Below are 69,213 nucleotides of genomic sequence, written 5' to 3' on the forward strand. Positions count from 1 at the left end.
TCAATCCCTCTCCCTGTTCTGTCCTACTTTTTGCCTCTCTCTCTGTCTCACTTGCTGCCTGCATCTTTATTTCTCCTTTCTTCCTCTCCTTGTCCCTCAGTCCTGCACCGTGACTGTGTTTCTTTGTCCCTGTCACTGTCCCTTTGCCTGTACCTGTGTGCACCTGCTGCCCAGTGCTCCTCCCTGACCGTCCCCTCTCTTGGTGAGCCTCTGTCCTGCTGGCCGTGCCTCTCTGTCTCCGTCCCTGTGCTGCTCCTTGGCCGCGTTTGCCCGCCCCGGCACGTGCCGCGGTCGATTCCTCTGCGGGTTCTTGTTTCCCTCTTTGTATCCCTCAGTCCTTGCTGCGTGTTTGGCACCGTGTTTCGTTCTGCGTCCTTCTGCGTGCCTCGCTCGTGTTCCTGTTTTATTCTGTGTGGCTCTGTGGAGCTCCCCGTGCCGGTGGTTCCCACGGGTGTGTCCCATTTGCTGTCCCTGTTCTTTTTTAATCCCTCTCTGTGTGCGGCCCATTCACCATCCCAGGTGTTTTTGGATTTTTTGTTTTTTTCCATTTCATCCTGCGCCTTGATCTTAGTTTTCTTGCTGTGTCCTCTCGGCTGGTGCTTCCTCTTCTGCCCCTTGTTGCCTGTGTCTGCGGGGCTGAGAAGGAACTTCAGCCCTTCTGGGGGCTGTCCCCCACTTCCTTGCGTGAGCAGAGTCCCTTTTTGGGGGGATGGACCGTGGGAAGGGTTCGAATAAAGTGCCGTGCTCCTGCCCGAGGCAGTTGTAGTTGTTCTGTGCCTTCTTTGGGGGTGAGGAAAAAAGGCTGAGGGGGGCAGGGGGTGGAGACTCGGGGGCTCCCGTGTCCTTTGGGGCACCCCAAGGTCCCGAGGAGAGGGAGCCACGCTGCGGTGAAGGAGCAGCTGAGTGGGGAGTGGGGGGGCGGTGCCCGGTGCCGTCCCCCAGAGGGACCCAAGAGTGCCAGAACATTCACAGGGAGGGCTGGGTGTAGAAGGCAGGAAAATATAAATATAAAAAATACCTAACTACAGCTTAAATAAATGTTTTATTTGGTTAGAGAAGAGTTTTTTAATAGATAATCTAAATATAAAATAAAAATAATAGAAAAATAAAAATATATTTATATAAATATAAAATATATACAAATAGAAGTAACAACTTTATATTAAATATATGAATAATGCAAATATATAGTGTATGAATATAAATTATATATATATGAGATTAGAAATACGCAAATAATATAGTTTAAAATAAATGGGTTTTTTTGGTTTTATTTGGTAAAGGCAGGGTTTTTTTATAATTAATATAAGCAAAATAAATACACAAATGTACAATAAGTTTATAAAGACATAAAAGTAGAAGTATTTGTGCATACATGAATGTATGGAAGTAAATACATAAATATATAGATCAATATAAATGTAGGATATAAATAATATATACTTCTGGTATAATATATTTATAATATAGATACATTGATTGCAGACATACAAATGAAAGATATAAATAGAAACATTTAAATATAGTTTAAAATAAAGGGGTTTTTTGTTTGTATTTGGGTAAAGGTGGGGCTTTTAAATAAAATTTGAAACATACACATATATAATATATAAAGATATATGCATAAAATAGAAATGAATTTTAACAATATAAATATTATGTGTACAATAAATAATAAAAATAATATTGTATATATGTTATAATGCAACCTTAATTGAAAATATAAAATGTGTATAGATTGGGAATGTGAATATAAATTAAATATTAATAGATTTTTATTCAAAGGGGTTTTTTTATTGTTTGCTTTTAGTTTTGGTCGGGGTGTTTTGGGGGCATTCTTTTAGGAGGATTTTTTGAAGGGATGGGACTCGTTGCTTTTTGCCTTCGCTTCTCTCTCTGTCCCCCAAAGCGCCGCAGCCCCGGGCTGAGCTCGGCGCAGTGCTGCCGCCTTGTGGACACAGCGCGGTACTGCAGCCAGCCCCCGAGCCGGCAATGGCAGTGCTGCCGCCTTGTGGACACAGCGCGGTACTGCAGCCAGCCCCCGAGCCGGCAATGGCAGTGCTGCCGCCTTGTGGGCACAGCGCGGTACTGCAGCCAGCCCCCGAGCCGGCAATGGCAGTGCTGCCGCCTTGTGGGCACAGCGCGGTACTGCAGCCAGCCCCCGAGCCGGCAATGGCAGTGCTGCCGCCTTGTGGGCACAGCGCGGTACTGCAGCCAGCCCCCGAGCCGGCAATGGCAGTGCTGCCGCCTTGTGGGCACAGCGCGGTACTGCAGCCAGCCCCCGAGCCGGCAATGGCAGTGCTGCCGCCTTGTGGACACAGCGCGGTACTGCAGCCAGCCCCGAGCCGGCAATGGCAGTGCTGCCGCCTTGTGGACACAGCGCGGTACTGCAGCCAGCCCCCGAGCCGGCAATGGCAGTGCTGCCGCCTTGTGGGCACAGCGCGGTACTGCAGCCAGCCCCCGAGCCGGCAATGGCAGTGCTGCCGCCTTGTGGACACAGCGCGGTACTGCAGCCAGCCCCGAGCCGGCAATGGCAGTGCTGCCGCCTTGTGGACACAGCGCGGTACTGCAGCCAGCCCCCGAGCCGGCAATGGCAGTGCTGCCGCCTTGTGGGACACAGCGCGGTACTGCAGCCAGCCCCCGAGCCGGCAATGGCAGTGCTGCCGCCTTGTGGGCACAGCGCGGTACTGCAGCCAGCCCCCGAGCCGGCAATGGCAGTGCTGCCGCCTTGTGGACACAGCGCGGTACTGCAGCCAGCCCCCGAGCCGGCAATGGCAGTGCTGCCGCCTTGTGGACACAGCGCGGTACTGCAGCCAGCCCCCGAGCCGGCAATGGCAGTGCTGCCGCCTTGTGGACACAGCGCGGTACTGCAGCCGCCCCCGAGCCGGCAATGGCAGTGCTGCCGCCTTGTGGGCACAGCGCGGTACTGCTGCCAGCCCCCGAGCCGGCCCCTGGCAGTGCTGCCGCCTTGTGGGCACAGCGCGGTACTGCTGACAGCCCCGAGCCGGCCCCTGGCAGTGCTGCCGCCTTGTGGGCACAGCGCGGTACTGCAGCCAGCCCCCGAGCCGGCAATGGCAGTGCTGCCGGCTTGTGGGCACAGCGCGGTACTGCAGCCGCCGCCGCTCCGGCGCCCTGGCAGCGCTGCCGTCCTGTGGGCACAGCGCGGTGCTGCGCCGGGACGCTGCCCTGTAGGACTGCCGCCACGCTGCGGAAGTAGCCTCTGCCAGTACTAGAGATGGCGGCCGAGAAGGGCGGAAGTGACGTCTTGCCACTCTCAAGATGGCGGTTTGGCCGGCACTCGTTTGACCTTCTATATATGGCGGCAGTTCCGGGTACCACAACAAAGATGGCAGCCGGGCCGGAAGTGGCCTCTGCCAGTACTAGAGATGGCGGCCGAGTAGGGCGGAAGTGACGCCTTGCCACTCTCAAGATGGCGGTTTGGCCGACACTCGTTTGACCTTCTATATATGGCGGCAGTTCCGGGTACCACAACAAAGATGGCAGCCGGGCCGGAAGTGGCCTCTGCCAGTACTAGAGATGGCGGCCGAGTAGGGCGGAAGTGACGTCTTGCCACTCTCAAGATGGCGGTTTGGCCGGCACTCGTTTGACCTTCTATATATGGCGGCAGAAAGGGCGGGAATATCAAGGACCCCAGGCTGTTTAGTGGGCTGCCTGCCCGCGACGCCGACTACGATCCCCGCGGCGCGATTTTCTGAGGCGTTTCCGAGAGTGCGGACACGGGCTGTGGGCTCAGCGGCGCCGCGGGCGCGCGGGAAACGGGCAGGCGCCGACAGGCGGCTGCGGGCAGACGCCTTTCTCTGCCGGGGTCCTGTACTGCCGGGGGCGGCACCGAAGGCGGTCCCGGGGGCGGTACCAAGGGCGGAACCAGGGGCGGTACCAAGGGCGGCAGCGGCGGCGGTACCCACGGCGGTACCGGGGGCGGTACCGGGCGGGCATCCAGGTGCGGGGCCGTGAGGTGATCCAGGGGCGGGGCCGGGCCCGGCACAGGTGCGCGGGGTCTCGGTGCGGCTGCGCGGGGCGTGGCCGAGGTGATTGAACTCCAGGTAATTGGCTCGGCCCCCATTTGCTCAGGCTGAGCTCCTTTCGGTCGGTGGCTGCGTTGGAGCTCGGCGCACAGGGACAGGTTGGATTTCTGCTTTCCTTCCTCTCAAACCCTCTCCCCCCTCCTCCTCGTGTTCCCCTTCTTTTTCTGCCTTTCCCGCCTTTCTCTCTCCTCCTCAAACCGACTCTTTCCCTCCCCTTTCGGCCTCTCCTCCTGTTTCTCTCTCTACATTTCCTCCCTCCTCCCCGTGTTTCTTTTTCTTTTTCTTTTTCTTTTTCTTTTTCTTTTTCTTTTTCTTTTTCTTTTTCTTTTTCTTTTTCTTTTTCTTTTTCTTTTTCTTTTTCTTTTTCTTTTTCTTTTTCTTTTTCTTTTTCTTTTTCTTTTCTCTCCCCAACCTGTCCCCCCCATTCTCCCTCCCTGTCCCTACCCCGCTCCCCTCTCCTGTTCCCCTCCTGGGTCCCCCATCCCTCTCCGCCCCCGGCCTTTCCCTCCCCGTCCCGCTTCCCTCCGCAGCCCGAGCCCTCCCTGCTCCTCTCATCCCTGTGTCCCTGCTCTCCGTCCCTTCTCCCCTGGCTGTTTCCCGCTGTTCCCCACCATCCGCCCCCCATACCTATACACACCCTACCCTACCCTGTTCTATTCCTTTCTCCTCCTGCTCCTGCTTCTACCCTTCCTTCCCCCCAACCCTGGGCCCCCCGTTCCCTCTCCCTGCTCCCATTCCCCTCATTCAATCCTCCCCTCCTTCCTCCACCCTCCCATTCCCTTCCCACCACACCTGTCCCTGTTCCCTCTCCCTGCTCCCGTTAGCCCCCCCCCCAATTCCGCCTCCCCTCCTTCCTCCGCTCTCCCATTCCCCCCCCCAGCGCCCCTTCCCCTGTCCCCGCTGCCCCGCACACCCCGGCGCCCCCCGCCCTCGGTCCTTGGTCACCCACCCCGACCGCCCCGTCTGCCCCCCATTCCCATCCTCCGTGCCCGCTTTTCCTCTTTCCCCCGCCCCGCGGGGGTCGGGGCGCCACATAATAAAGGCCGGAGAGCCGGAGCGGCTGGACCCGGCCGGGCGCGGGGGCCGCCGTGCCAGCCCTGGAGCCCCAAATCCCGGCGCTCCCGGTGCCCCCGTCCCGCGGAGGCCCCGCAGCCCTGAGCGCGGAGCAGCGCCCGGCTCCCCGTTCCCGTGCGCGCACAGCCCCGGGGCTGCTGCCCGCGCACCCCTGCGGAACGAGCGGGGCTGGGGCGCGGGAGGAGCCGCTCGGCGGGGCCGGGCACGGTGCCGCTCGGGCTGTTTCTCATTCACCTGCCAGATGGGATGCTCCCCCTCTCCCTTGCTTTGCAACTCCAAGAAGCTCTGCGATGGCAAAACCTCTTTTATTAAAACTCGGCTGCGGCTTTTCCCCTTTGCTTCCGGGTCACAGGATATACTGGGATTGAGAGGGTTCCTAAAATCCGACTCTCGAGGACACGGCCCGTGGGAGAATTGAACTCACAACCTTGGCACTACCTGGACTGTGCTCCGACTGGCTGAGCCCTCTGCATCACAGGTATGAAACTCCCAAGGATGGGAATCATTGGCTGCACAAGAGCAAGCTGCACAGAGGTCTCAGTGCTTCCCACTCAGTGCCAGCAATGCTCCTTGTTGTTTCTGTGTGTCCCAGCTGCGGGGAACGGGGGGCAGGAGGAGGCCAGGAGTCCCCGAAAGGCATCCAGCACCTCTTGTCCTTGGGCCCTCGGGGCAGGGGCTGTGCCTGCAGCGTCCTGCCCGTGCCGAGCGCACGGCCCGGGATGGGCGCTGGGTGCCCGGCCGGCGCTGGCACGGACACGGCTCAAGGGCTGCCCATGGCTCCCGGGCCAGGGGCTGCTCTGAGCAGGCTCCTGGAGATGCTTCAGCCTGGATACAGGCCACTGACAGCCCAAAAGCAGCCCAAGGAGCAGCTGGCGTGTCCTGGTGATGGTGGCACGGGCTGCGTGCAGAGGGGCTCAGACAGCAATTCCTGGTTACAGCCTCCCAGAGCTCCCAGGCAGCTGCCAGGTATGTCCTGTCCACCCCAATTGCCTTCCCTTCCCTTCCCTTCCCTTCCCTTCCCTTCCCTTCCCTTCCCTTCCCTTCCCTTCCCTTCCCTTCCCTTCCCTTCCCTTCCCTTCCCGCCTGAGGCCTCGTTCAGCAGCAGCAGCAGCACTAAAGCCAAGGCAGTCTTCCCTCACAGCTATTAAATGCCAACCGACAGCCTGCAGAGATGCCTTCAAATCAAAGGTTCAGGTGGGATGAAGTTTTGTTTGGACGAAGGTGGGAGTTTCCAGGGAGCCAGCTGGAAGTGCAGAAGGGATGGAAAGCTTTCCCAGGTGGGTCCCACTGGAGGTGTGCTGGAGGCAGGGATGTGCACCCTTTGCTGAGGGAAAAGAACTTGCTGAGGCTCTGAAAGGAGCTGAGCTGCTGCAGGGAGAGATGTCCTCCCGTGGGCACGGGGAGCTGCCTTGGCACGGGACGGGAGCGCCCCCGGCCCTGCCTTCTCCTGCTTGAAAATATCACCTGGAGCCCCGGCTCAGGGGGGCTAAATCAGCTGGACTCCAGGCAGCTCTGTCAAGTGCCCCCAGGGACATGGGCGGGGCTGGGGGATGAGGGCTTTAAATAGCCAATTCTTTGGAACAGATGCCTGTCCCTGTCCCGATGCTGCTGAGCTTCCTTGCACGCTCTGCCCGTTCCTGGCAGAGCTGGCGTTCAAGGGGCAGCTCTGCACGGGAATATCCACCCTCCGTGAGGCACCGTGAGGGTATGGCAGCAGGAACTGAGCAGGGAATTGGGGGCTGTGGGATAATTCACGGGAACTAGCAAAGCTGACAGTGAGCCCCGAGTCTGGGCCCTGCACAGAGAACAATCTTTGTGCTGCCCTGTCAGCTCAACCCCCGGGCTGGGAAGTTTTGGGAGTCAAATGTATGGAATTGTACAAATCACAGCAACTGGGCTGTGATCACCCAGAGGGACAATCCAAGTCCCAGATGATTCCTCCACAATCCAATCTGGGGATTTTAAAGCCCTCATGGTGGCCCTGTGCCTGCCAGGAGCTCTGACTGTGCTTTTCCTTTCCTACCAGCTCCTGAGCAGTGTCAGGGCCACCATGAGGGCTTTGAAATCCAGACAGACCCCAAATCCCACACAGTGACTAATACGAATGAAGAACTGCACTGTTCTCATCAGAAGCTCAAAACTCTTGTTTCTGAATTTTATGACAGCAATGTAATGGAATCCCACGAGCCTCATTAATGCTTTTCGTTTCATTCTTACGTATTTTTAATCCCTCATTTGGCAGCTGGTAAAACTTATCCTGGAATTCAGAAGCAGGGCTGGCTCTGACCTTCACCTCTGGTCCCACTTTGTGCAAACACCACTTGTGCCAGGGTGAACAGATGGCGTGGCCCGTGCCCACTGCCTGGGATTCACCCAACCAAAACCAAGAGCAAATGCTGGTAGGGCTTTAGGAACTGGAAATAACTTGGAAACAAAATAATTCACCTTTTTCTTCTGGTTCTTTTTTTTTTCTTCCAGGTGCTGGACTTGCCTCTGTGGATGTGTGCTGAGCTCTCACTACAGGGGACTGTGAGGCCTGACTGGCTGTGAGTTTGTGTTCTTCTCACTGGGAATCAGAAATGATCATTAATTAGACCACCGAAATCTTTTCTGAAACCTTTCCCCTTTCCTGATAAGTCTTGTCTTTCTGCCTTTAACTCTACAGCTGTTCCCTGACGTGATTTCCCCTGCCTCACTTCTGTGCAGCTCCTAGCTGGGGAAAACTGGGATAACTTAGAGGGGACAGAGGTGAAACTTTTAGCTGGATTTTTTCTAAAATTTTCTAATGATACTGAAATTATTTCCAATTGCCCCAGTGAGAAGAACACCAACTTGCAGGCATCAAAAGCTCCAAACTCGTTTAATTGAGGCAGGTCCAAGGAAAAGCCCAGCCATGCCAGGCTGAGGCTGGAGCCTGCTCATAATTCATTGTTGGTGTCTGCTGCAGTCTAGGAATAGCTGTCTCATTTGTCACTTGCTTGATCTGCTTTTATATCCCTGATTCAAATGGAGTTAGGCAAACTTCATGTTTGCTATTAGGCTATGAAGAAGCCTATTGTAACCAGCATATGCTTTTCTTAGATGGAAATGTGCATGCAAAATACAAAGAGCTTTGATACTGAGATTTTTTTTTTCCCCTCCTGAGGTTCAAGTATTTTATCATTTTAATAGCATTCCATTTTCCTGTTGCACCCATTTTTAGAGTGCATCTTTTGTATTAGCTCTGAGTACCATAATTCCTTCCAAATTCCTGTGGCACTATTACCATAACTACACAATTAGCTACAGCTGGATGTAGCAGAGGTGAACACTAAATAGTTTTGTTGGCAGGAGGCCCAGTGTCTTTTAACCCAGACACCTTCTTTACCGACGCCTGGTTTGTTACTCTGCTTTAGGGAGTATGGGGAACTTCAGATACAAAGAAGAGAATTTAAAAGTTATAATTGTACAAGTTTGTTATGCAAAAAGGTGCTGAAGGTGCTGTGGATTTGTTTTGGATTGTTATTTGTGGGTTTTTTGTTTGTTTTCTTTTGGGTTTCTTTGTGGTTGTTTTTGGTGGTGTTTCTTTTTTTTTTTTTTCCTAGAGTTTTTTTTTTTCCTTCCCTTCCCTTCCCTTCCCCTAGCTTGAAGAAACTGGAAGAAGGAATTTGGATGTATAAAAACAAGCTGAGAAGAGCATCAGTGTGTTCACTGGCAGCACGGGCTGGGATGAGGGCTGAGCAGGACCCAAGCTGCAGCACTTCATCCATTCAGCTTTCACCTCCTGTTTTATCACGGCCTTTATGAGACAGATGTGATCGATGAGTCCCAGGCCGAGCCGTGCCCGTGCCCTGTTCTGTCGGAGCTGGTGCTTTCCTGACAGGTTCAGCAGCCACACTCTGTAATAAATAGTCCTGGGTCTGCTGCTGTTCCTCTTCCAGCTTTATATTCAATTTTCCACCCCTTCTCTCCTCTCTGTCCGCTGTGTCTTTTGTGTTCCTTTCTTGGCCTGTGTGCTCCCCATCCCATTCCCTTTCACTGCTTCACTCTCTCTTGTTCTTCTTTTTCTTTTTTGAAATGAATACTCAATATTTATGTAATCTGTCTTACTCAATCCCTCTCCCTGTTCTGTCCTACTTTTTGCCTCTCTCTCTGTCTCACTTGCTGCCTGCATCTTTATTTCTCCTTTCTTCCTCTCCTTGTCCCTCAGTCCTGCACCGTGACTGTGTTTCTTTGTCCCTGTCACTGTCCCTTTGCCTGTACCTGTGTGCACCTGCTGCCCAGTGCTCCTCCCTGACCGTCCCCTCTCTTGGTGAGCCTCTGTCCTGCTGGCCGTGCCTCTCTGTCTCCGTCCCTGTGCTGCTCCTTGGCCGCGTTTGCCCGCCCCGGCACGTGCCGCGGTCGATTCCTCTGCGGGTTCTTGTTTCCCTCTTTGTATCCCTCAGTCCTTGCTGCGTGTTTGGCACCGTGTTTCGTTCTGCGTCCTTCTGCGTGCCTCGCTCGTGTTCCTGTTTTATTCTGTGTGGCTCTGTGGAGCTCCCCGTGCCGGTGGTTCCCACGGGTGTGTCCCATTTGCTGTCCCTGTTCTTTTTTAATCCCTCTCTGTGTGCGGCCCATTCACCATCCCAGGTGTTTTTGGATTTTTTGTTTTTTTCCATTTCATCCTGCGCCTTGATCTTAGTTTTCTTGCTGTGTCCTCTCGGCTGGTGCTTCCTCTTCTGCCCCTTGTTGCCTGTGTCTGCGGGGCTGAGAAGGAACTTCAGCCCTTCTGGGGGCTGTCCCCCACTTCCTTGCGTGAGCAGAGTCCCTTTTTGGGGGGATGGACCGTGGGAAGGGTTCGAATAAAGTGCCGTGCTCCTGCCCGAGGCAGTTGTAGTTGTTCTGTGCCTTCTTTGGGGGTGAGGAAAAAAGGCTGAGGGGGGCAGGGGGTGGAGACTCGGGGGCTCCCGTGTCCTTTGGGGCACCCCAAGGTCCCGAGGAGAGGGAGCCACGCTGCGGTGAAGGAGCAGCTGAGTGGGGAGTGGGGGGGCGGTGCCCGGTGCCGTCCCCCAGAGGGACCCAAGAGTGCCAGAACATTCACAGGGAGGGCTGGGTGTAGAAGGCAGGAAAATATAAATATAAAAAATACCTAACTACAGCTTAAATAAATGTTTTATTTGGTTAGAGAAGAGTTTTTTAATAGATAATCTAAATATAAAATAAAAATATATTTATATAAATATAAAATATATACAAATAGAAGTAACAACTTTATATTAAATATATGAATAATGCAAATATATAGTGTATGAATATAAATTATATATATATGAGATTAGAAATACGCAAATAATATAGTTTAAAATAAATGGGTTTTTTTGGTTTTATTTGGTAAAGGCAGGTTTTTTTATAATTAATATAAGCAAAATAAATACACAAATGTACAATAAGTTTATAAAGACATAAAAGTAGAAGTATTTGTGCATACATGAATGTATGGAAGTAAATACATAAATATATAGATCAATATAAATGTAGGATATAAATAATATATACTTCTGGTATAATATATTTATAATATAGATACATTGATTGCAGACATACAAATGAAAGATATAAATAGAAACATTTAAATATAGTTTAAAATAAAGGGGTTTTTTGTTTGTATTTGGGTAAAGGTGGGGCTTTTAAATAAAATTTGAAACATACACATATATAATATATAAAGATATATGCATAAAATAGAAATGAATTTTAACAATATAAATATTATGTGTACAATAAATAATAAAAATAATATTGTATATATGTTATAATGCAACCTTAATTGAAAATATAAAATGTGTATAGATTGGGAATGTGAATATAAATTAAATATTAATAGATTTTTATTCAAAGGGGTTTTTTTATTGTTTGCTTTTAGTTTTGGTCGGGGTGTTTTGGGGGCATTCTTTTAGGAGGATTTTTTGAAGGGATGGGACTCGTTGCTTTTTGCCTTCGCTTCTCTCTCTGTCCCCAAAGCGCCGCAGCCCCGGGCTGAGCTCGGCGCAGTGCTGCCGCCTTGTGGACACAGCGCGGTACTGCAGCCAGCCCCCGAGCCGGCAATGGCAGTGCTGCCGCCTTGTGGACACAGCGCGGTACTGCAGCCAGCCCCCGAGCCGGCAATGGCAGTGCTGCCGCCTTGTGGGCACAGCGCGGTACTGCTGCCGCCTTGTGGGCACAGCGCGGTACTGCAGCCAGCCCCCGAGCCGGCAATGGCAGTGCTGCCGCCTTGTGGACACAGCGCGGTACTGCAGCCAGCCCCCGAGCCGGCAATGGCAGTGCTGCCGCCTTGTGGGCACAGCGCGGTACTGCAGCCAGCCCCCGAGCCGGCAATGGCAGTGCTGCCGCCTTGTGGACACAGCGCGGTACTGCAGCCAGCCCCCGAGCCGGCAATGGCAGTGCTGCCGCCTTGTGGACACAGCGCGGTACTGCAGCCAGCCCCGAGCCGGCAATGGCAGTGCTGCCGCCTTGTGGGCACAGCGCGGTACTGCAGCCAGCCCCCGAGCCGGCAATGGCAGTGCTGCCGCCTTGTGGGCACAGCGCGGTACTGCAGCCAGCCCCCGAGCCGGCAATGGCAGTGCTGCCGCCTTGTGGACACAGCGCGGTACTGCAGCCAGCCCCCGAGCCGGCAATGGCAGTGCTGCCGCCTTGTGGGCACAGCGCGGTACTGCAGGCGCCCCCGAGCCGGCAATGGCAGTGCTGCCGCCTTGTGGGCACAGCGCGGTACTGCAGCCAGCCCCCGAGCCGGCAATGGCAGTGCTGCCGCCTTGTGGACACAGCGCGGTACTGCAGCCAGCCCCCGAGCCGGCAATGGCAGTGCTGCCGCCTTGTGGACACAGCGCGGTACTGCAGCCAGCCCCCGAGCCGGCAATGGCAGTGCTGCCGCCTTGTGGACACAGCGCGGTACTGCAGCCGCCCCCGAGCCGGCAATGGCAGTGCTGCCGCCTTGTGGGCACAGCGCGGTACTGCTGCCAGCCCCCGAGCCGGCCCCTGGCAGTGCTTCCGCCTTGTGGGCACAGCGCGGTACTGCTGACAGCCCCGAGCCGGCCCCTGGCAGTGCTGCCGCCTTGTGGGCACAGCGCGGTACTGCAGCCAGCCCCCGAGCCGGCAATGGCAGTGCTGCCGGCTTGTGGGCACAGCGCGGTACTGCAGCCGCCGCCGCTCCGGCGCCCTGGCAGCGCTGCCGTCCTGTGGGCACAGCGCGGTGCTGCGCGCGTGCCCTTCCGATGATGGGAGCGAGCGCGTGCCGGGACGCTGCCCTGTAGGACTGCCGCCACGCTGCGGAAGTGGCCTCTGCCAGTACTAGAGATGGCGGCCGAGAAGGGCGGAAGTGACGTCTTGCCACTCTCAAGATGGCGGTTTGGCCGGCACTCGTTTGACCTTCTATATATGGCGGCAGTTCCGGGTACCACAACAAAGATGGCAGCCGGGCCGGAAGTGGCCTCTGCCAGTACTAGAGATGGCGGCCGAGTAGGGCGGAAGTGACGCCTTGCCACTCTCAAGATGGCGGTTTGGCCGGACACTCGTTTGACCTTCTATATATGGCGGCAGTTCCGGGTACCACAACAAAGATGGCAGCCGGGCCGGAAGTGGCCTCTGCCAGTACTAGAGATGGCGGCCGAGTAGGGGGAAGTGACGTCTTGCCACTCTCAAGATGGCGGTTTGGCCGGCACTCGTTTGACCTTCTATATATGGCGGCAGAAAGGGCGGGAATATCAAGGACCCCAGGCTGTTTAGTGGGCTGCCTGCCCGCGACGCCGACTACGATCCCCGCGGCGCGATTTTCTGAGGCGTTTCCGAGAGTGCGGACACGGGCTGTGGGCTCAGCGGCGCCGCGGGCGCGCGGGAAACGGGCAGGCGCCGACAGGCGGCTGCGGGCAGACGCCTTTCTCTGCCGGGGTCCTGTACTGCCGGGGGCGGCACCGAAGGCGGTCCCGGGGGCGGTACCAAGGGCGGAACCAGGGGCGGTACCAAGGGCGGCGCGGCGGCGGTACCCACGGCGGTACCGGGGGCGGTACCGGGCGGGCATCCAGGTGCGGGGCCGTGAGGTGATCCAGGGGCGGGGCCGGGCCCGGCACAGGTGCGCGGGGTCTCGGTGCGGCTGCGCGGGGCGTGGCCGAGGTGATTGAACTCCAGGTAATTGGCTCGGCCCCCATTTGCTCAGGCTGAGCTCCTTTCGGTCGGTGGCTGCGTTGGAGCTCGGCGCACAGGGACAGGTTGGATTTCTGCTTTCCTTCCTCTCAAACCCTCTCCCCCTCCTCCTCGTGTTCCCCTTCTTTTTCTGCCTTTCCCGCCTTTCTCTCTCCTCCTCAAACCGACTCTTTCCCTCCCCTTTCGGCCTCTCCTCCTGTTTCTCTCTCTACATTTCCTCCCTCCTCCCCGTGTTTCTTTTCTTTTTCTTTTCTTTTTTCTTTTTCTTTTTCTTTTTCTTTTTCTTTTTCTTTTTCTTTTTCTTTTTCTTTTTCTTTTTCTTTTTCTTTTTCTTTTTCTTTTTTCTTTTTCTTTTTCTTTTTCTTTTCTCTCCCCAACCTGTCCCCCCCATTCTCCCTCTCCTGTCCCTACCCCGCTCCCCTCTCCTGTTCCCCTCCTGGGTCCCCCATCCCTCTCCGCCCCCGGCCTTTCCCTCCCCGTCCCGCTTCCCTCCGCAGCCCGAGCCCTCCCTGCTCCTCTCATCCCTGTGTCCCTGCTCTCCGTCCCTTCTCCCCTGGCTGTTTCCCGCTGTTCCCCACCATCCGCCCCCCATACCTATACACACCCTACCCTACCCTGTTCTATTCCTTTCTCCTCCTGCTCCTGCTTCTACCCTTCCTTCCCCCCAACCCTGGGCCCCCCGTTCCCTCTCCCTGCTCCCATTCCCCTCATTCAATCCTCCCCTCCTTCCTCCACCCTCCCATTCCCTTCCCACCACACCTGTCCCTGTTCCCTCTCCCTGCTCCCGTTCCCCCCCCCAATTCCGCCTCCCCTCCTTCCTCCGCTCTCCCATTCCCCCCCCCCAGCGCCCCTTCCCCTGTCCCCGCTGCCCCGCACACCCCGGCGCCCCCCGCCCTCGGTCCTTGGTCACCCACCCCGACCGCCCCGTCTGCCCCCCATTCCCATCCTCCGTGCCCGCTTTTCCTCTTTCCCCCGCCCCGCGGGGGTCGGGGCGCCACATAATAAAGGCCGGAGAGCCGGAGCGGCTGGACCCGGCCGGGCGCGGGGGCCGCCGTGCCAGCCCTGGAGCCCCAAATCCCGGCGCTCCCGGTGCCCCCGTCCCGCGGAGGCCCCGCAGCCCTGAGCGCGGAGCAGCGCCCGGCTCCCCGTTCCCGTGCGCGCACAGCCCCGGGGCTGCTGCCCGCGCACCCCTGCGGAACGAGCGGGGCTGGGGCGCGGGAGGAGCCGCTCGGCGGGGCCGGGCACGGTGCCGCTCGGGCTGTTTCTCATTCACCTGCCAGATGGGATGCTCCCCCTCTCCCTTGCTTTGCAACTCCAAGAAGCTCTGCGATGGCAAAACCTCTTTTATTAAAACTCGGCTGCGGCTTTTCCCCTTTGCTTCCGGGTCACAGGATATACTGGGATTGAGAGGGTTCCTAAAATCCGACTCTCGAGGACACGGCCCGTGGGAGAATTGAACTCACAACCTTGGCACTACCTGGACTGTGCTCCGACTGGCTGAGCCCTCTGCATCACAGGTATGAAACTCCCAAGGATGGGAATCATTGGCTGCACAAGAGCAAGCTGCACAGAGGTCTCAGTGCTTCCCACTCAGTGCCAGCAATGCTCCTTGTTGTTTCTGTGTGTCCCAGCTGCGGGGAACGGGGGGCAGGAGGAGGCCAGGAGTCCCCGAAAGGCATCCAGCACCTCTTGTCCTTGGGCCCTCGGGGCAGGGGCTGTGCCTGCAGCGTCCTGCCCGTGCCGAGCGCACGGCCCGGGATGGGCGCTGGGTGCCCGGCCGGCGCTGGCACGGACACGGCTCAAGGGCTGCCCATGGCTCCCGGGCCAGGGGCTGCTCTGAGCAGGCTCCTGGAGATGCTTCAGCCTGGATACAGGCCACTGACAGCCCAAAAGCAGCCCAAGGAGCAGCTGGCGTGTCCTGGTGATGGTGGCACGGGCTGCGTGCAGAGGGGCTCAGACAGCAATTCCTGGTTACAGCCTCCCAGAGCTCCCAGGCAGCTGCCAGGTATGTCCTGTCCACCCCAATTGCCTTCCCTTCCCTTCCCTTCCCTTCCCTTCCCTTCCCTTCCCTTCCCTTCCCTTCCCTTCCCTTCCCTTCCCTTCCCTTCCCTTCCCTTCCCGCCTGAGGCCTCGTTCAGCAGCAGCAGCAGCAGCACTAAAGCCAAGGCAGTCTTCCCTCACAGCTATTAAATGCCAACCGACAGCCTGCAGAGATGCCTTCAAATCAAAGGTTCAGGTGGGATGAAGTTTTGTTTGGACGAAGGTGGGAGTTTCCAGGGAGCCAGCTGGAAGTGCAGAAGGGATGGAAAGCTTTCCCAGGTGGGTCCCACTGGAGGTGTGCTGAAGGCAGGGATGTGCACCCTTTGCTGAGGGAAAAGAACTTGCTGAGGCTCTGAAAGGAGCTGAGCTGCTGCAGGGAGAGATGTCCTCCCGTGGGCACGGGGAGCTGCCTTGGCACGGGACGGGAGCGCCCCCGGCCCTGCCTTCTCCTGCTTGAAAATATCACCTGGAGCCCCGGCTCAGGGGGGCTAAATCAGCTGGACTCCAGGCAGCTCTGTCAAGTGCCCCCAGGGACATGGGCGGGGCTGGGGGATGAGGGCTTTAAATAGCCAATTCTTTGGAACAGATGCCTGTCCCGATGCTGCTGAGCTTCCTTGCACGCTCTGCCCGTTCCTGGCAGAGCTGGCGTTCAAGGGGCAGCTCTGCACGGGAATATCCACCCTCCGTGAGGCACCGTGAGGGTATGGCAGCAGGAACTGAGCAGGGAATTGGGGGCTGTGGGATAATTCACGGGAACTAGCAAAGCTGACAGTGAGCCCCGAGTCTGGGCCCTGCACAGAGAACAATCTTTGTGCTGCCCTGTCAGCTCAACCCCCGGGCTGGGAAGTTTTGGGAGTCAAATGTATGGAATTGTACAAATCACAGCAACTGGGCTGTGATCACCCAGAGGGACAATCCAAGTCCCAGATGATTCCTCCACAATCCAATCTGGGGATTTTAAAGCCCTCATGGTGGCCCTGTGCCTGCCAGGAGCTCTGACTGTGCTTTTCCTTTCCTACCAGCTCCTGAGCAGTGTCAGGGCCACCATGAGGGCTTTGAAATCCAGACAGACCCCAAATCCCACACAGTGACTAATACGAATGAAGAACTGCACTGTTCTCATCAGAAGCTCAAAACTCTTGTTTCTGAATTTTATGACAGCAATGTAATGGAATCCCACGAGCCTCATTAATGCTTTTCGTTTCATTCTTACGTATTTTTAATCCCTCATTTGGCAGCTGGTAAAACTTATCCTGGAATTCAGAAGCAGGGCTGGCTCTGACCTTCACCTCTGGTCCCACTTTGTGCAAACACCACTTGTGCCAGGGTGAACAGATGGCGTGGCCCGTGCCCACTGCCTGGGATTCACCCAACCAAAACCAAGAGCAAATGCTGGTAGGGCTTTAGGAACTGGAAATAACTTGGAAACAAAATAATTCACCTTTTTCTTCTGGTTCTTTTTTTTTTCTTCCAGGTGCTGGACTTGCCTCTGTGGATGTGTGCTGAGCTCTCACTACAGGGGACTGTGAGGCCTGACTGGCTGTGAGTTTGTGTTCTTCTCACTGGGAATCAGAAATGATCATTAATTAGACCACCGAAATCTTTTCTGAAACCTTTCCCCTTTCCTGATAAGTCTTGTCTTTCTGCCTTTAACTCTACAGCTGTTCCCTGACGTGATTTCCCCTGCCTCACTTCTGTGCAGCTCCTAGCTGGGGAAAACTGGGATAACTTAGAGGGGACAGAGGTGAAACTTTTAGCTGGATTTTTCTAAAATTTTCTAATGATACTGAAATTATTTCCAATTGCCCCAGTGAGAAGAACACCAACTTGCAGGCATCAAAAGCTCCAAACTCGTTTAATTGAGGCAGGTCCAAGGAAAAACGCAGCCATGCCAGGCTGAGGCTGGAGCCTGCTCATAATTCATTGTTGGTGTCTGCTGCAGTCTAGGAATAGCTCTCTCATTTGTCACTTGCTTGATCTGCTTTTATATCCCTGATTCAAATGGAGTTAGGCAAACTTCATGTTTGCTATTAGGCTATGAAGAAGCCTATTGTAACCAGCAAATGCTTTTCTTAGATGGAAATGTGCATGCAAAATACAAAGAGCTTTGATACTGAGATTTTTTTTTTCCCCCTGAGGTTCAAGTATTTTATCATTTTAATAGTATTCATTTTCCTGTTGCACTCATTTTTAGAGTGCATCTTTTGTATTAGCTCTGAGTACCATAATTCCTTCCAAATTCCTGTGGCACTATTACCATAACTACACAATTAGCTACAGCTGGATGTAGCAGAGGTGAACACTAAATATTTTGTTGGCAGGAGGCTCAGTGTCTTTTAACCCAGACACCTTCTTTACTGATGCCTGGTTTGTTACTCTGCTTTAGGGAGTATGGGGAACTTCAGATACAAAGAAGAGAATTTAAAAGTTATAATTGTACAAGTTTGTTATGCAAAAAGGTGCTGAAGGTGCTGCGGATTTGTTTGGATTGTTATTTGTGGGTTTTTTGTTTGTTTCTTTTGGGTTTCTTTGTGGTTTTTTGGTGGTGTTTTTTTTTTTTTTTTTTGTTTTTTTTTTTCCCTTCCTTCCCCTAGCTTGAAGAAACTGAAGAAGGAATTTGGTATAAAAATGCTGAGAAGAGCATCAGTGTGTTCACTGGCAGCACGGGCTGGGATGAGGGCTGAGCAGGACCCAAGCTGCAGCACTTCATCCATTCAGCTTTCACCTCCTGTTTTATCACGGCCTTTATGAGACAGATGTGAATCGATGAGTCCCAGGCCGAGCCGTGCCCGTGCCCTGTTCTGTCGGAGCTGGTGCTTTCCTGACAGGTTCAGCAGCCACACTCTGTAATAAATAGTCCTGGGTCTGCTGCTGTTCCTCTTCCAGCTTTATATTCAATTTTCCACCCCTTCTCTCCTCTCTGTCCGCTGTGTCTTTTGTGTTCCTTTCTTGGCCTGTGTGCTCCCCATCCCATTCCCTTTCACTGCTTCATCTCTCTTGTTCTTCTTTTTCTTTTTTGAAATGAATACTCAATATTTATGTAAATCTTCTTACTCAATCCCTCTCCCTGTTCTGTCCTACTTTTTGCCTCTCTCTCTGTCTCACTTGCTGCCTGCATCTTTATTTCTCCTTTCTTCCTCTCCTTGTCCCTCTGTCCTGCACCGTGACTGTGTTTCTTTGTCCCTGTCACTGTCCCTTTGCCTGTACCTGTGTGCACCTGCTGCCCAGTGCTCCTCCCTGACCGTCCCCTCTCTTGGTGAGCCTCTGTCCTGCTGGCCGTGCCTCTCTGTCTCCGTCCCTGTGCTGCTCCTTGGCCGCGTTTGCCCGCCCCGGCACGTGCCGCGGTCGATTCCTCTGCGGGTTCTTGTTTCCCTCTTTGTATCCCTCAGTCCTTGCTGCGTGTTTGGCACCGTGTTTCATTCTGCGTCCTTCTGCGTGCCTCGCTCGTGTTCCTGTTTTATTCTGTGTGGCTCTGTGGAGCTCCCCGTGCCGGTGGTTCCCACGGGTGTGTCCCATTTGCTGTCCCTGTTCTTTTTTAATCCCTCTCTGTGTGCGGCCCATTCACCATCCCAGGTGTTTTTGGATTTTTTGTTTTTTTCCATTTCATCCTGCGCCTTGATCTTAGTTTTCTTGCTGTGTCCTCTCTGCTGGTGCTTCCTCTTCTGCCCCTTGTTGCCTGTGTCTGCGGGGCTGAGAAGGAACTTCAGCCCTTCTGGGGGCTGTCCCCCACTTCCTTGCGTGAGCAGAGTCCCTTTTTGGGGGGATGGACCGTGGGAAGGGTTCGAATAAAGTGCCGTGCCGGCAGCTCCTGCCCGAGGCATGTAGTTGTTCTGTGCCTTCTTTGGGGGTGAGGAAAAAGGCTGAGGGGGACAGGGGGTGGAGACTCGGGGCTCCCGTGTCCTTTGGGGCACCCCAAGGTCCCGAGGAGAGGGAGCCACGCTGCGGTGAAGGAGCAGGGAGTGGGAGTGGGGGGGCGGTGCCGGGTGCCGTCCCCCAGAGGACCCAAGAGTGCCAGAACATTCACAGGAGGGCTGGGTGTAGAAGGCAGGAAAATATAAATATAAAAAATACCTAACTACAGCTTAAATAAATGTTTTATTTGGTTAGAGAAGAGTTTTTTAATAGATAATCTAAATATAAAATAAAAATAATAGAAAAATAAAAATATATTTATATAAATATAAAATATATACAAATAGAAGTAACAACTTTATATTAAATATATGAATAATGCAAATATATAGTGTATGAATATAAATTATATATATATGAGATTAGAAATACGCAAATAATATAGTTTAAAGTAAATGGGTTTTTTTGGTTTTATTTGGTAAAGGCGGGTTTTTTTATAATTAATATAAGCAAAATAAATACACAAATGTACAATAAGTTTATAAAGACATAAAAGTAGAAGTATTTGTGCATACATGAATGTATGGAAGTAAATACATAAATATATAGATCAATATAAATGTAGGATATAAATAATATATACTTCTGGTATAATATATTTATAATATAGATACATTGATTGCAGACATACAAATGAAAGATATAAATAGAAACATTTAAATATAGTTTAAAATAAAGGGGTTTTTTGTTTGTATTTGGGTAAAGGTGGGGCTTTTAAATAAAATTTGAAACATACACATATATAATATATAAAGATATATGCATAAAATAGAAATGAATTTTAACAATATAAATATTATGTGTACAATAAATAATAAAAATAATATTGTATATATGTTATAATGCAACCTTAATTGAAAATATAAAATGTGTATAGATTGGGAATGTGAATATAAATTAAATATTAATAGATTTTTATTCAAAGGGGTTTTTTTATTGTTTGCTTTTAGTTTTGGTCGGGGTGTTTTGGGGGCATTCCTTTAGGAGGATTTTTTGAAGGGATGGGACTCGTTGCTTTTTGCCTTCGCTTCTCTCTCTGTCCCCAAAGCGCCGCAGCCCCGGGCTGAGCTCGGCGCAGTGCTGCCGCCTTGTGGACACAGCGCGGTACTGCAGCCAGCCCCCGAGCCGGCAATGGCAGTGCTGCCGCCTTGTGGACACAGCGCGGTACTGCAGCCAGCCCCCGAGCCGGCAATGGCAGTGCTGCCGCCTTGTGGACACAGCGCGGTACTGCAGCCAGCCCCCGAGCCGGCAATGGCAGTGCTGCCGCCTTGTGGACACAGCGCGGTACTGCAGCCAGCCCCCGAGCCGGCAATGGCAGTGCTGCCGCCTTGTGGGCACAGCGCGGTACTGCAGCCGCCCCCGAGCCGGCAATGGCAGTGCTGCCGCCTTGTAGGGCACAGCGCGGTACTGCTGCCAGCCCCCGAGCCGGCAATGGCAGTGCTGCCGCCTTGTGGGCACAGCGCGGTACTGCAGCCGCCGCCGCTCCGGCGCCCTGGCAGCGCTGCCGTCCTGTGGGCACAGCGCAGTGCTGCGCGCGTGCCCTTCCGATGATGGGAGCGAGCGCGTGCCGGGACGCTGCCCTGTAGGACTGCCGCCACGCTGCGGAAGTGGCCTCTGCCAGTACTAGAGATGGCGGCCGAGAAGGGCGGAAGTGACGTCTTGCCACTCTCAAGATGGCGATTTGGCCGGCAATCGTTTGACCTTCTATATATGGCGGCAGTTCCGGGTACCACAACAAAGATGGCAGCCGGGCCGGAAGTGGCCTCTGCCAGTACTAGAGATGGCGGCCGAGAAGGGCGGAAGTGACGTCTTGCCACTCTCAAGATGGCGGTTTGGCCGGCACTCGTCTGACCTTCTATATATGGCGGCAGTTCCGGGTACCACAACAAAGATGGCAGCCGGGCCGGAAGTGGCCTCTGCCAGTACTAGAGATGGCGGCCGAGAAGGGCGGAAGTGACGTCTTGCCACTCTCAAGATGGCGGTTTGGCCGGCACTCGTTTGACCTTCTATATATGGCGGCAGAAAGGGCGGGAAAATCAAGGACCCCAGGCTGTTTTGTGGGCTGCCTGCCCGCGACGCCGACACGGATCCCCGCGGCGCGATTTTCTGCGGCGTTTCCGAGAGTGCGGACACGGGCTGTGGGCTCAGCAGCGCCGCGGGCGCGCGGGAAACGGGCAGGCGCCGACAGGCGGCTGCGGGCAGACGCCTTTCCCTGCCGGGGTCCTGTACTGCCGGGGGCGGCACCGAAGGCGGTCCCGGGGGCGGTACCAAGGGCGGAACCAGGGGCGGTACCAAGGGCGGCAGCGGCGGCGGTACCCACGGCGGTACCGGGGGGCGGTACCGGGCGGGGGTCCAGGTGCGGGGCCGTGAGGTGGTCCAGGGGCGGGGCCGGGCCCGGCACAGGTGCGCGGGGTCTCGGTGCGGCTGCGCGGGGCGTGGCCGAGGTGATTGAACTCCAGGTAATTGGCTCGGCCCCCATTTGCTCAGGCTGAGCTCCTTTGGGTCGGTGGCTGCGTTGGAGCTCCGCGCACAGGGACAGGTTGGATTTCTGCTTTCCTTCCTCTCAAACCCTCTCCCCCTCCTCCTCGTGTTCCCCTTCTTTTTCTGCCTTTCCCGCCTTTCTCTCTCCTCCTCAAACCGACTCTTTCCCTCCCCTTTCGGCCTCTCCTCCTGTTTCTCTCTCTACCTTTCCTCCCTCCTCCCCGTGTTCCTTTTCTTTTCTTTCTCCCCCCAACCTGTCCCCCCCATTCTCCCTCTCCTGTCCCTACCCCGCTCCCCTCTCCTGTTCCCCTCCTGGGTCCCCCGTCCCTCTCCGCCCCCGGCCTTTCCCTCCCCAGTCCCGCTTCCCTCCGCAGCCCGAGCCCTCCCTGCTCCTCTCATCCCTGTGTCCCTGCTCTCCGTCCCTTCTCCCCTGGCTGTTTCCCGCTGTTCCCCACCATCCGCCCCCCATACCTATACACACCCTACCCTACCCTGTTCTATTCCTTTCTCCTCCTGCGCCTGCTTCTACCCTTCCTTCTCCCCAACCCTGGGCCCCCCGTTCCCTCTCCCTGCTCCCATTCCCCTCATTCAATCCTCCCCTCCTTCCTCCACCCTCCCATTCCCTTCCCACCACACCTGTCCCTGTTCCCTCTCCCTGCTCCCGTTCCCCCCCCCCCCCAATTCCGCCTCCCCTCCTTCCTCCGCTCTCCCATTCCCCCCCCCCAGCGCCCCTTCCCCTGTCCCCGCTGCCCCGCACACCCCGGCGCCCCCCGCCCTCGGTCCTTGGTCACCCACCCCGACCGCCCCGTCTGCCCCCCCATTCCCATCCTCCGTGCCCGCTTTTCCTCTTTCCCCCGCCCCGCGGGGGTCGGGACGCCGCATAATAAAGGCCGTAGAGCCGGAGCGGCTGGACCCGGCCGGGCGCGGGGGCCGCCGTGCCAGCCCTGGAGCCCCAAATCCCGGCGCTCCCGGTGCCCCCGTCCCGCGGAGGCCCCGCAGCCCTGAGCGCGGAGCAGCGCCCGGCTCCCCGTTCCCGTGCGCGCACAGCCCCGGGGCTGCTGCCCGCGCACCCCTGCGGAACGAGCGGGGCTGGGGCGCGGGAGGAGCCGCTCGGCGGGGCCGGGCACGGTGCCGCTCGGGCTGTTTCTCATTCACCTGCCAGATGGGATGCTCCCCCTCTCCCTTGCTTTGCAACTCCAAGAAGCTCTGCGATGGCAAAACCTCTTTTATTAAAACTCGGCTGCGGCTTTTCCCCTTTGCTTCCGGGTCACAGGATATACTGGGATTGAGAGGGTTCCTAAAATCCGACTCTCGAGGACACGGCCCGTGGGAGATTTGAACTCACAACCTTGGCACTACCTCGGACTGTGCTCCGACTGACTGAGCCCTCTGCATCACAGGTATGAAACTCCCAAGGATGGGAATCATTGGCTGCACAAGAGCAAGCTGCACAGAGGTCTCAGTGCTTCCCACTCAGTGCCAGCAATGCTCCTTGTTGTTTCTGTGTGTCCCAGCTGCGGGGAACGGGGGGCAGGAGGAGGCCAGGAGTCCCCGAAAGGCATCCAGCACCTCTTGTCCTTGGGCCCTCGGGGCAGGGGCTGTGCCTGCAGCGTCCTGCCCGTGCCGAGCGCACGGCCCGGGATGGGCGCTGGGTGCCCGACCGGCGCTGGCACGGACACGGCTCAAGGGCTGCCCATGGCTCCCGGGCCAGGGGCTGCTCTGAGCAGGCTCCTGGAGATGCTTCAGCCTGGATACAGGCCACTGACAGCCCAAAAGCAGCCCAAGGAGCAGCTGGCGTGTCCTGGTGATGGTGGCACGGGCTGCGTGCAGAGGGGCTCAGACAGCAATTCCTGGTTCCAGCCTCCCAGAGCTCCCAGGCAGCTGCCAGGTATGTCCTGTCCACCCCAATTGCCTTCCCTTCCCTTCCCTTCCCTTCCCTTCCCGCCTGAGGCCTCGTTCAGCAGCAGCAGCACTAAAGCCAAGGCAGTCTTCCCTCACAGCTATTAAATGCCAACCGACAGCCTGCAGAGATGCCTTCAAATCAAAGGTTCAGGTGGGATGAAGTTTTGTTTGGACGAAGGTGGGAGTTTCCAGGGAGCCAGCTGGAAGTGCAGAAGGGATGGAAAGCTTTCCCAGGTGGGTCCCACTGGAGGTGTGCTGGAGGCAGGGAGATGTGCACCCTTTGCTGAGGGAAAAGAACTTGCTGAGGCTCTGAAAGGAGCTGAGCTGCTGCAGGGAGAGATGTCCTCCCGTGGGCACGGGGAGCTGCCTTGGCACGGGACGGGAGCGCCCCCGGCCCTGCCTTCTCCTGCTTGAAAATATCACCTGGAGCCCCGGCTCAGGGGGGCTAAATCAGCTGAACTCCAGGCAGCTCTGTCAGCTGCCCCCCAGGGACATGGGCTGGGGCTGGGGGATGAGGGCTTTAAATAGCCAATTCTTTGGAACAGATGCCTGTCCCTGTCCCGATGCTGCTGAGCTTCCTTGCACGCTCTGCCCGTTCCTGGCAGAGCTGGCGTTCAAGGGGCAGCTCTGCACGGGAATATCCACCCTCCGTGAGGCACCGTGAGGGTATGGCAGCAGGAACTGAGCAGGGAATTGGGGGCTGTGGGATAATTCACGGGAACTAGCAAAGCTGACAGTGAGCCCCGAGTCTGGGCCCTGCACAGAGAACAATCTTTGTGCTGCCCTGTCAGCTCAACCCCCGGGCTGGGAAGTTTTGGGAGTCAAATGTATGGAATTGTACAAATCACAGCAACTGGGCTGTGATCACCCAGAGGGACAATCCAAGTCCCAGATGATTCCTCCACAATCCAATCTGGGGATTTTAAAGCCCTCATGGTGGCCCTGTGCCTGCCAGGAGCTCTGACTGTGCTTTTCCTTTCCTACCAGCTCCTGAGCAGTGTCAGGGCCACCATGAGGGCTTTGAAATCCAGACAGACCCCAAATCCCACACAGTGACTAATACGAATGAAGAACTGCACTGTTCTCATCAGAAGCTCAAAACTCTTGTTTCTGAATTTTATGACAGCAATGTAATGGAATCCCACGAGCCTCATTAATGCTTTTCGTTTCATTCTTACGTATTTTTAATCCCTCATTTGGCAGCTGGTAAAACTTATCCTGGAATTCAGAAGCAGGGCTGGCTCTGACCTTCACCTCTGGTCCCACTTTGTGCAAACACCACTTGTGCCAGGGTGAACAGATGGCGTGGCCCGTGCCCACTGCCTGGGATTCACCCAACCAAAACCAAGAGCAAGTGCTGGTAGGGCTTTAAGAACTGGAAATAACTTGGAAACAAAATAATTCACCTTTTTCTTCTGGTTCTTTATTTTTTTCTTCCAGGTGCTGGACTTGCCTCTGTGGATGTGTGCTGAGCTCTCACTACAGGGGACTGTGAGGCCTGACTGGCTGTGAGTTTGTGTTCTTCTCACTGGGAATCAGAAATGATCATTAATTAGACCACCGAAATCTTTTCTGAAACCTTTCCCCTTTCCTGATAAGTCTTGTCTTTCTGCCTTTAACTCTACAGCTGTTCCCTGACGTGATTTCCCCTGCCTCACTTCTGTGCAGCTCCTAGCTGGGGAAAACTGGGATAACTTAGAGGGGACAGAGGTGAAACTTTTAGCTGGATTTTTCTAAAATTTTCTAATGATACTGAAATTATTTCCAATTGCCCCAGTGAGAAGAACACCAACTTGCAGGCATCAAAAGCTCCAAACTCGTTTAATTGAGGCAGGTCCAAGGAAAAGCCCAGCCATGCCAGGCTGAGGCTGGAGCCTGCTCATAATTCATTGTTGGTGTCTGCTGCAGTCTAGGAATAGCTGTCTCATTTGTCACTTGCTTGATCTGCTTTTATATCCCTGATTCAAATGGAGTTAGGCAAACTTCATGTTTGCTATTAGGCTATGAAGAAGCCTATTGTAACCAGCATATGCTTTTCTTAGATGGAAATGTGCATGCAAAATACAAAGAGCTTTGATACTGAGATTTTTTTTTTCCCCTCCTGAGGTTCAAGTATTTTATCATTTTAATAGCATTCCATTTTCCTGTTGCACCCATTTTTAGAGTGCATCTTTTGTATTAGCTCTGAGTACCATAATTCCTTCCAAATTCCTGTGGCACTATTACCATAACTACACAATTAGCTACAGCTGGATGTAGCAGAGGTGAACACTAAATAGTTTTGTTGGCAGGAGGCCCAGTGTCTTTTAACCCAGACACCTTCTTTACTGACGCCTGGTTTGTTACTCTGCTTTAGGGAGTATGGGGAACTTCAGATACAAAGAAGAGAATTTAAAAGTTATAATTGTACAAGTTTGTTATGCAAAAAGGTGCTGAAGGTGCTGTGGATTTGTTTTGGATTGTTATTTGTGGGTTTTTTGTTTGTTTTCTTTTGGGTTTCTTTGTGGTTGTTTTTGGTGGTGTTTCTTTTTTTTTTTTTTCCTAGAGTTTTTTTTTTTTTACCTTCCCTTCCCTTCCCTTCCCTTCCCTTCCCTTCCCTTCCCTTCCCTTCCCTTCCCTTCCCTTCCCTTCCCTTCCCTTCCCTTCCCTTCCCTTCCCTTCCCTTCCCTTCCCTTCCCTTCCCTTCCCTTCCCTTCCCTTCCCTTCCCTTCAGCTTGAAGAAACTGGAAGAAGGAATTTGGATGTATAAAAACAAGCTGAGAAGAGCATCAGTGTGTTCACTGGCAGCACGGGCTGGGATGAGGGCTGAGCAGGACCCAAGCTGCAGCACTTCAACCATTCAGCTTTCACCTCGTGTTTTATCACGGCCTTTATGAGACAGATGTGAATCGATGAGTCCCAGGCCGAGCCGTGCCCGTGCCCTGTTCTGTCGGAGCTGGTGCTTTCCTGACAGGTTCAGCAGCCACACTCTGTAATAAATAGTCCTGGGTCTGCTGCTGTTCCTCTTCCAGCTTTATATTCAATTTTCCACCCCTTCTCTCCTCTCTGTCCGCTGTGTCTTTTGTGTTCCTTTCTTGGCCTGTGTGCTCCCCATCCCATTCCCTTTCACTGCTTCACTCTCTCTTGTTCTTCTTTTTCTTTTTTGAAATGAATACTCAATATTTATGTAATCTCTCTTACTCAATCCCTCTCCCTGTTCTGTCCTACTTTTTGCCTCTCTCTCTGTCTCACTTGCTGCCTGCATCTTTATTTCTCCTTTCTTCCTCTCCTTGTCCCTCAGTCCTGCACCGTGACTGTGTTTCTTTGTCCCTGTCACTGTCCCTTTGCCTGTACCTGTGTGCACCTGCTGCCCAGTGCTCCTCCCTGACCGTCCCCTCTCTTGGTGAGCCTCTGTTCCTGCTGGCCGTGCCTCTCTGTCTCCGTCCCTGTGCTGCTCCTTGGCCGCGTTTGCCCGCCCCGGCACGTGCCGCGGTCGATTCCTCTGCGGGTTCTTGTTTCCCTCTTTGTATCCCTCAGTCCTTGCTGCGTGTTTGGCACCGTGTTTCGTTCTGCGTCCTTCTCCGTGCCTCGCTCGTGTTCCTGTTTTATTCTGTGTGGCTCTGTGGAGCTCCCCGTGCCGGTGGTTCCCACGGGTGTGTCCCATTTGCTGTCCCTGTTCTTTTTTAATCCCTCTCTGTGTGCGGCCCATTCACCATCCCAGGTGTTTTTGGATTTTTTGTTTTTTTCCATTTCATCCTGCGCCTTGATCTTAGTTTTCTTGCTGTGTCCTCTCGGCTGGTGCTTCCTCTTCTGCCCCTTGTTGCCTGTGTCTGCGGGGCTGAGAAGGAACTTCAGCCCTTCTGGGGGCTGTCCCCCACTTCCTTGCGTGAGCAGAGTCCCTTTTTGGGGGGATGGACCGTGGGAAGGGTTCGAATAAAGTGCCGTGCTCCTGCCCGAGGCAGTTGTAGTTGTTCTGTGCCTTCTTTGGGGGTGAGGAAAAAAGGCTGAGGGGGGCAGGGGGTGGAGACTCGGGGGCTCCCGTGTCCTTTGGGGCACCCCAAGGTCCCGAGGAGAGGGAGCCACGCTGCGGTGAAGGAGCAGCTGAGTGGGGAGTGGGGGGGGCGGTGCCCGGTGCCGTCCCCCAGAGGGACCCAAGAGTGCCAGAACATTCACAGGGAGGGCTGGGTGTAGAAGGCAGGAAAATATAAATATAAAAAAATACCTAACTACAGCTTAAATAAATGTTTTATTTGGTTAGAGAAGAGTTTTTTAATAGATAATCTAAATATAAAATAAAAATAATAGAAAAATAAAAATATATTTATATAAATATAAAATATATACAAATAGAAGTAACAACTTTATATTAAATATATGAATAATGCAAATATATAGTGTATGAATATAAATTATATATATATGAGATTAGAAATACGCAAATAATATAGTTTAAAGTAAATGGGTTTTTTTGGTTTTATTTGGTAAAGGCGGGTTTTTTTATAATTAATATAAGCAAAATAAATACACAAATGTACAATAAGTTTATAAAGACATAAAAGTAGAAGTATTTGTGCATACATGAATGTATGGAAGTAAATACATAAATATATAGATCAATATAAATGTAGGATATAAATAATATATACTTCTGGTATAATATATTTATAATATAGATACATTGATTGCAGACATACAAATGAAAGATATAAATAGAAACATTTAAATATAGTTTAAAATAAAGGGGTTTTTTGTTTGTATTTGGGTAAAGGTGGGGCTTTTAAATAAAATTTGAAACATACACATATATAATATATAAAGATATATGCATAAAATAGAAATGAATTTTAACAATATAAATATTATGTGTACAATAAATAATAAAAATAATATTGTATATATGTTATAATGCAACCTTAATTGAAAATATAAAATGTGTATAGATTGGGAATGTGAATATAAATTAAATATTAATAGATTTTTATTCAAAGGGGTTTTTTTATTGTTTGCTTTTAGTTTTGGTCGGGGTGTTTTGGGGGCATTCTTTTAGGAGGATTTTTTGAAGGGATGGGACTCGTTGCTTTTTGCCTTCGCTTCTCTCTCTGTCCCCAAAGCGCCGCAGCCCCGGGCTGAGCTCGGCGCAGTGCTGCCGCCTTGTGGACACAGCGCGGTACTGCAGCCAGCCCCCGAGCCGGCAATGGCAGTGCTGCCGCCTTGTGGACACAGCGCGGTACTGCAGCCAGCCCCCGAGCCGGCAATGGCAGTGCTGCCGCCTTGTGGATACAGCGCGGTACTGCAGCCAGCCCCGAGCCGGCAATGGCAGTGCTGCCGCCTTGTGGACACAGCGCGGTACTGCAGCCAGCCCCCGAGCCGGCAATGGCAGTGCTGCCGCCTTGTGGACACAGCGCGGTACTGCAGCCAGCCCCGAGCCGGCAATGGCAGTGCTGCCGCCTTGTGGACACAGCGCGGTACTGCAGCCAGCCCCCGAGCCGGCAATGGCAGTGCTGCCGCCTTGTGGGCACAGCGCGGTACTGCAGCCAGCCCCCGAGCCGGCAATGGCAGTGCTGCCGCCTTGTGGACACAGCGCGGTACTGCAGCCAGCCCCCGAGCCGGCAATGGCAGTGCTGCCGCCTTGTGGACACAGCGCGGTACTGCAGCCAGCCCCGAGCCGGCAATGGCAGTGCTGCCGCCTTGTGGACACAGCGCGGTACTGCAGCCAGCCCCGAGCCGGCAATGGCAGTGCTGCCGCCTTGTGGGCACAGCGCGGTACTGCAGCCAGCCCCGAGCCGGCAATGGCAGTGCTGCCGCCTTGTGGACACAGCGCGGTACTGCAGCCAGCCCCCGAGCCGGCAATGGCAGTGCTGCTGCCTTGTGGGCACAGCGCGGTACTGCAGCCAGCCCCGAGCCGGCAATGGCAGTGCTGCCGTCTTGTGGACACAGCGCGGTACTGCAGCCAGCCCCCGAGCCGGCAATGGCAGTGCTGCCGCCTTGTGGGCACAGCGCGGTACTGCAGCCGCCCCCGAGCCGGCAATGGCAGTGCTGCCGCCTTGTAGGCACAGCGCGGTACTGCTGCCAGCCCCCGAGCCGGCAATGGCAGTGCTGCCGCCTTGTGGGCACAGCGCGGTACTGCAGCCGCCGCCGCTCCGGCGCCCTGGCAGCGCTGCCGTCCTGTGGGCACAGCGCAGTGCTGCGCGCGTGCCCTTCCGATGATGGGAGCGAGCGCGTGCCGGGACGCTGCCCTGTAGGACTGCCGCCACGCTGCGGAAGTGGCCTCTGCCAGTACTAGAGATGGCGGCCGAGAAGGGCGGAAGTGACGTCTTGCCACTCTCAAGATGGCGATTTGGCCGGCAATCGTTTGACCTTCTATATATGGCGGCAGTTCCGGGTACCACAACAAAGATGGCAGCCGGGCCGGAAGTGGCCTCTGCCAGTACTAGAGATGGCGGCCGAGAAGGGCGGAAGTGACGTCTTGCCACTCTCAAGATGGCGGTTTGGCCGGCACTCGTTTGACCTTCTATATATGGCGGCAGAAAGGGCGGGAAAATCAAGGACCCCAGGCTGTTTTGTGGGCTGCCTGCCCGCGACGCCGACACGGATCCCCGCGGCGCGATTTTCTGCGGCGTTTCCGAGAGTGCGGACACGGGCTGTGGGCTCAGCAGCGCCGCGGGCGCGCGGGAAACGGGCAGGCGCCGACAGGCGGCTGCGGGCAGACGCCTTTCCCTGCCGGGGTCCTGTACTGCCGGGGGCGGCACCGAAGGCGGTCCCGGGGGCGGTACCAAGGGCGGAACCAGGGGCGGTACCAAGGGCGGCAGCGGCGGCGGTACCCACGGCGGTACCGGGGGCGGTACCGGGCGGGGGTCCAGGTGCGGGGCCGTGAGGTGGTCCAGGGGCGGGGCCGGGCCCGGCACAGGTGCGCGGGGTCTCGGTGCGGCTGCGCGGGGCGTGGCCGAGGTGATTGAACTCCAGGTAATTGGCTCGGCCCCCATTTGCTCAGGCTGAGCTCCTTTGGGTCGGTGGCTGCGTTGGAGCTCCGCGCACAGGGACAGGTTGGATTTCTGCTTTCCTTCCTCTCAAACCCTCTCCCCCTCCTCCTCGTGTTCCCCTTCTTTTTCTGCCTTTCCCGCCTTTCTCTCTCCTCCTCAAACCGACTCTTTCCCTCCCCTTTCGGCCTCTCCTCCTGTTTCTCTCTCTACCTTTCCTCCCTCCTCCCCGTGTTCCTTTTCTTTTCTTTCTCCCCCCAACCTGTCCCCCCCATTCTCCCTCTCCTGTCCCTACCCCGCTCCCCTCTCCTGTTCCCCTCCTGGGTCCCCCGTCCCTCTCCGCCCCCGGCCTTTCCCTCCCCGTCCCGCTTCCCTCCGCAGCCCGAGCCCTCCCTGCTCCTCTCATCCCTGTGTCCCTGCTCTCCGTCCCTTCTCCCCTGGCTGTTTCCCGCTGTTCCCCACCATCCGCCCCCCATACCTATACACACCCTACCCTACCCTGTTCTATTCCTTTCTCCTCCTGCGCCTGCTTCTACCCTTCCTTCTCCCCAACCCTGGGCCCCCCGTTCCCTCTCCCTGCTCCCATTCCCCTCATTCAATCCTCCCCTCCTTCCTCCACCCTCCCATTCCCTTCCCACCACACCTGTCCCTGTTCCCTCTCCCTGCTCCCGTTCCCCCCCCCCCCCCAATTCCGCCTCCCCTCCTTCCTCCGCTCTCCCATTCCCCCCCCCCAGCGCCCCTTCCCCTGTCCCCGCTGCCCCGCACACCCCGGCGCCCCCCGCCCTCGGTCCTTGGTCACCCACCCCGACCGCCCCGTCTGCCCCCCCATTCCCATCCTCCGTGCCCGCTTTTCCTCTTTCCCCCGCCCCGCGGGGGTCGGGACGCCGCATAATAAAGGCCGTAGAGCCGGAGCGGCTGGACCCGGCCGGGCGCGGGGGCCGCCGTGCCAGCCCTGGAGCCCCAAATCCCGGCGCTCCCGGTGCCCCCGTCCCGCGGAGGCCCCGCAGCCCTGAGCGCGGAGCAGCGCCCGGCTCCCCGTTCCCGTGCGCGCACAGCCCCGGGGCTGCTGCCCGCGCACCCCTGCGGAACGAGCGGGGCTGGGGCGCGGGAGGAGCCGCTCGGCGGGGCCGGGCACGGTGCCGCTCGGGCTGTTTCTCATTCACCTGCCAGATGGGATGCTCCCCCTCTCCCTTGCTTTGCAACTCCAAGAAGCTCTGCGATGGCAAAACCTCTTTTATTAAAACTCGGCTGCGGCTTTTCCCCTTTGCTTCCGGGTCACAGGATATACTGGGATTGAGAGGGTTCCTAAAATCCGACTCTCGAGGACACGGCCCGTGGGAGATTTGAACTCACAACCTTGGCACTACCTGGACTGTGCTCCGACTGACTGAGCCCTCTGCATCACAGGTATGAAACTCCCAAGGATGGGAATCATTGGCTGCACAAGAGCAAGCTGCACAGAGGTCTCAGTGCTTCCCACTCAGTGCCAGCAATGCTCCTTGTTGTTTCTGTGTGTCCCAGCTGCGGGGAACGGGGGGCAGGAGGAGGCCAGGAGTCCCCGAAAGGCATCCAGCACCTCTTGTCCTTGGGCCCTCGGGGCAGGGGCTGTGCCTGCAGCGTCCTGCCCGTGCCGAGCGCACGGCCCGGGATGGGCGCTGGGTGCCCGACCGGCGCTGGCACGGACACGGCTCAAGGGCTGCCCATGGCTCCCGGGCCAGGGGCTGCTCTGAGCAGGCTCCTGGAGATGCTTCAGCCTGGATACAGGCCACTGACAGCCCAAAAGCAGCCCAAGGAGCAGCTGGCGTGTCCTGGTGATGGTGGCACGGGCTGCGTGCAGAGGGGCTCAGACAGCAATTCCTGGTTCCAGCCTCCCAGAGCTCCCAGGCAGCTGCCAGGTATGTCCTGTCCACCCCAATTCCCTTCCCTTCCCTTCCCTTCCCTTCCCTTCCCTTCCCTTCCCTTCCCTTCCCTTCCCGCCTGAGGCCTCGTTCAGCAGCAGCACTAAAGCCAAGGCAGTCTTCCCTCACAGCTATTAAATGCCAACCGACAGCCTGCAGAGATGCCTTCAAATCAAAGGTTCAGGTGGGATGAAGTTTTGTTTGGACGAAGGTGGGAGTTTCCAGGGAGCCAGCTGGAAGTGCAGAAGGGATGGAAAGCTTTCCCAGGTGGGTCCCACTGGAGGTGTGCTGGAGGCAGGGATGTGCACCCTTTGCTGAGGGAAAAGAACTTGCTGAGGCTCTGAAAGGAGCTGAGCTGCTGCAGGGAGAGATGTCCTCCCGTGGGCACGGGGAGCTGCCTTGGCACGGGACGGGAGCGCCCCCGGCCCTGCCTTCTCCTGCTTGAAAATATCACCTGGAGCCCCGGCTCAGGGGGGGCTAAATCAGCTGAACTCCAGGCAGCTCTGTCAGCTGCCCCCCCAGGGACATGGGTGGGGCTGGGGGATGAGGGCTTTAAATAGCCAATTCTTTGGAACAGATGCCTGTCCCTGTCCCGATGCTGCTGAGCTTCCTTGCACGCTCTGCCCGTTCCTGGCAGAGCTGGCGTTCAAGGGGCAGCTCTGCACGGGAATATCCACCCTCCGTGAGGCACCGTGAGGGTATGGCAGCAGGAACTGAGCAGGGAATTGGGGGCTGTGGGATAATTCACGGGAACTAGCAAAGCTGACAGTGAGCCCCGAGTCTGGGCCCTGCACAGAGAACAATCTTTGTGCTGCCCTGTCAGCTCAACCCCCGGGCTGGGAAGTTTTGGGAGTCAAATGTATGGAATTGTACAAATCACAGCAACTGGGCTGTGATCACCCAGAGGGACAATCCAAGTCCCAGATGATTCCTCCACAATCCAATCTGGGGATTTTAAAGCCCTCATGGTGGCCCTGTGCCTGCCAGGAGCTCTGACTGTGCTTTTCCTTTCCTACCAGCTCCTGAGCAGTGTCAGGGCCACCATGAGGGCTTTGAAATCCAGACAGACCCCAAATCCCACACAGTGACTAATACGAATGAAGAACTGCACTGTTCTCATCAGAAGCTCAAAACTCTTGTTTCTGAATTTTATGACAGCAATGTAATGGAATCCCACGAGCCTCATTAATGCTTTTCGTTTCATTCTTACGTATTTTTAATCCCTCATTTGGCAGCTGGTAAAACTTATCCTGGAATTCAGAAGCAGGGCTGGCTCTGACCTTCACCTCTGGTCCCACTTTGTGCAAACACCACTTGTGCCAGGGTGAACAGATGGCGTGGCCCGTGCCCACTGCCTGGGATTCACCCAACCAAAACCAAGAGCAAGTGCTGGTAGGGCTTTAAGAACTGGAAATAACTTGGAAACAAAATAATTCACCTTTTTCTTCTGGTTCTTTATTTTTTTCTTCCAGGTGCTGGACTTGCCTCTGTGGATGTGTGCTGAGCTCTCACTACAGGGGACTGTGAGGCCTGACTGGCTGTGAGTTTGTGTTCTTCTCACTGGGAATCAGAAATGATCATTAATTAGACCACCGAAATCTTTTCTGAAACCTTTCCCCTTTCCTGATAAGTCTTGTCTTTCTGCCTTTAACTGTACAGCTGTTCCCTGACGTGATTTCCCCTGCCTCACTTCTGTGCAGCTCCTAGCTGGGGAAAACTGGGATAACTTAGAGGGGACAGAGGTGAAACTTTTAGCTGGATTTTTCTAAAATTTTCTAATGATACTGAAATTATTTCCAATTGCCCCAGTGAGAAGAACACCAACTTGCAGGCATCAAAAGCTCCAAACTCGTTTAATTGAGGCAGGTCCAAGGAAAAGCCCAGCCATGCCAGGCTGAGGCTGGAGCCTGCTCATAATTCATTGTTGGTGTCTGCTGCAGTCTAGGAATAGCTGTCTCATTTGTCACTTGCTTGATCTGCTTTTATATCCCTGATTCAAATGGAGTTAGGCAAACTTCATGTTTGCTATTAGGCTATGAAGAAGCCTATTGTAACCAGCATATGCTTTTCTTAGATGGAAATGTGCATGCAAAATACAAAGAGCTTTGATACTGAGATTTTTTTTTTCCCCTCCTGAGGTTCAAGTATTTTATCATTTTAATAGCATTCCATTTTCCTGTTGCACCCATTTTTAGAGTGCATCTTTTGTATTAGCTCTGAGTACCATAATTCCTTCCAAATTCCTGTGGCACTATTACCATAACTACACAATTAGCTACAGCTGGATGTAGCAGAGGTGAACACTAAATAGTTTTGTTGGCAGGAGGCCCAGTGTCTTTTAACCCAGACACCTTCTTTACTGACGCCTGGTTTGTTACTCTGCTTTAGGGAGTATGGGGAACTTCAGATACAAAGAAGAGAATTTAAAAGTTATAATTGTACAAGTTTGTTATGCAAAAAGGTGCTGAAGGTGCTGTGGATTTGTTTTGGATTGTTATTTGTGGGTTTTTTGTTTGTTTTCTTTTGGGTTTCTTTGTGGTTGTTTTTGGTGGTGTTTCTTTTTTTTTTTTTTCCCCTAGAGTTTTTTTTTTTTCCTTCCCTTCCCTTCCCTTCCCTTCCCCTAGCTTGAAGAAACTGGAAGAAGGAATTTGGATGTATAAAAACAAGCTGAGAAGAGCATCAGTGTGTTCACTGGCAGCACGGGCTGGGATGAGGGCTGAGCAGGACCCAAGCTGCAGCACTTCAACCATTCAGCTTTCACCTCGTGTTTTATCACGGCCTTTATGAGACAGATGTGAATCGATGAGTCCCAGGCCGAGCCGTGCCCGTGCCCTGTTCTGTCGGAGCTGGTGCTTTCCTGACAGGTTCAGCAGCCACACTCTGTAATAAATAGTCCTGGGTCTGCTGCTGTTCCTCTTCCAGCTTTATATTCAATTTTCCACCCCTTCTCTCCTCTCTGTCCGCTGTGTCTTTTGTGTTCCTTTCTTGGCCTGTGTGCTCCCCATCCCATTCCCTTTCACTGCTTCACTCTCTCTTGTTCTTCTTTTTCTTTTTTGAAATGAATACTCAATATTTATGTAATCTCTCTTACTCAATCCCTCTCCCTGTTCTGTCCTACTTTTTGCCTCTCTCTCTGTCTCACTTGCTGCCTGCATCTTTATTTCTCCTTTCTTCCTCTCCTTGTCCCTCAGTCCTGCACCGTGACTGTGTTTCTTTGTCCCTGTCACTGTCCCTTTGCCTGTACCTGTGTGCACCTGCTGCCCAGTGCTCCTCCCTGACCGTCCCCTCTCTTGGTGAGCCTCTGTCCTGCTGGCCGTGCCTCTCTGTCTCCGTCCCTGTGCTGCTCCTTGGCCGCGTTTGCCCGCCCCGGCACGTGCTGCGGTCGATTCCTCTGCGGGTTCTTGTTTCCCTCTTTGTATCCCTCAGTCCTTGCTGCGTGTTTGGCACCGTGTTTCGTTCTGCGTCCTTCTCCGTGCCTCGCTCGTGTTCCTGTTTTATTCTGTGTGGCTCTGTGGAGCTCCCCGTGCCGGTGGTTCCCACGGGTGTGTCCCATTTGCTGTCCCTGTTCTTTTTTAATCCCTCTCTGTGTGCGGCCCATTCACCATCCCAGGTGTTTTTGGATTTTTTGTTTTTTTCCATTTCATCCTGCGCCTTGATCTTAGTTTTCTTGCTGTGTCCTCTCGGCTGGTGCTTCCTCTTCTGCCCCTTGTTGCCTGTGTCTGCGGGGCTGAGAAGGAACTTCAGCCCTTCTGGGGGCTGTCCCCCACTTCCTTGCGTGAGCAGAGTCCCTTTTTGGGGGGATGGACCGTGGGAAGGGTTCGAATAAAGTGCCGTGCTCCTGCCCGAGGCAGTTGTAGTTGTTGTGTGCCTTCTTTGGGGGTGAGGAAAAAAGGCTGAGGGGGGCAGGGGGTGGAGACTCGGGGGCTCCCGTGTCCTTTGGGGCACCCCAAGGTCCCGAGGAGAGGGAGCCACGCTGCGGTGAAGGAGCAGCTGAGTGGGGAGTGGGGGGGCGGTGCCCGGTGCCGTCCCCCAGAGGGACCCAAGAGTGCCAGAACATTCACAGGGAGGGCTGGGTGTAGAAGGCAGGAAAATATAAATATAAAAAATACCTAACTACAGCTTAAATAAATGTTTTATTTGGTTAGAGAAGAGTTTTTTAATAGATAATCTAAATATAAAATAAAAATAATAGAAAAATAAAAATATATTTATATAAATATAAAATATATACAAATAGAAGTAACAACTTTATATTAAATATATGAATAATGCAAATATATAGTGTATGAATATAAATTATATATATATGAGATTAGAAATACGCAAATAATATAGTTTAAAGTAAATGGGTTTTTTTGGTTTTATTTGGTAAAGGCGGGTTTTTTTATAATTAATATAAGCAAAATAAATACACAAATGTACAATAAGTTTATAAAGACATAAAAGTAGAAGTATTTGTGCATACATGAATGTATGGAAGTAAATACATAAATATATAGATCAATATAAATGTAGGATATAAATAATATATACTTCTGGTATAATATATTTATAATATAGATACATTGATTGCAGACATACAAATGAAAGATATAAATAGAAACATTTAAATATAGTTTAAAATAAAGGGGTTTTTTGTTTGTATTTGGGTAAAGGTGGGGCTTTTAAATAAAATTTGAAACATACACATATATAATATATAAAGATATATGCATAAAATAGAAATGAATTTTAACAATATAAATATTATGTGTACAATAAATAATAAAAATAATATTGTATATATGTTATAATGCAACCTTAATTGAAAATATAAAATGTGTATAGATTGGGAATGTGAATATAAATTAAATATTAATAGATTTTTATTCAAAGGGGTTTTTTTATTGTTTGCTTTTAGTTTTGGTCGGGGTGTTTTGGGGGCATTCTTTTAGGAGGATTTTTTGAAGGGATGGGACTCGTTGCTTTTTGCCTTCGCTTCTCTCTCTGTCCCCAAAGCGCCGCAGCCCCGGGCTGAGCTCGGCGCAGTGCTGCCGCCTTGTGGACACAGCGCGGTACTGCAGCCAGCCCCCGAGCCGGCAATGGCAGTGCTGCCGCCTTGTGGACACAGCGCGGTACTGCAGCCAGCCCCCGAGCCGGCAATGGCAGTGCTGCCGCCTTGTGGACACAGCGCGGTACTGCAGCCAGCCCCGAGCCGGCAATGGCAGTGCTGCCGCCTTGTGGACACAGCGCGGTACTGCAGCCAGCCCCCGAGCCGGCAATGGCAGTGCTGCCGCCTTGTGGACACAGCGCGGTACTGCAGCCAGCCCCGAGCCGGCAATGGCAGTGCTGCCGCCTTGTGGACACAGCGCGGTACTGCAGCCAGCCCCCGAGCCGGCAATGGCAGTGCTGCCGCCTTGTGGGCACAGCGCGGTACTGCAGCCAGCCCCCGAGCCGGCAATGGCAGTGCTGCCGCCTTGTGGACACAGCGCGGTACTGCAGCCAGCCCCCGAGCCGGCAATGGCAGTGCTGCCGCCTTGTGGACACAGCGCGGTACTGCAGCCAGCCCCGAGCCGGCAATGGCAGTGCTGCCGCCTTGTGGACACAGCGCGGTACTGCAGCCAGCCCCGAGCCGGCAATGGCAGTGCTGCCGCCTTGTGGACACAGCGCGGTACTGCAGCCAGCCCCGAGCCGGCAATAGCAGTGCTGCCGCCTTGTGGACACAGCGCGGTACTGCAGCCAGCCCCCGAGCCGGCAATGGCAGTGCTGCTGCCTTGTGGGCACAGCGCGGTACTGCAGCCAGCCCCGAGCCGGCAATGGCAGTGCTGCCGTCTTGTGGACACAGCGCGGTACTGCAGCCAGCCCCCGAGCCGGCAATGGCAGTGCTGCCGCCTTGTGGGCACAGCGCGGTACTGCAGCCGCCCCCGAGCCGGCAATGGCAGTGCTGCCGCCTTGTAGGCACAGCGCGGTACTGCTGCCAGCCCCCGAGCCGGCAATGGCAGTGCTGCCGCCTTGTGGGCACAGCGCGGTACTGCAGCCGCCGCCGCTCCGGCGCCCTGGCAGCGCTGCCGTCCTGTGGGCACAGCGCAGTGCTGCGCGCGTGCCCTTCCGATGATGGGAGCGAGCGCGTGCCGGGACGCTGCCCTGTAGGACTGCCGCCACGCTGCGGAAGTGGCCTCTGCCAGTACTAGAGATGGCGGCCGAGAAGGGCGGAAGTGACGTCTTGCCACTCTCAAGATGGCGATTTGGCCGGCAATCGTTTGACCTTCTATATATGGCGGCAGTTCCGGGTACCACAACAAAGATGGCAGCCGGGCCGGAAGTGGCCTCTGCCAGTACTAGAGATGGCGGCCGAGAAGGGCGGAAGTGACGTCTTGCCACTCTCAAGATGGCGGTTTGGCCGGCACTCGTTTGACCTTCTATATATGGCGGCAGTTCCGGGTACCACAACAAAGATGGCAGCCGGGCCGGAAGTGGCCTCTGCCAGTACTAGAGATGGCGGCCGAGAAGGGCGGAAGTGACGTCTTGCCACTCTCAAGATGGCGGTTTGGCCGGCACTCGTTTGACCTTCTATATATGGCGGCAGAAAGGGCGGGAAAATCAAGGACCCCAGGCTGTTTTGTGGGCTGCCTGCCCGCGACGCCGACACGGATCCCCGCGGCGCGATTTTCTGCGGCGTTTCCGAGAGTGCGGACACGGGCTGTGGGCTCAGCAGCGCCGCGGGCGCGCGGGAAACGGGCAGGCGCCGACAGGCGGCTGCGGGCAGACGCCTTTCCCTGCCGGGGTCCTGTACTGCCGGGGGCGGCACCGAAGGCGGTCCCGGGGGCGGTACCAAGGGCGGAACCAGGGGCGGTACCAAGGGCGGCAGCGGCGGCGGTACCCACGGCGGTACCGGGGGCGGTACCGGGCGGGGGTCCAGGTGCGGGGCCGTGAGGTGGTCCAGGGGCGGGGCCGGGCCCGGCACAGGTGCGCGGGGTCTCGGTGCGGCTGCGCGGGGCGTGGCCGAGGTGATTGAACTCCAGGTAATTGGCTCGGCCCCCATTTGCTCAGGCTGAGCTCCTTTGGGTCGGTGGCTGCGTTGGAGCTCCGCGCACAGGGACAGGTTGGATTTCTGCTTTCCTTCCTCTCAAACCCTCTCCCCCTCCTCCTCGTGTTCCCCTTCTTTTTCTGCCTTTCCCGCCTTTCTCTCTCCTCCTCAAACCGACTCTTTCCCTCCCCTTTCGGCCTCTCTCCTGTTTCTCTCTCTACCTTTCCTCCCTCCTCCCCGTGTTCCTTTTCTTTTCTTTCTCCCCCCAACCTGTCCCCCCCATTCTCCCTCTCCTGTCCCTACCCCGCTCCCCTCTCCTGTTCCCCTCCTGGGTCCCCCGTCCCTCTCCGCCCCCGGCCTTTCCCTCCCCGTCCCGCTTCCCTCCGCAGCCCGAGCCCTCCCTGCTCCTCTCATCCCTGTGTCCCTGCTCTCCGTCCCTTCTCCCCTGGCTGTTTCCCGCTGTTCCCCACCATCCGCCCCCCATACCTATACACACCCTACCCTACCCTGTTCTATTCCTTTCTCCTCCTGCGCCTGCTTCTACCCTTCCTTCTCCCCAACCCTGGGCCCCCCGTTCCCTCTCCCTGCTCCCATTCCCCTCATTCAATCCTCCCCTCCTTCCTCCACCCTCCCATTCCCTTCCCACCACACCTGTCCCTGTTCCCTCTCCCTGCTCCCGTTCCCCCCCCCCCCAATTCCGCCTCCCCTCCTTCCTCCGCTCTCCCATTCCCCCCCCCCAGCGCCCCTTCCCCTGTCCCCGCTGCCCCGCACACCCCGGCGCCCCCCGCCCTCGGTCCTTGGTCACCCACCCCGACCGCCCCGTCTGCCCCCCCATTCCCATCCTCCGTGCCCGCTTTTCCTCTTTCCCCCGCCCCGCGGGGGTCGGGACGCCGCATAATAAAGGCCGTAGAGCCGGAGCGGCTGGACCCGGCCGGGCGCGGGGGCCGCCGTGCCAGCCCTGGAGCCCCAAATCCCGGCGCTCCCGGTGCCCCCGTCCCGCGGAGGCCCCGCAGCCCTGAGCGCGGAGCAGCGCCCGGCTCCCCGTTCCCGTGCGCGCACAGCCCCGGGGCTGCTGCCCGCGCACCCCTGCGGAACGAGCGGGGCTGGGGCGCGGGAGGAGCCGCTCGGCGGGGCCGGGCACGGTGCCGCTCGGGCTGTTTCTCATTCACCTGCCAGATGGGATGCTCCCCCTCTCCCTTGCTTTGCAACTCCAAGAAGCTCTGCGATGGCAAAACCTCTTTTATTAAAACTCGGCTGCGGCTTTTCCCCTTTGCTTCCGGGTCACAGGATATACTGGGATTGAGAGGGTTCCTAAAATCCGACTCTCGAGGACACGGCCCGTGGGAGATTTGAACTCACAACCTTGGCACTACCTGGACTGTGCTCCGACTGACTGAGCCCTCTGCATCACAGGTATGAAACTCCCAAGGATGGGAATCATTGGCTGCACAAGAGCAAGCTGCACAGAGGTCTCAGTGCTTCCCACTCAGTGCCAGCAATGCTCCTTGTTGTTTCTGTGTGTCCCAGCTGCGGGGAACGGGGGGCAGGAGGAGGCCAGGAGTCCCCGAAAGGCATCCAGCACCTCTTGTCCTTGGGCCCTCGGGGCAGGGGCTGTGCCTGCAGCGTCCTGCCCGTGCCGAGCGCACGGCCCGGGATGGGCGCTGGGTGCCCGACCGGCGCTGGCACGGACACGGCTCAAGGGCTGCCCATGGCTCCCGGGCCAGGGGCTGCTCTGAGCAGGCTCCTGGAGATGCTTCAGCCTGGATACAGGCCACTGACAGCCCAAAAGCAGCCCAAGGAGCAGCTGGCGTGTCCTGGTGATGGTGGCACGGGCTGCGTGCAGAGGGGCTCAGACAGCAATTCCTGGTTCCAGCCTCCCAGAGCTCCCAGGCAGCTGCCAGGTATGTCCTGTCCACCCCAATTGCCTTCCCTTCCCTTCCCTTCCCTTCCCTTCCCTTCCCTTCCCTTCCCTTCCCTTCCCTTCCCTTCCCTTCCCTTCCCTTCCCTTCCCTTCCCTTCCCTTCCCTTCCCGCCTGAGGCCTCGTTCAGCAGCAGCACTAAAGCCAAGGCAGTCTTCCCTCACAGCTATTAAATGCCAACCGACAGCCTGCAGAGATGCCTTCAAATCAAAGGTTCAGGTGGGATGAAGTTTTGTTTGGACGAAGGTGGGAGTTTCCAGGGAGCCAGCTGGAAGTGCAGAAGGGATGGAAAGCTTTCCCAGGTGGGTCCCACTGGAGGTGTGCTGGAGGCAGGGATGTGCACCCTTTGCTGAGGGAAAAGAACTTGCTGAGGCTCTGAAAGGAGCTGAGCTGCTGCAGGGAGAGATGTCCTCCCGTGGGCACGGGGAGCTGCCTTGGCACGGGACGGGAGCGCCCCCGGCCCTGCCTTCTTCTGCTTGAAAATATCACCTGGAGCCCCGGCTCAGGGGGGCTAAATCAGCTGAACTCCAGGCAGCTCTGTCAGCTGCCCCCCAGGGACATGGGCGGGGCTGGGGGATGAGGGCTTTAAATAGCCAATTCTTTGGAACAGATGCCTGTCCCTGTCCCGATGCTGCTGAGCTTCCTTGCACGCTCTGCCCGTTCCTGGCAGAGCTGGCGTTCAAGGGGCAGCTCTGCACGGGAATATCCACCCTCCGTGAGGCACCGTGAGGGTATGGCAGCAGGAACTGAGCAGGGAATTGGGGGCTGTGGGATAATTCACGGGAACTAGCAAAGCTGACAGTGAGCCCCGAGTCTGGGCCCTGCACAGAGAACAATCTTTGTGCTGCCCTGTCAGCTCAACCCCCGGGCTGGGAAGTTTTGGGAGTCAAATATATGGAATTGTACAAATCACAGCAACTGGGCTGTGATCACCCAGAGGGACAATCCAAGTCCCAGATGATTCCTCCACAATCCAATCTGGGGATTTTAAAGCCCTCATGGTGGCCCTGTGCCTGCCAGGAGCTCTGACTGTGCTTTTCCTTTCCTACCAGCTCCTGAGCAGTGTCAGGGCCACCATGAGGGCTTTGAAATCCAGACAGACCCCAAATCCCACACAGTGACTAATACGAATGAAGAATTGCACTGTTCTCATCAGAAGCTCAAAACTCTTGTTTCTGAATTTTATGACAGCAATGTAATGGAATCCCACGAGCCTCATTAATGCTTTTCGTTTCATTCTTACGTATTTTTAATCCCTCATTTGGCAGCTGGTAAAACTTATCCTGGAATTCAGAAGCAGGGCTGGCTCTGACCTTCACCTCTGGTCCCACTTTGTGCAAACACCACTTGTGCCAGGGTGAACAGATGGCGTGGCCCGTGCCCACTGCCTGGGATTCACCCAACCAAAACCAAGAGCAAGTGCTGGTAGGGCTTTAAGAACTGGAAATAACTTGGAAACAAAATAATTCACCTTTTTCTTCTGGTTCTTTATTTTTTTCTTCCAGGTGCTGGACTTGCCTCTGTGGATGTGTGCTGAGCTCTCACTACAGGGGACTGTGAGGCCTGACTGGCTGTGAGTTTGTGTTCTTCTCACTGGGAATCAGAAATGATCATTAATTAGACCACCGAAATCTTTTCTGAAACCTTTCCCCTTTCCTGATAAGTCTTGTCTTTCTGCCTTTAACTCTACAGCTGTTCCCTGACGTGATTTCCCCTGCCTCACTTCTGTGCAGCTCCTAGCTGGGGAAAACTGGGATAACTTAGAGGGGACAGAGGTGAAACTTTTAGCTGGATTTTTCTAAAATTTTCTAATGATACTGAAATTATTTCCAATTGCCCCAGTGAGAAGAACACCAACTTGCAGGCATCAAAAGCTCCAAACTCGTTTAATTGAGGCAGGTCCAAGGAAAAGCCCAGCCATGCCAGGCTGAGGCTGGAGCCTGCTCATAATTCATTGTTGGTGTCTGCTGCAGTCTAGGAATAGCTGTCTCATTTGTCACTTGCTTGATCTGCTTTTATATCCCTGATTCAAATGGAGTTAGGCAAACTTCATGTTTGCTATTAGGCTATGAAGAAGCCTATTGTAACCAGCATATGCTTTTCTTAGATGGAAATGTGCATGCAAAATACAAAGAGCTTTGATACTGAGATTTTTTTTTTCCCCTCCTGAGGTTCAAGTATTTTATCATTTTAATAGCATTCCATTTTCCTGTTGCACCCATTTTTAGAGTGCATCTTTTGTATTAGCTCTGAGTACCATAATTCCTTCCAAATTCCTGTGGCACTATTACCATAACTACACAATTAGCTACAGCTGGATGTAGCAGAGGTGAACACTAAATAGTTTTGTTGGCAGGAGGCCCAGTGTCTTTTAACCCAGACACCTTCTTTACTGACGCCTGGTTTGTTACTCTGCTTTAGGGAGTATGGGGAACTTCAGATACAAAGAAGAGAATTTAAAAGTTTGTTATGCAAAAAGGTGCTGAAGGTGCTGTGGATTTGTTTTGGATTGTTATTTGTGGGTTTTTTGTTTGTTTTCCTTTTGGGTTTCTTTGTGGTTGTTTTTGGTGGTGTTTCTTTTTTTTTTTTTTCCCCTAGAGTTTTTTTTTTTTTCCTTCCCTTCCCTTCCCTTCCCTTCCCTTCCCTTCCCCTAGCTTGAAGAAACTGGAAGAAGGAATTTGGATGTATAAAAACAAGCTGAGAAGAGCATCAGTGTGTTCACTGGCAGCACGGGCTGGGATGAGGGCTGAGCAGGACCCAAGCTGCAGCACTTCAACCATTCAGCTTTCACCTCGTGTTTTATCACGGCCTTTATGAGACAGATGTGAATCGATGAGTCCCAGGCCGAGCCGTGCCCGTGCCCTGTTCTGTCGGAGCTGGTGCTTTCCTGACAGGTTCAGCAGCCACACTCTGTAATAAATAGTCCTGGGTCTGCTGCTGTTCCTCTTCCAGCTTTATATTCAATTTTCCACCCCTTCTCTCCTCTCTGTCCGCTGTGTCTTTTGTGTTCCTTTCTTGGCCTGTGTGCTCCCCATCCCATTCCCTTTCACTGCTTCACTCTCTCTTGTTCTTCTTTTTCTTTTTTGAAATGAATACTCAATATTTATGTAATCTCTCTTACTCAATCCCTCTCCCTGTTCTGTCCTACTTTTTGCCTCTCTCTCTGTCTCACTTGCTGCCTGCATCTTTATTTCTCCTTTCTTCCTCTCCTTGTCCCTCAGTCCTGCACCGTGACTGTGTTTCTTTGTCCCTGTCACTGTCCCTTTGCCTGTACCTGTGTGCACCTGCTGCCCAGTGCTCCTCCCTGACCGTCCCCTCTCTTGGTGAGCCTCTGTCCTGCTGGCCGTGCCTCTCTGTCTCCGTCCCTGTGCTGCTCCTTGGCCGCGTTTGCCCGCCCCGGCACGTGCCGCGGTCGATTCCTCTGCGGGTTCTTGTTTCCCTCTTTGTATCCCTCAGTCCTTGCTGCGTGTTTGGCACCGTGTTTCGTTCTGCGTCCTTCTCCGTGCCTCGCTCGTGTTCCTGTTTTATTCTGTGTGGCTCTGTGGAGCTCCCCGTGCCGGTGGTTCCCACGGGTGTGTCCCATTTGCTGTCCCTGTTCTTTTTTAATCCCTCTCTGTGTGCGGCCCATTCACCATCCCAGGTGTTTTTGGATTTTTTGTTTTTTTCCATTTCATCCTGCGCCTTGATCTTAGTTTTCTTGCTGTGTCCTCTCGGCTGGTGCTTCCTCTTCTGCCCCTTGTTGCCTGTGTCTGCGGGGCTGAGAAGGAACTTCAGCCCTTCTGGGGGCTGTCCCCCACTTCCTTGCGTGAGCAGAGTCCCTTTTTGGGGGGATGGACCGTGGGAAGGGTTCGAATAAAGTGCCGTGCTCCTGCCCGAGGCAGTTGTAGTTGTTGTGTGCCTTCTTTGGGGGTGAGGAAAAAAGGCTGAGGGGGGCAGGGGGTGGAGACTCGGGGGCTCCCGTGTCCTTTGGGGCACCCCAAGGTCCCGAGGAGAGGGAGCCACGCTGCGGTGAAGGAGCAGCTGAGTGGGGAGTGGGGGGGCGGTGCCCGGTGCCGTCCCCCAGAGGGACCCAAGAGTGCCAGAACATTCACAGGGAGGGCTGGGTGTAGAAGGCAGGAAAATATAAATATAAAAAATACCTAACTACAGCTTAAATAAATGTTTTATTTGGTTAGAGAAGAGTTTTTTAATAGATAATCTAAATATAAAATAAAAATAATAGAAAAATAAAAATATATTTATATAAATATAAAATATATACAAATAGAAGTAACAACTTTATATTAAATATATGAATAATGCAAATATATAGTGTATGAATATAAATTATATATATATGAGATTAGAAATACGCAAATAATATAGTTTAAAGTAAATGGGTTTTTTTGGTTTTATTTGGTAAAGGCGGGTTTTTTTATAATTAATATAAGCAAAATAAATACACAAATGTACAATAAGTTTATAAAGACATAAAAGTAGAAGTATTTGTGCATACATGAATGTATGGAAGTAAATACATAAATATATAGATCAATATAAATGTAGGATATAAATAATATATACTTCTGGTATAATATATTTATAATATAGATACATTGATTGCAGACATACAAATGAAAGATATAAATAGAAACATTTAAATATAGTTTAAAATAAAGGGGTTTTTTGTTTGTATTTGGGTAAAGGTGGGGCTTTTAAATAAAATTTGAAACATACACATATATAATATATAAAGATATATGCATAAAATAGAAATGAATTTTAACAATATAAATATTATGTGTACAATAAATAATAAAAATAATATTGTATATATGTTATAATGCAACCTTAATTGAAAATATAAAATGTGTATAGATTGGGAATGTGAATATAAATTAAATATTAATAGATTTTTATTCAAAGGGGTTTTTTTATTGTTTGCTTTTAGTTTTGGTCGGGGTGTTTTGGGGGCATTCTTTTAGGAGGATTTTTTGAAGGGATGGGACTCGTTGCTTTTTGCCTTCGCTTCTCTCTCTGTCCCCCAAAGCGCCGCAGCCCCGGGCTGAGCTCGGCGCAGTGCTGCCGCCTTGTGGACACAGCGCGGTACTGCAGCCAGCCCCCGAGCCGGCAATGGCAGTGCTGCCGCCTTGTGGACACAGCGCGGTACTGCAGCCAGCCCCCGAGCCGGCAATGGCAGTGCTGCCGCCTTGTGGACACAGCGCGGTACTGCAGCCAGCCCCGAGCCGGCAATGGCAGTGCTGCCGCCTTGTGGACACAGCGCGGTACTGCAGCCAGCCCCCGAGCCGGCAATGGCAGTGCTGCCGCCTTGTGGACACAGCGCGGTACTGCAGCCAGCCCCGAGCCGGCAATGGCAGTGCTGCCGCCTTGTGGACACAGCGCGGTACTGCAGCCAGCCCCCGAGCCGGCAATGGCAGTGCTGCCGCCTTGTGGGCACAGCGCGGTACTGCAGCCAGCCCCCGAGCCGGCAATGGCAGTGCTGCCGCCTTGTGGGACACAGCGCGGTACTGCAGCCAGCCCCGAGCCGGCAATAGGCAGTGCTGCCGCCTTGTGGACACAGCGCGGTACTGCAGCCAGCCCCCGAGCCGGCAATGGCAGTGCTGCTGCCTTGTGGGCACAGCGCGGTACTGCAGCCAGCCCCGAGCCGGCAATGGCAGTGCTGCCGTCTTGTGGACACAGCGCGGTACTGCAGCCAGCCCCCGAGCCGGCAATGGCAGTGCTGCCGCCTTGTGGGCACAGCGCGGTACTGCAGCCGCCCCCGAGCCGGCAATGGCAGTGCTGCCGCCTTGTAGGCACAGCGCGGTACTGCAGCCAGCCCCGAGCCGGCAATGGCAGTGCTGCCGCCTTGTGGACACAGCGCGGTACTGCAGCCAGCCCCCGAGCCGGCAATGGCAGTGCTGCTGCCTTGTGGGCACAGCGCGGTACTGCAGCCAGCCCCGAGCCGGCAATGGCAGTGCTGCCGCCTTGTGGACACAGCGCGGTACTGCAGCCAGCCCCCGAGCCGGCAATGGCAGTGCTGCCGCCTTGTGGGCACAGCGCGGTACTGCAGCCGCCCCCGAGCCGGCAATGGCAGTGCTGCCGCCTTGTAGGCACAGCGCGGTACTGCTGCCAGCCCCCGAGCCGGCAATGGCAGTGCTGCCGCCTTGTGGGCACAGCGCGGTACTGCAGCCGCCGCCGCTCCGGCGCCCTGGCAGCGCTGCCGTCCTGTGGGCACAGCGCAGTGCTGCGCGCGTGCCCTTCCGATGATGGGAGCGAGCGCGTGCCGGGACGCTGCCCTGTAGGACTGCCGCCACGCTGCGGAAGTGGCCTCTGCCAGTACTAGAGATGGCGGCCGAGAAGGGCGGAAGTGACGTCTTGCCACTCTCAAGATGGCGATTTGGCCGGCAATCGTTTGACCTTCTATATATGGCGGCAGTTCCGGGTACCACAACAAAGATGGCAGCCGGGCCGGAAGTGGCCTCTGCCAGTACTAGAGATGGCGGCCGAGAAGGGCGGAAGTGACGTCTTGCCACTCTCAAGATGGCGGTTTGGCCGGCACTCGTCTGACCTTCTATATATGGCGGCAGTTCCGGGTACCACAACAAAGATGGCAGCCGGGCCGGAAGTGGCCTCTGCCAGTACTAGAGATGGCGGCCGAGAAGGGCGGAAGTGACGTCTTGCCACTCTCAAGATGGCGGTTTGGCCGGCACTCGTTTGACCTTCTATATATGGCGGCAGAAAGGGCGGGAAAATCAAGGACCCCAGGCTGTTTTGTGGGCTGCCTGCCCGCGACGCCGACACGGATCCCCGCGGCGCGATTTTCTGCGGCGTTTCCGAGAGTGCGGACACGGGCTGTGGGCTCAGCAGCGCCGCGGGCGCGCGGGAAACGGGCAGGCGCCGACAGGCGGCTGCGGGCAGACGCCTTTCCCTGCCGGGGTCCTGTACTGCCGGGGGCGGCACCGAAGGCGGTCCCGGGGGCGGTACCAAGGGCGGAACCAGGGGCGGTACCAAGGGCGGCAGCGGCGGCGGTACCCACGGCGGTACCGGGGGCGGTACCGGGCGGGGGTCCAGGTGCGGGGCCGTGAGGTGGTCCAGGGGCGGGGCCGGGCCCGGCACAGGTGCGCGGGGTCTCGGTGCGGCTGCGCGGGGCGTGGCCGAGGTGATTGAACTCCAGGTAATTGGCTCGGCCCCCATTTGCTCAGGCTGAGCTCCTTTGGGTCGGTGGCTGCGTTGGAGCTCCGCGCACAGGGACAGGTTGGATTTCTGCTTTCCTTCCTCTCAAACCCTCTCCCCCTCCTCCTCGTGTTCCCCTTCTTTTTCTGCCTTTCCCGCCTTTCTCTCTCCTCCTCAAACCGACTCTTTCCCTCCCCTTTCGGCCTCTCCTCCTGTTTCTCTCTCTACCTTTCCTCCCTCCTCCCCGTGTTCCTTTTCTTTTCTTTCTCCCCCCAACCTGTCCCCCCCATTCTCCCTCTCCTGTCCCTACCCCGCTCCCCTCTCCTGTTCCCCTCCTGGGTCCCCCGTCCCTCTCCGCCCCCGGCCTTTCCCTCCCCGTCCCGCTTCCCTCCGCAGCCCGAGCCCTCCCTGCTCCTCTCATCCCTGTGTCCCTGCTCTCCGTCCCTTCTCCCCTGGCTGTTTCCCGCTGTTCCCCACCATCCGCCCCCCATACCTATACACACCCTACCCTACCCTGTTCTATTCCTTTCTCCTCCTGCGCCTGCTTCTACCCTTCCTTCTCCCCAACCCTGGGCCCCCCGTTCCCTCTCCCTGCTCCCATTCCCCTCATTCAATCCTCCCCTCCTTCCTCCACCCTCCCATTCCCTTCCCACCACACCTGTCCCTGTTCCCTCTCCCTGCTCCCGTTCCCCCCCCCCCCAATTCCGCCTCCCCTCCTTCCTCCGCTCTCCCATTCCCCCCCCCCCAGCGCCCCTTCCCCTGTCCCCGCTGCCCCGCACACCCCGGCGCCCCCCGCCCTCGGTCCTTGGTCACCCACCCCGACCGCCCCGTCTGCCCCCCCATTCCCATCCTCCGTGCCCGCTTTTCCTCTTTCCCCCGCCCCGCGGGGGTCGGGACGCCGCATAATAAAGGCCGTAGAGCCGGAGCGGCTGGACCCGGCCGGGCGCGGGGGCCGCCGTGCCAGCCCTGGAGCCCCAAATCCCGGCGCTCCCGGTGCCCCCGTCCCGCGGAGGCCCCGCAGCCCTGAGCGCGGAGCAGCGCCCGGCTCCCCGTTCCCGTGCGCGCACAGCCCCGGGGCTGCTGCCCGCGCACCCCTGCGGAACGAGCGGGGCTGGGGCGCGGGAGGAGCCGCTCGGCGGGGCCGGGCACGGTGCCGCTCGGGCTGTTTCTCATTCACCTGCCAGATGGGATGCTCCCCCTCTCCCTTGCTTTGCAACTCCAAGAAGCTCTGCGATGGCAAAACCTCTTTTATTAAAACTCGGCTGCGGCTTTTCCCCTTTGCTTCCGGGTCACAGGATATACTGGGATTGAGAGGGTTCCTAAAATCCGACTCTCGAGGACACGGCCCGTGGGAGATTTGAACTCACAACCTTGGCACTACCTGGACTGTGCTCCGACTGACTGAGCCCTCTGCATCACAGGTATGAAACTCCCAAGGATGGGAATCATTGGCTGCACAAGAGCAAGCTGCACAGAGGTCTCAGTGCTTCCCACTCAGTGCCAGCAATGCTCCTTGTTGTTTCTGTGTGTCCCAGCTGCGGGGAACGGGGGGCAGGAGGAGGCCAGGAGTCCCCGAAAGGCATCCAGCACCTCTTGTCCTTGGGCCCTCGGGGCAGGGGCTGTGCCTGCAGCGTCCTGCCCGTGCCGAGCGCACGGCCCGGGATGGGCGCTGGGTGCCCGACCGGCGCTGGCACGGACACGGCTCAAGGGCTGCCCATGGCTCCCGGGCCAGGGGCTGCTCTGAGCAGGCTCCTGGAGATGCTTCAGCCTGGATACAGGCCACTGACAGCCCAAAAGCAGCCCAAGGAGCAGCTGGCGTGTCCTGGTGATGGTGGCACGGGCTGCGTGCAGAGGGGCTCAGACAGCAATTCCTGGTTCCAGCCTCCCAGAGCTCCCAGGCAGCTGCCAGGTATGTCCTGTCCACCCCAATTGCCTTGCCTTCCCTTCCCTTCCCTTCCCTTCCCTTCCCTTCCCTTCCTTCCCTTCCCTTCCTTCCCTTCCCTTCCCTTCCCTTCCCTTCCCTTCCCTTCCCTTCCCTTCCCGCCTGAGGCCTCGTTCAGCAGCAGCACTAAAGCCAAGGCAGTCTTCCCTCACAGCTATTAAATGCCAACCGACAGCCTGCAGAGATGCCTTCAAATCAAAGGTTCAGGTGGGATGAAGTTTTGTTTGGACGAAGGTGGGAGTTTCCAGGGAGCCAGCTGGAAGTGCAGAAGGGATGGAAAGCTTTCCCAGGTGGGTCCCACTGGAGGTGTGCTGGAGGCAGGGATGTGCACCCTTTGCTGAGGGAAAAGAACTTGCTGAGGCTCTGAAAGGAGCTGAGCTGCTGCAGGGAGAGATGTCCTCCCGTGGGCACGGGGAGCTGCCTTGGCACGGGACGGGAGCGCCCCCGGCCCTGCCTTCTCCTGCTTGAAAATATCACCTGGAGCCCCGGCTCAGGGGGGCTAAATCAGCTGAACTCCAGGCAGCTCTGTCAGCTGCCCCCCAGGGACATGGGCGGGGCTGGGGGATGAGGGCTTTAAATAGCCAATTCTTTGGAACAGATGCCTGTCCCTGTCCCGATGCTGCTGAGCTTCCTTGCACGCTCTGCCCGTTCCTGGCAGAGCTGGCGTTCAAGGGGCAGCTCTGCACGGGAATATCCACCCTCCGTGAGGCACCGTGAGGGTATGGCAGCAGGAACTGAGCAGGGAATTGGGGGCTGTGGGATAATTCACGGGAACTAGCAAAGCTGACAGTGAGCCCCGAGTCTGGGCCCTGCACAGAGAACAATCTTTGTGCTGCCCTGTCAGCTCAACCCCCGGGCTGGGAAGTTTTGGGAGTCAAATGTATGGAATTGTACAAATCACAGCAACTGGGCTGTGATCACCCAGAGGGACAATCCAAGTCCCAGATGATTCCTCCACAATCCAATCTGGGGATTTTAAAGCCCTCATGGTGGCCCTGTGCCTGCCAGGAGCTCTGACTGTGCTTTTCCTTTCCTACCAGCTCCTGAGCAGTGTCAGGGCCACCATGAGGGCTTTGAAATCCAGACAGACCCCAAATCCCACACAGTGACTAATACGAATGAAGAACTGCACTGTTCTCATCAGAAGCTCAAAACTCTTGTTTCTGAATTTTATGACAGCAATGTAATGGAATCCCACGAGCCTCATTAATGCTTTTCGTTTCATTCTTACGTATTTTTAATCCCTCATTTGGCAGCTGGTAAAACTTATCCTGGAATTCAGAAGCAGGGCTGGCTCTGACCTTCACCTCTGGTCCCACTTTGTGCAAACACCACTTGTGCCAGGGTGAACAGATGGCGTGGCCCGTGCCCACTGCCTGGGATTCACCCAACCAAAACCAAGAGCAAGTGCTGGTAGGGCTTTAAGAACTGGAAATAACTTGGAAACAAAATAATTCACCTTTTTCTTCTGGTTCTTTATTTTTTTCTTCCAGGTGCTGGACTTGCCTCTGTGGATGTGTGCTGAGCTCTCACTACAGGGGACTGTGAGGCCTGACTGGCTGTGAGTTTGTGTTCTTCTCACTGGGAATCAGAAATGATCATTAATTAGACCACCGAAATCTTTTCTGAAACCTTTCCCCTTTCCTGATAAGTCTTGTCTTTCTGCCTTTAACTCTACAGCTGTTCCCTGACGTGATTTCCCCTGCCTCACTTCTGTGCAGCTCCTAGCTGGGGAAAACTGGGATAACTTAGAGGGGACAGAGGTGAAACTTTTAGCTGGATTTTTCTAAAATTTTCTAATGATACTGAAATTATTTCCAATTGCCCCAGTGAGAAGAACACCAACTTGCAGGCATCAAAAGCTCCAAACTCGTTTAATTGAGGCAGGTCCAAGGAAAAGCCCAGCCATGCCAGGCTGAGGCTGGAGCCTGCTCATAATTCATTGTTGGTGTCTGCTGCAGTCTAGGAATAGCTGTCTCATTTGTCACTTGCTTGATCTGCTTTTATATCCCTGATTCAAATGGAGTTAGGCAAACTTCATGTTTGCTATTAGGCTATGAAGAAGCCTATTGTAACCAGCATATGCTTTTCTTAGATGGAAATGTGCATGCAAAATACAAAGAGCTTTGATACTGAGATTTTTTTTTTCCCCTCCTGAGGTTCAAGTATTTTATCATTTTAATAGCATTCCATTTTCCTGTTGCACCCATTTTTAGAGTGCATCTTTTGTATTAGCTCTGAGTACCATAATTCCTTCCAAATTCCTGTGGCACTATTACCATAACTACACAATTAGCTACAGCTGGATGTAGCAGAGGTGAACACTAAATAGTTTTGTTGGCAGGAGGCCCAGTGTCTTTTAACCCAGACACCTTCTTTACTGACGCCTGGTTTGTTACTCTGCTTTAGGGAGTATGGGGAACTTCAGATACAAAGAAGAGAATTTAAAAGTTATAATTGTACAAGTTTGTTATGCAAAAAGGTGCTGAAGGTGCTGTGGATTTGTTTTGGATTGTTATTTGTGGGTTTTTTGTTTGTTTTCCTTTTGGGTTTCTTTGTGGTTGTTTTTGGTGGTGTTTCTTTTTTTTTTTTTTTCCCCTAGAGTTTTTTTTTTTTCCTTCCCTTCCCTTCCCTTCCCTTCCCTTCCCCTAGCTTGAAGAAACTGGAAGAAGGAATTTGGATGTATAAAAACAAGCTGAGAAGAGCATCAGTGTGTTCACTGGCAGCACGGGCTGGGATGAGGGCTGAGCAGGACCCAAGCTGCAGCACTTCAACCATTCAGCTTTCACCTCGTGTTTTATCACGGCCTTTATGAGACAGATGTGAATCGATGAGTCCCAGGCCGAGCCGTGCCCGTGCCCTGTTCTGTCGGAGCTGGTGCTTTCCTGACAGGTTCAGCAGCCACACTCTGTAATAAATAGTCCTGGGTCTGCTGCTGTTCCTCTTCCAGCTTTATATTCAATTTTCCACCCCTTCTCTCCTCTCTGTCCGCTGTGTCTTTTGTGTTCCTTTCTTGGCCTGTGTGCTCCCCATCCCATTCCCTTTCACTGCTTCACTCTCTCTTGTTCTTCTTTTTCTTTTTTGAAATGAATACTCAATATTTATGTAATCTCTCTTACTCAATCCCTCTCCCTGTTCTGTCCTACTTTTTGCCTCTCTCTCTGTCTCACTTGCTGCCTGCATCTTTATTTCTCCTTTCTTCCTCTCCTTGTCCCTCAGTCCTGCACCGTGACTGTGTTTCTTTGTCCCTGTCACTGTCCCTTTGCCTGTACCTGTGTGCACCTGCTGCCCAGTGCTCCTCCCTGACCGTCCCCTCTCTTGGTGAGCCTCTGTCCTGCTGGCCGTGCCTCTCTGTCTCCGTCCCTGTGCTGCTCCTTGGCCGCGTTTGCCCGCCCCGGCACGTGCCGCGGTCGATTCCTCTGCGGGTTCTTGTTTCCCTCTTTGTATCCCTCAGTCCTTGCTGCGTGTTTGGCACCGTGTTTCGTTCTGCGTCCTTCTCCGTGCCTCGCTCGTGTTCCTGTTTTATTCTGTGTGGCTCTGTGGAGCTCCCCGTGCCGGTGGTTCCCACGGGTGTGTCCCATTTGCTGTCCCTGTTCTTTTTTAATCCCTCTCTGTGTGCGGCCCATTCACCATCCCAGGTGTTTTTGGATTTTTTGTTTTTTTCCATTTCATCCTGCGCCTTGATCTTAGTTTTCTTGCTGTGTCCTCTCGGCTGGTGCTTCCTCTTCTGCCCCTTGTTGCCTGTGTCTGCGGGGCTGAGAAGGAACTTCAGCCCTTCTGGGGGCTGTCCCCCACTTCCTTGCGTGAGCAGAGTCCCTTTTTGGGGGGATGGACCGTGGGAAGGGTTCGAATAAAGTGCCGTGCTCCTGCCCGAGGCAGTTGTAGTTGTTCTGTGCCTTCTTTGGGGGTGAGGAAAAAAGGCTGAGGGGGGCAGGGGGTGGAGACTCGGGGGCTCCCGTGTCCTTTGGGGCACCCCAAGGTCCCGAGGAGAGGGAGCCACGCTGCGGTGAAGGAGCAGGTGAGTGGGGAGTGGGGGGGCGGTGCCCGGTGCCGTCCCCCAGAGGGACCCAAGAGTGCCAGAACATTCACAGGGAGGGCTGGGTGTAGAAGGCAGGAAAATATAAATATAAAAAATACCTAACTACAGCTTAAATAAATGTTTTATTTGGTTAGAGAAGAGTTTTTTAATAGATAATCTAAATATAAAATAAAAATAATAGAAAAATAAAAATATATTTATATAAATATAAAATATATACAAATAGAAGTAACAACTTTATATTAAATATATGAATAATGCAAATATATAGTGTATGAATATAAATTATATATATATGAGATTAGAAATACGCAAATAATATAGTTTAAAGTAAATGGGTTTTTTTGGTTTTATTTGGTAAAGGCGGGTTTTTTTATAATTAATATAAGCAAAATAAATACACAAATGTACAATAAGTTTATAAAGACATAAAAGTAGAAGTATTTGTGCATACATGAATGTATGGAAGTAAATACATAAATATATAGATCAATATAAATGTAGGATATAAATAATATATACTTCTGGTATAATATATTTATAATATAGATACATTGATTGCAGACATACAAATGAAAGATATAAATAGAAACATTTAAATATAGTTTAAAATAAAGGGGTTTTTTGTTTGTATTTGGGTAAAGGTGGGGCTTTTAAATAAAATTTGAAACATACACATATATAATATATAAAGATATATGCATAAAATAGAAATGAATTTTAACAATATAAATATTATGTGTACAATAAATAATAAAAATAATATTGTATATATGTTATAATGCAACCTTAATTGAAAATATAAAATGTGTATAGATTGGGAATGTGAATATAAATTAAATATTAATAGATTTTTATTCAAAGGGGTTTTTTTATTGTTTGCTTTTAGTTTTGGTCGGGGTGTTTTGGGGGCATTCTTTTAGGAGGATTTTTTTGAAGGGATGGGACTCGTTGCTTTTTGCCTTCGCTTCTCTCTCTGTCCCCAAAGCGCCGCAGCCCCGGGCTGAGCTCGGCGCAGTGCTGCCGCCTTGTGGACACAGCGCGGTACTGCAGCCAGCCCCCGAGCCGGCAATGGCAGTGCTGCCGCCTTGTGGACACAGCGCGGTACTGCAGCCAGCCCCCGAGCCGGCAATGGCAGTGCTGCCGCCTTGTGGACACAGCGCGGTACTGCAGCCAGCCCCCGAGCCGGCAATGGCAGTGCTGCCGCCTTGTGGACACAGCGCGGTACTGCAGCCAGCCCCCGAGCCGGCAATGGCAGTGCTGCCGCCTTGTGGGCACAGCGCGGTACTGCAGCCGCCCCCGAGCCGGCAATGGCAGTGCTGCCGCCTTGTAGGCACAGCGCGGTACTGCTGCCAGCCCCCGAGCCGGCAATGGCAGTGCTGCCGCCTTGTGGGCACAGCGCGGTACTGCAGCCGCCGCCGCTCCGGCGCCCTGGCAGCGCTGCCGTCCTGTGGGCACAGCGCAGTGCTGCGCGCGTGCCCTTCCGATGATGGGAGCGAGCGCGTGCCGGGACGCTGCCCTGTAGGACTGCCGCCACGCTGCGGAAGTGGCCTCTGCCAGTACTAGAGATGGCGGCCGAGAAGGGCGGAAGTGACGTCTTGCCACTCTCAAGATGGCGATTTGGCCGGCAATCGTTTGACCTTCTATATATGGCGGCAGTTCCGGGTACCACAACAAAGATGGCAGCCGGGCCGGAAGTGGCCTCTGCCAGTACTAGAGATGGCGGCCGAGAAGGGCGGAAGTGACGTCTTGCCACTCTCAAGATGGCGGTTTGGCCGGCACTCGTCTTGACCTTCTATATATGGCGGCAGTTCCGGGTACCACAACAAAGATGGCAGCCGGGCCGGAAGTGGCCTCTGCCAGTACTAGAGATGGCGGCCGAGAAGGGCGGAAGTGACGTCTTGCCACTCTCAAGATGGCGGTTTGGCCGGCACTCGTTTGACCTTCTATATATGGCGGCAGAAAGGGCGGGAAAATCAAGGACCCCAGGCTGTTTTGTGGGCTGCCTGCCCGCGACGCCGACACGGATCCCCGCGGCGCGATTTTCTGCGGCGTTTCCGAGAGTGCGGACACGGGCTGTGGGCTCAGCAGCGCCGCGGGCGCGCGGGAAACGGGCAGGCGCCGACAGGCGGCTGCGGGCAGACGCCTTTCCCTGCCGGGGTCCTGTACTGCCGGGGGCGGCACCGAAGGCGGTCCCGGGGGCGGTACCAAGGGCGGAACCAGGGGCGGTACCAAGGGCGGCAGCGGCGGCGGTACCCACGGCGGTACCGGGGGCGGTACCGGGCGGGGGTCCAGGTGCGGGGCCGTGAGGTGGTCCAGGGGCGGGGCCGGGCCCGGCACAGGTGCGCGGGGTCTCGGTGCGGCTGCGCGGGGCGTGGCCGAGGTGATTGAACTCCAGGTAATTGGCTCGGCCCCCATTTGCTCAGGCTGAGCTCCTTTGGGTCGGTGGCTGCGTTGGAGCTCCGCGCACAGGGACAGGTTGGATTTCTGCTTTCCTTCCTCTCAAACCCTCTCCCCCTCCTCCTCGTGTTCCCCTTCTTTTTCTGCCTTTCCCGCCTTTCTCTCTCCTCCTCAAACCGACTCTTTCCCTCCCCTTTCGGCCTCTCCTCCTGTTTCTCTCTCTACCTTTCCTCCCTCCTCCCCGTGTTCCTTTTCTTTTCTTTCTCCCCCCAACCTGTCCCCCCCATTCTCCCTCTCCTGTCCCTACCCCGCTCCCCTCTCCTGTTCCCCTCCTGGGTCCCCCGTCCCTCTCCGCCCCCGGCCTTTCCCTCCCCGTCCCGCTTCCCTCCGCAGCCCGAGCCCTCCCTGCTCCTCTCATCCCTGTGTCCCTGCTCTCCGTCCCTTCTCCCCTGGCTGTTTCCCGCTGTTCCCCACCATCCGCCCCCCATACCTATACACACCCTACCCTACCCTGTTCTATTCCTTTCTCCTCCTGCGCCTGCTTCTACCCTTCCTTCTCCCCAACCCTGGGCCCCCCGTTCCCTCTCCCTGCTCCCATTCCCCTCATTCAATCCTCCCCTCCTTCCTCCACCCTCCCATTCCCTTCCCACCACACCTGTCCCTGTTCCCTCTCCCTGCTCCCGTTCCCCCCCCCCCCAATTCCGCCTCCCCTCCTTCCTCCGCTCTCCCATTCCCCCCCCCCAGCGCCCCTTCCCCTGTCCCCGCTGCCCCGCACACCCCGGCGCCCCCCGCCCTCGGTCCTTGGTCACCCACCCCGACCGCCCCGTCTGCCCCCCCATTCCCATCCTCCGTGCCCGCTTTTCCTCTTTCCCCCGCCCCGCGGGGGTCGGGACGCCGCATAATAAAGGCCGTAGAGCCGGAGCGGCTGGACCCGGCCGGGCGCGGGGGCCGCCGTGCCAGCCCTGGAGCCCCAAATCCCGGCGCTCCCGGTGCCCCCGTCCCGCGGAGGCCCCGCAGCCCTGAGCGCGGAGCAGCGCCCGGCTCCCCGTTCCCGTGCGCGCACAGCCCCGGGGCTGCTGCCCGCGCACCCCTGCGGAACGAGCGGGGCTGGGGCGCGGGAGGAGCCGCTCGGCGGGGCCGGGCACGGTGCCGCTCGGGCTGTTTCTCATTCACCTGCCAGATGGGATGCTCCCCCTCTCCCTTGCTTTGCAACTCCAAGAAGCTCTGCGATGGCAAAACCTCTTTTATTAAAACTCGGCTGCGGCTTTTCCCCTTTGCTTCCGGGTCACAGGATATACTGGGATTGAGAGGGTTCCTAAAATCCGACTCTCGAGGACACGGCCCGTGGGAGATTTGAACTCACAACCTTGGCACTACCTGGACTGTGCTCCGACTGACTGAGCCCTCTGCATCACAGGTATGAAACTCCCAAGGATGGGAATCATTGGCTGCACAAGAGCAAGCTGCACAGAGGTCTCAGTGCTTCCCACTCAGTGCCAGCAATGCTCCTTGTTGTTTCTGTGTGTCCCAGCTGCGGGGAACGGGGGGCAGGAGGAGGCCAGGAGTCCCCGAAAGGCATCCAGCACCTCTTGTCCTTGGGCCCTCGGGGCAGGGGCTGTGCCTGCAGCGTCCTGCCCGTGCCGAGCGCACGGCCCGGGATGGGCGCTGGGTGCCCGACCGGCGCTGGCACGGACACGGCTCAAGGGCTGCCCATGGCTCCCGGGCCAGGGGCTGCTCTGAGCAGGCTCCTGGAGATGCTTCAGCCTGGATACAGGCCACTGACAGCCCAAAAGCAGCCCAAGGAGCAGCTGGCGTGTCCTGGTGATGGTGGCACGGGCTGCGTGCAGAGGGGCTCAGACAGCAATTCCTGGTTCCAGCCTCCCAGAGCTCCCAGGCAGCTGCCAGGTATGTCCTGTCCACCCCAATTGCCTTCCCTTCCCTTCCCTTCCCTTCCCTTCCCTTCCCTTCCCTTCCCGCCTGAGGCCTCGTTCAGCAGCAGCAGCAGCACTAAAGCCAAGGCAGTCTTCCCTCACAGCTATTAAATGCCAACCGACAGCCTGCAGAGATGCCTTCAAATCAAAGGTTCAGGTGGGATGAAGTTTTGTTTGGACGAAGGTGGGAGTTTCCAGGGAGCCAGCTGGAAGTGCAGAAGGGATGGAAAGCTTTCCCAGGTGGGTCCCACTGGAGGTGTGCTGGAGGCAGGGATGTGCACCCTTTGCTGAGGGAAAAGAACTTGCTGAGGCTCTGAAAGGAGCTGAGCTGCTGCAGGGAGAGATGTCCTCCCGTGGGCACGGGGAGCTGCCTTGGCACGGGACGGGAGCGCCCCCGGCCCTGCCTTCTCCTGCTTGAAAATATCACCTGGAGCCCCGGCTCAGGGGGGCTAAATCAGCTGAACTCCAGGCAGCTCTGTCAGCTGCCCCCCAGGGACATGGGCGGGGCTGGGGGATGAGGGCTTTAAATAGCCAATTCTTTGGAACAGATGCCTGTCCCTGTCCCGATGCTGCTGAGCTTCCTTGCACGCTCTGCCCGTTCCTGGCAGAGCTGGCGTTCAAGGGGCAGCTCTGCACGGGAATATCCACCCTCCGTGAGGCACCGTGAGGGTATGGCAGCAGGAACTGAGCAGGGAATTGGGGGCTGTGGGATAATTCACGGGAACTAGCAAAGCTGACAGTGAGCCCCGAGTCTGGGCCCTGCACAGAGAACAATCTTTGTGCTGCCCTGTCAGCTCAACCCCCGGGCTGGGAAGTTTTGGGAGTCAAATGTATGGAATTGTACAAATCACAGCAACTGGGCTGTGATCACCCAGAGGGACAATCCAAGTCCCAGATGATTCCTCCACAATCCAATCTGGGGATTTTAAAGCCCTCATGGTGGCCCTGTGCCTGCCAGGAGCTCTGACTGTGCTTTTCCTTTCCTACCAGCTCCTGAGCAGTGTCAGGGCCACCATGAGGGCTTTGAAATCCAGACAGACCCCAAATCCCACACAGTGACTAATACGAATGAAGAACTGCACTGTTCTCATCAGAAGCTCAAAACTCTTGTTTCTGAATTTTATGACAGCAATGTAATGGAATCCCACGAGCCTCATTAATGCTTTTCGTTTCATTCTTACGTATTTTTAATCCCTCATTTGGCAGCTGGTAAAACTTATCCTGGAATTCAGAAGCAGGGCTGGCTCTGACCTTCACCTCTGGTCCCACTTTGTGCAAACACCACTTGTGCCAGGGTGAACAGATGGCGTGGCCCGTGCCCACTGCCTGGGATTCACCCAACCAAAACCAAGAGCAAGTGCTGGTAGGGCTTTAAGAACTGGAAATAACTTGGAAACAAAATAATTCACCTTTTTCTTCTGGTTCTTTATTTTTTTCTTCCAGGTGCTGGACTTGCCTCTGTGGATGTGTGCTGAGCTCTCACTACAGGGGACTGTGAGGCCTGACTGGCTGTGAGTTTGTGTTCTTCTCACTGGGAATCAGAAATGATCATTAATTAGACCACCGAAATCTTTTCTGAAACCTTTCCCCTTTCCTGATAAGTCTTGTCTTTCTGCCTTTAACTCTACAGCTGTTCCCTGACGTGATTTCCCCTGCCTCACTTCTGTGCAGCTCCTAGCTGGGGAAAACTGGGATAACTTAGAGGGGACAGAGGTGAAACTTTTAGCTGGATTTTTCTAAAATTTTCTAATGATACTGAAATTATTTCCAATTGCCCCAGTGAGAAGAACACCAACTTGCAGGCATCAAAAGCTCCAAACTCGTTTAATTGAGGCAGGTCCAAGGAAAAGCCCAGCCATGCCAGGCTGAGGCTGGAGCCTGCTCATAATTCATTGTTGGTGTCTGCTGCAGTCTAGGAATAGCTGTCTCATTTGTCACTTGCTTGATCTGCTTTTATATCCCTGATTCAAATGGAGTTAGGCAAACTTCATGTTTGCTATTAGGCTATGAAGAAGCCTATTGTAACCAGCATATGCTTTTCTTAGATGGAAATGTGCATGCAAAATACAAAGAGCTTTGATACTGAGATTTTTTTTTTCCCCTCCTGAGGTTCAAGTATTTTATCATTTTAATAGCATTCCATTTTCCTGTTGCACCCATTTTTAGAGTGCATCTTTTGTATTAGCTCTGAGTACCATAATTCCTTCCAAATTCCTGTGGCACTATTACCATAACTACACAATTAGCTACAGCTGGATGTAGCAGAGGTGAACACTAAATAGTTTTGTTGGCAGGAGGCCCAGTGTCTTTTAACCCAGACACCTTCTTTACTGACGCCTGGTTTGTTACTCTGCTTTAGGGAGTATGGGGAACTTCAGATACAAAGAAGAGAATTTAAAAGTTATAATTGTACAAGTTTGTTATGCAAAAAAGGTGCTGAAGGTGCTGTGGATTTGTTTTGGATTGTTATTTGTGGGTTTTTTGTTTGTTTTCTTTTGGGTTTCTTTGTGGTTGTTTTTGGTGGTGTTTCTTTTTTTTTTTTCCCCTAGAGTTTTTTTTTTTCCGTTCCCTTCCCTTCCCTTCCCTTCCCTTCCCTTCCCTTCCCTTCCCTTCCCTTCCCTTCCCTTCCCTTCCCTTCCCTTCCCTTCCCTTCCCTTCCCTTCCCTTCCCTTCCCTTCCCTTCCCTTCCCTTCCCTTCCCTTCCCTTCCCTTCCCCTAGCTTGAAGAAACTGGAAGAAGGAATTTGGATGTATAAAAACAAGCTGAGAAGAGCATCAGTGTGTTCACTGGCAGCACGGGCTGGGATGAGGGCTGAGCAGGACCCAAGCTGCAGCACTTCAACCATTCAGCTTTCACCTCGTGTTTTATCACGGCCTTTATGAGACAGATGTGAATCGATGAGTCCCAGGCCGAGCCGTGCCCGTGCCCTGTTCTGTCGGAGCTGGTGCTTTCCTGACAGGTTCAGCAGCCACACTCTGTAATAAATAGTCCTGGGTCTGCTGCTGTTCCTCTTCCAGCTTTATATTCAATTTTCCACCCCTTCTCTCCTCTCTGTCCGCTGTGTCTTTTGTGTTCCTTTCTTGGCCTGTGTGCTCCCCATCCCATTCCCTTTCACTGCTTCACTCTCTCTTGTTCTTCTTTTTCTTTTTTGAAATGAATACTCAATATTTATGTAATCTCTCTTACTCAATCCCTCTCCCTGTTCTGTCCTACTTTTTGCCTCTCTCTCTGTCTCACTTGCTGCCTGCATCTTTATTTCTCCTTTCTTCCTCTCCTTGTCCCTCAGTCCTGCACCGTGACTGTGTTTCTTTGTCCCTGTCACTGTCCCTTTGCCTGTACCTGTGTGCACCTGCTGCCCAGTGCTCCTCCCTGACCGTCCCCTCTCTTGGTGAGCCTCTGTTCCTGCTGGCCGTGCCTCTCTGTCTCCGTCCCTGTGCTGCTCCTTGGCCGCGTTTGCCCGCCCCGGCACGTGCCGCGGTCGATTCCTCTGCGGGTTCTTGTTTCCCTCTTTGTATCCCTCAGTCCTTGCTGCGTGTTTGGCACCGTGTTTCGTTCTGCGTCCTTCTCCGTGCCTCGCTCGTGTTCCTGTTTTATTCTGTGTGGCTCTGTGGAGCTCCCCGTGCCGGTGGTTCCCACGGGTGTGTCCCATTTGCTGTCCCTGTTCTTTTTTAATCCCTCTCTGTGTGCGGCCCATTCACCATCCCAGGTGTTTTTGGATTTTTTGTTTTTTTCCATTTCATCCTGCGCCTTGATCTTAGTTTTCTTGCTGTGTCCTCTCGGCTGGTGCTTCCTCTTCTGCCCCTTGTTGCCTGTGTCTGCGGGGCTGAGAAGGAACTTCAGCCCTTCTGGGGGCTGTCCCCCACTTCCTTGCGTGAGCAGAGTCCCTTTTTGGGGGGATGGACCGTGGGAAGGGTTCGAATAAAGTGCCGTGCTCCTGCCCGAGGCAGTTGTAGTTGTTCTGTGCCTTCTTTGGGGGTGAGGAAAAAAGGCTGAGGGGGGCAGGGGGTGGAGACTCGGGGGCTCCCGTGTCCTTTGGGGCACCCCAAGGTCCCGAGGAGAGGGAGCCACGCTGCGGTGAAGGAGCAGCTGAGTGGGGAGTGGGGGGGCGGTGCCCGGTGCCGTCCCCCAGAGGGACCCAAGAGTGCCAGAACATTCACAGGGAGGGCTGGGTGTAGAAGGCAGGAAAATATAAATATAAAAAATACCTAACTACAGCTTAAATAAATGTTTTATTTGGTTAGAGAAGAGTTTTTTAATAGATAATCTAAATATAAAATAAAAATAATAGAAAAATAAAAATATATTTATATAAATATAAAATATATACAAATAGAAGTAACAACTTTATATTAAATATATGAATAATGCAAATATATAGTGTATGAATATAAATTATATATATATGAGATTAGAAATACGCAAATAATATAGTTTAAAGTAAATGGGTTTTTTTGGTTTTATTTGGTAAAGGCGGGTTTTTTTATAATTAATATAAGCAAAATAAATACACAAATGTACAATAAGTTTATAAAGACATAAAAGTAGAAGTATTTGTGCATACATGAATGTATGGAAGTAAATACATAAATATATAGATCAATATAAATGTAGGATATAAATAATATATACTTCTGGTATAATATATTTATAATATAGATACATTGATTGCAGACATACAAATGAAAGATATAAATAGAAACATTTAAATATAGTTTAAAATAAAGGGGTTTTTTTGTTTGTATTTGGGTAAAGGTGGGGCTTTTAAATAAAATTTGAAACATACACATATATAATATATAAAGATATATGCATAAAATAGAAATGAATTTTAACAATATAAATATTATGTGTACAATAAATAATAAAAATAATATTGTATATATGTTATAATGCAACCTTAATTGAAAATATAAAATGTGTATAGATTGGGAATGTGAATATAAATTAAATATTAATAGATTTTTATTCAAAGGGGTTTTTTTATTGTTTGCTTTTAGTTTTGGTCGGGGTGTTTTGGGGGCATTCTTTTAGGAGGATTTTTTGAAGGGATGGGACTCGTTGCTTTTTGCCTTCGCTTCTCTCTCTGTCCCCAAAGCGCCGCAGCCCCGGGCTGAGCTCGGCGCAGTGCTGCCGCCTTGTGGACACAGCGCGGTACTGCAGCCAGCCCCCGAGCCGGCAATGGCAGTGCTGCCGCCTTGTGGACACAGCGCGGTACTGCAGCCAGCCCCCGAGCCGGCAATGGCAGTGCTGCCGCCTTGTGGATACAGCGCGGTACTGCAGCCAGCCCCGAGCCGGCAATGGCAGTGCTGCCGTCCTTGTGGACACAGCGCGGTACTGCAGCCAGCCCCCGAGCCGGCAATGGCAGTGCTGCCGCCTTGTGGACACAGCGCGGTACTGCAGCCAGCCCCGAGCCGGCAATGGCAGTGCTGCCGCCTTGTGGACACAGCGCGGTACTGCAGCCAGCCCCCGAGCCGGCAATGGCAGTGCTGCCGCCTTGTGGGCACAGCGCGGTACTGCAGCCAGCCCCCGAGCCGGCAATGGCAGTGCTGCCGCCTTGTGGACACAGCGCGGTACTGCAGCCAGCCCCCGAGCCGGCAATGGCAGTGCTGCCGCCTTGTGGACACAGCGCGGTACTGCAGCCAGCCCCGAGCCGGCAATGGCAGTGCTGCCGCCTTGTGGACACAGCGCGGTACTGCAGCCAGCCCCGAGCCGGCAATGGCAGTGCTGCCGCCTTGTGGGCACAGCGCGGTACTGCAGCCAGCCCCGAGCCGGCAATAGCAGTGCTGCCGCCTTGTGGACACAGCGCGGTACTGCAGCCAGCCCCCGAGCCGGCAATGGCAGTGCTGCTGCCTTGTGGGCACAGCGCGGTACTGCAGCCAGCCCCGAGCCGGCAATGGCAGTGCTGCCGTCTTGTGGACACAGCGCGGTACTGCAGCCAGCCCCCGAGCCGGCAATGGCAGTGCTGCCGCCTTGTGGGCACAGCGCGGTACTGCAGCCGCCCCCGAGCCGGCAATGGCAGTGCTGCCGCCTTGTAGGCACAGCGCGGTACTGCTGCCAGCCCCCGAGCCGGCAATGGCAGTGCTGCCGCCTTGTGGGCACAGCGCGGTACTGCAGCCGCCGCCGCTCCGGCGCCCTGGCAGCGCTGCCGTCCTGTGGGCACAGCGCAGTGCTGCGCGCGTGCCCTTCCGATGATGGGAGCGAGCGCGTGCCGGGACGCTGCCCTGTAGGACTGCCGCCACGCTGCGGAAGTGGCCTCTGCCAGTACTAGAGATGGCGGCCGAGAAGGGCGGAAGTGACGTCTTGCCACTCTCAAGATGGCGATTTGGCCGGCAATCGTTTGACCTTCTATATATGGCGGCAGTTCCGGGTACCACAACAAAGATGGCAGCCGGGCCGGAAGTGGCCTCTGCCAGTACTAGAGATGGCGGCCGAGAAGGGCGGAAGTGACGTCTTGCCACTCTCAAGATGGCGGTTTGGCCGGCACTCGTTTGACCTTCTATATATGGCGGCAGAAAGGGCGGGAAAATCAAGGACCCCAGGCTGTTTTGTGGGCTGCCTGCCCGCGACGCCGACACGGATCCCCGCGGCGCGATTTTCTGCGGCGTTTCCGAGAGTGCGGACACGGGCTGTGGGCTCAGCAGCGCCGCGGGCGCGCGGGAAACGGGCAGGCGCCGACAGGCGGCTGCGGGCAGACGCCTTTCCCTGCCGGGGTCCTGTACTGCCGGGGGCGGCACCGAAGGCGGTCCCGGGGGCGGTACCAAGGGCGGAACCAGGGGCGGTACCAAGGGCGGCAGCGGCGGCGGTACCCACGGCGGTACCGGGGGCGGTACCGGGCGGGGGTCCAGGTGCGGGGCCGTGAGGTGGTCCAGGGGCGGGGCCGGGCCCGGCACAGGTGCGCGGGGTCTCGGTGCGGCTGCGCGGGGCGTGGCCGAGGTGATTGAACTCCAGGTAATTGGCTCGGCCCCCATTTGCTCAGGCTGAGCTCCTTTGGGTCGGTGGCTGCGTTGGAGCTCCGCGCACAGGGACAGGTTGGATTTCTGCTTTCCTTCCTCTCAAACCCTCTCCCCCTCCTCCTCGTGTTCCCCTTCTTTTTCTGCCTTTCCCGCCTTTCTCTCTCCTCCTCAAACCGACTCTTTCCCTCCCCTTTCGGCCTCTCCTCCTGTTTCTCTCTCTACCTTTCCTCCCTCCTCCCCGTGTTCCTTTTCTTTTCTTTCTCCCCCCAACCTGTCCCCCCCCATTCTCCCTCTCCTGTCCCTACCCCGCTCCCCTCTCCTGTTCCCCTCCTGGGTCCCCCGTCCCTCTCCGCCCCCGGCCTTTCCCTCCCCGTCCCGCTTCCCTCCGCAGCCCGAGCCCTCCCTGCTCCTCTCATCCCTGTGTCCCTGCTCTCCGTCCCTTCTCCCCTGGCTGTTTCCCGCTGTTCCCCACCATCCGCCCCCCATACCTATACACACCCTACCCTACCCTGTTCTATTCCTTTCTCCTCCTGCGCCTGCTTCTACCCTTCCTTCTCCCCAACCCTGGGCCCCCCGTTCCCTCTCCCTGCTCCCATTCCCCTCATTCAATCCTCCCCTCCTTCCTCCACCCTCCCATTCCCTTCCCACCACACCTGTCCCTGTTCCCTCTCCCTGCTCCCGTTCCCCCCCCCCCCCAATTCCGCCTCCCCTCCTTCCTCCGCTCTCCCATTCCCCCCCCCCAGCGCCCCTTCCCCTGTCCCCGCTGCCCCGCACACCCCGGCGCCCCCCGCCCTCGGTCCTTGGTCACCCACCCCGACCGCCCCGTCTGCCCCCCCATTCCCATCCTCCGTGCCCGCTTTTCCTCTTTCCCCCGCCCCGCGGGGGTCGGGACGCCGCATAATAAAGGCCGTAGAGCCGGAGCGGCTGGACCCGGCCGGGCGCGGGGGCCGCCGTGCCAGCCCTGGAGCCCCAAATCCCGGCGCTCCCGGTGCCCCCGTCCCGCGGAGGCCCCGCAGCCCTGAGCGCGGAGCAGCGCCCGGCTCCCCGTTCCCGTGCGCGCACAGCCCCGGGGCTGCTGCCCGCGCACCCCTGCGGAACGAGCGGGGCTGGGGCGCGGGAGGAGCCGCTCGGCGGGGCCGGGCACGGTGCCGCTCGGGCTGTTTCTCATTCACCTGCCAGATGGGATGCTCCCCCTCTCCCTTGCTTTGCAACTCCAAGAAGCTCTGCGATGGCAAAACCTCTTTTATTAAAACTCGGCTGCGGCTTTTCCCCTTTGCTTCCGGGTCACAGGATATACTGGGATTGAGAGGGTTCCTAAAATCCGACTCTCGAGGACACGGCCCGTGGGAGATTTGAACTCACAACCTTGGCACTACCTGGACTGTGCTCCGACTGACTGAGCCCTCTGCATCACAGGTATGAAACTCCCAAGGATGGGAATCATTGGCTGCACAAGAGCAAGCTGCACAGAGGTCTCAGTGCTTCCCACTCAGTGCCAGCAATGCTCCTTGTTGTTTCTGTGTGTCCCAGCTGCGGGGAACGGGGGGCAGGAGGAGGCCAGGAGTCCCCGAAAGGCATCCAGCACCTCTTGTCCTTGGGCCCTCGGGGCAGGGGCTGTGCCTGCAGCGTCCTGCCCGTGCCGAGCGCACGGCCCGGGATGGGCGCTGGGTGCCCGACCGGCGCTGGCACGGACACGGCTCAAGGGCTGCCCATGGCTCCCGGGCCAGGGGCTGCTCTGAGCAGGCTCCTGGAGATGCTTCAGCCTGGATACAGGCCACTGACAGCCCAAAAGCAGCCCAAGGAGCAGCTGGCGTGTCCTGGTGATGGTGGCACGGGCTGCGTGCAGAGGGGCTCAGACAGCAATTCCTGGTTCCAGCCTCCCAGAGCTCCCAGGCAGCTGCCAGGTATGTCCTGTCCACCCCAATTGCCTTCCCTTCCCTTCCCTTCCCTTCCCTTCCCTTCCCTTCCCTTCCCTTCCCTTCCCTTCCCTTCCCTTCCCTTCCCTTCCCGCCTGAGGCCTCGTTCAGCAGCAGCACTAAAGCCAAGGCAGTCTTCCCTCACAGCTATTAAATGCCAACCAACGGCCTGCAGAGATGCCTTCAAATCAAAGGTTCAGGTGGGATGAAGTTTTGTTTGGGCGAAGGTGGGAGTTTCCAGGGAGCCAGCTGGAAGTGCAGAAGGGATGGAAAGCTTTCCCAGGTGGGTCCCACTGGAGGTGTGCTGAAGGCAGGGATGTGCACCCTTTGCTGAGGGAAAAGAACTTGCAGAGGCTCTGAAAGGAGCTGAGCTGCTGCAGGGAGAGATGTCCTCCCGTGGGCACGGGGAGCTGCCTTGGCACGGGACGGGAGCGCCCCCGGCCCTGCCTTCTCCTGCTTGAAAATATCACCTGGAGCCCCGGCTCAGGGGGGCTAAATCAGCTGGACTCCAGGCAGCTCTGTCAAGTGCCCCCAGGGACATGGGCGGGGCTGGGGGATGAGGGCTTTAAATAGCCAATTCTTTGGAACAGATGCCTGTCCCTGTCCCGATGCTGCTGAGCTTCCTTGGACGCTCTGCCCGTTCCTGGCACAGCTGGCGTTCAAGGGGCAGCTCTGCACGGGAATATCCACCCTCCGTGAGGCACTGTGAGGTTATGGCAGCAGGAACTGAGCAGATAATTGGGGGCTGTGGGATAATTCACGGGAACTAGAAAGCTGACAGTGGGCCCCGAGTCTGGGCGCTGCACAGAGAACAATCTTTGTGCTGCCCTGTCACCTTTTTCTTCTGGTTATTTTTTCTTTTTTTTTTTTTTTTTGTTTCAGGTGCTGGACTTGCCTCTGGGATGTGTGCTGAACTCTCACTACAGAGGACTGTGAGGCCTGACTGGCTGTGAGTTTGTGTTCTTCTCACAGGAGAATCAGAAATGATCATTAATTAGACCACCAAAATCTTTTCTGAAACCTTTCTCCTTTCCTGCCCTTTGCTGGTAAGTCTTTTCTTTCTGCCTTTAACTCTACAGCTGTTCCCTGATGTCATTGCCCCTGTCTCACTTCTGTGCTGCTCCTAGCTGGGGAAAACTCATAGTAGAGCTTGTAACAAGTAAGCACTTGTTTCTACGCTTCTTTTTCCAAAACTTTCACCAGAACTTAATTTCACTAGTTAGGAAGCGTGGTGAGGGGTGCAGGAGGAGCAGGAATAGGGGAGGGAAGCCTTGAGCACTGCAGGCTACAAAGATATGTATTTATCAATTGATTTAGTCCTGCTGTGTTAAGGATACATAAATAGGCAAAATCTAAGGCACAGGGTGAAGTTCCTGTGACAATGCTACTGTGTGTTTATCTTGAATTACTCAGTGTGCCCCATTTCCCTTTAATAAGTGCTCTGATACCCCTGTAGAAACAAACACAACATGGGTGGGACAATGCACCTCACAGC

At 54.9% G+C, this 69,213-nt stretch overlaps 5 long non-coding RNA genes across 5 annotated transcripts; all 5 read left to right on the plus strand.

Annotated features, from left to right (window-relative positions):
- Positions 1 to 6,054: 6,054 nt before the first annotated feature.
- Positions 6,055 to 7,685, plus strand: LOC130266253 (uncharacterized). Its single transcript, XR_008842800.1, has 3 exons — positions 6,055 to 6,086; positions 6,262 to 6,397; positions 7,599 to 7,685. It is a non-coding gene; the product is annotated as an uncharacterized LOC130266253 (long non-coding RNA).
- Positions 7,686 to 23,416: 15,731 nt separating this feature from the next.
- LOC130266252 (uncharacterized) lies at positions 23,417 to 27,537 on the plus strand. Its single transcript, XR_008842799.1, has 4 exons — positions 23,417 to 23,592; positions 23,692 to 23,840; positions 25,047 to 25,114; positions 26,320 to 27,537. It is a non-coding gene; the product is annotated as an uncharacterized LOC130266252 (long non-coding RNA).
- A 4,744-nt stretch (positions 27,538 to 32,281) lies between these two features.
- Positions 32,282 to 36,301, plus strand: LOC130266251 (uncharacterized). Its single transcript, XR_008842798.1, has 4 exons — positions 32,282 to 32,457; positions 32,579 to 32,727; positions 33,933 to 34,000; positions 35,085 to 36,301. It is a non-coding gene; the product is annotated as an uncharacterized LOC130266251 (long non-coding RNA).
- Positions 36,302 to 41,191: 4,890 nt separating this feature from the next.
- On the plus strand, positions 41,192 to 45,256 carry LOC130266250 (uncharacterized). Its single transcript, XR_008842797.1, has 4 exons — positions 41,192 to 41,367; positions 41,539 to 41,687; positions 42,891 to 42,958; positions 44,040 to 45,256. It is a non-coding gene; the product is annotated as an uncharacterized LOC130266250 (long non-coding RNA).
- A 5,014-nt stretch (positions 45,257 to 50,270) lies between these two features.
- Positions 50,271 to 54,348, plus strand: LOC130266249 (uncharacterized). The gene is made up of 4 exons (XR_008842796.1): positions 50,271 to 50,446; positions 50,621 to 50,769; positions 51,973 to 52,040; positions 53,132 to 54,348. It is a non-coding gene; the product is annotated as an uncharacterized LOC130266249 (long non-coding RNA).
- Positions 54,349 to 69,213: the final 14,865 nt, after the last annotated feature.

Source organism: Oenanthe melanoleuca, unplaced genomic scaffold (assembly GCF_029582105.1).
Source record: "Oenanthe melanoleuca isolate GR-GAL-2019-014 unplaced genomic scaffold, OMel1.0 S004, whole genome shotgun sequence".
Taxonomy (NCBI): Eukaryota; Metazoa; Chordata; class Aves; order Passeriformes; family Muscicapidae; genus Oenanthe; species Oenanthe melanoleuca.